The following is a 71,845-nucleotide window of genomic DNA, read 5'->3' as shown; positions in this document are numbered from 1 at the left end:
GTACACACTAAAAAACCAGTTTAGAGTTCAACATGAATCTTGTATGGACTAAACTCTGCAAAATATCCTAAATATAGCTGACTGGTGAGGTTTAATATTAGTTTATATAGGAACTTTTTCAGTAATAAATCTGTAGGGAAACTTATTGTCACTAAAACAAAAATCTGTCTTATTTTAGGGGAAGACCAGTTTCTTCTAAAACCTAAAAAGAGCTGTAGTTTTTGGATTTCACAGCAAAAATACCAAAACTGATTTGATTTTGGGGGAAAAGATTTCTAGTCAGTCCAAATAACAGGGAAAATTCTCTGTCATCATTCAGTTTGGCTGAACAAGAAGTTGTCAATTTATTCTATAAATGCAGAAAGTAGTTGCAAGAACCTATATTTACAACATCTAATAGCATCATCCACTAAGTCTACACTAGGAAAGCTCCAGGAACAATAAAGGCAAGAAGTGCAAGAGAGGGCTTGTTGAGATTAGCAGTAAAGACTCAGTGTAATTGGACATGCCACCACATTGAAAAAAAAGGAAATGAGTATTAATTCCTCTGTGAATTGCTGGCCACCCTTCTGTCATTGCTTATACCAAGCTCTGTACAAAGTTTTAGGTAAGTTCCATGGAAACTGTTTAGTTGCATGAATCACTCTTTATCTAGAGCCTTTGACAAGAGACAGTCAAATCAAAGTCTTTCAGACAAGACAGATCCATGCAAACTTCTATCCCTCTTTTTCACTCCCAAAAGGCATCTTAATCAGTTTATGAAACATGAAAAAATCTAGCCTGCTGCAGTGCTACACAAATATTCTAAGAACTTGAAGTGCTGTTGCTATAGAAGGCACATGAGCCTTGAATCTGCTAATAGATAGTGCGTGGAAAACATACTGAGAAATAATTGCAGGGTAATAACCAGGTTTCAGAAATTTCAAAAGATCCTCTTTTATTCCATGTGTCATAGCAGCCTGAGTGTGCAATACAATGCAACCTAACCTCAATTATCTTCCTTAATCTTCCATTGGTTGGAGTTGATTGGTTCTATTGAAAACTGGTCCCCTAAAGTTTTTGGTAACTCCCAAAATTACTTTTTCTTTAGTTATCACAAGCTCACACATCCAACTCCTATGTTTCTGCAGAGAATCAAAGTGAATAAGAACTTTTCCTTAAAAATAAATCCCAATTTGTCTTGGACTGCCATAAACTCTATGCATACTCATTCCAGGTTGCCAGTTTTTAGTACTGGGTTTGCTCATGTGTAAATGCAGGTAAATTATTGCTATTAATACCCTCCCATAAACTGGCTCTTGAAGAAAACAGTAGAAAATATAAACAGTTCCATAAATAGAAATTATGGACACCCAGTCTTAAATATGATGATTACTGGTTTATAAGTATGTCCCATTGAAAGGTATTGAACATACATCATAGCATCAGTATATACTCAGTTTAAAACAGTAGCATTTAGTTGGAAGGCATAACAAAAGTCTTTTCTTCCCAACAAATACTTCAAATTCCATTCTTCATATAATATATTCTACATATTTAGAGAACAGCAAAGAAATACTATTCTCTTGCATCATATTAAATGAAATGCAATTTTCATTCTTCAAAGATGAAAAGTATTGTCTAGAAATGCTATCTGTTCATCAGGTAAGTGAACTAAAATTATTTGAGAATACTTACATGCAGTGACTCCAGTGTGCTTTGCCCCTTTCCACTTCTGCTGTTATTCAAGCCTCAACTGAAACAAATTGTGTTTGACAGTTTGCATTTCCTCAGAGCTGCTCTGTCTGTCTGCAATTCCCGAGATGAACACTCTTCCAGTAATTTATATCCCTATCAGAAGAGTTCTTCTGCTCCCCAAGCAGAGGCAGCACGGTCACTCTGTCATCTCCCACTTGCTGAGCTTCTGCAGCAAAGAAACAATAGAGGGGAAACCGACAACTGATAGTGCCCAACTGCTCAAGGAAAAGCAACCTGAGACCAGAAAGTAACATATCAGATGGTAAGGGTAGACTGAAATGTGTCATCTGTCCTCCAGTGGCATTTTGAACCCTCAGAAAAACTATAAAATACTGACAATAAGCTTGGGAGGGCACAACAACGCTGGAAAAGGATTTTAAAGCAATCATTGTCATGAATGTCATGAATATCATGATATTCAAAAAGTAGATGTTCCTTTAAAATGAAATTACGTCTTAATAAAAGGAAGAATTCTCAATTCCTCTTTACCAGGACAGCACCAAAGGCTGAAATACTCCTGACAGATTCTATGTTCCCTTCAATAAGTTAAATTACTCTGCTAATATTAGCACCATCACATTGACAATTATGTTGCATGAGGATTACAAGCAGTGTAACTATTTAAATAATAAAATCTCTCTTTTTAAGGAATAACAAGAAATAATTCTGGTATTTTGATGAAGGACCATATTTTTAACACAGTCCCTTAAATTCATTCTAGTGTATGAGATACCTCAATTACAATAACTTCTGTGGTGAAAAAAGTGAACAGATGAACTGTAACATGAATCTTCAAGGCAAGCTCTCCATCAAAAAGAGCTCTCCTCCTCAATATTCAGTTATATGAATCAATAATCGTCTCCACAAGCCTACTTATTTATAGTGGTAAATTTCATTCTACATACAGGAGTTCACAGAAGTTTTATCAGATATTGCTAAGGTAAGAAAGCATTCAATTTGGATGGAGAGTTTGGATTAGAATTAAAATCTCCATTGGAACATAATTAATGCACTAACATCTATTAATAACCACAAAAACTGCTAGAAGAGGCAGTTCTGTTACTACTTTTTTAGAGTTCAGTAAAACCCATTTTTATAGACAGGATTAAACATTGCTAACACTTACTTTACAGCCTCCTCTGGGATGGTATATACTGCTGCCAACTCGGCACCACTTCCTGACACTTTAGAGAAAAAAGAATGAAATATTAAGCACAGTGGCAGAAGAAAAGTTTAAGTGCCTAGATTAATTTTTCTGTATTGGAATCTGACTGAGATAACACAGCTTTTACAAGAGGGTATTACCTTTTTGAATTTAAATCAATGAGTTGGGATTTCTGCCCCCCACTCTCATTGTAGAATACACAGAATAATAATCTTGACATTTGGATAATTTGTATTATTGGGAGAAATAATAACTTAAAGACAGGAAACATTTAAGGATATAAATTCAACAATGTCAGTAAATTTTCAAGAAAATATTCTTATTTAATAGTCCCCAAACACAGTGCTCAAGTGCCAGAAGTCCTTTAGGAAATTAAGTGAAGATATTATCAGCTAGAATCACTTAATACCATGACCTCATTCACATGGCAGTGTTGGAGAGCAAGGAGACAAAATAATTACAGTCTCAAGGGTTTAAGTGTGACCTTCTATGGACAAATCTTGCCAGTGACAGGCTGTTTTCATCCCCTGGATACATAATAGGCTAAAGGAGAAGGGAGGAGAAAGGAACCTGGTGGAAATTTCATTGTATTCCTTGTTTGAATGAAAGATTCTCTGGTGCAATCCAAAGATAACCTGTTTTGCAGTAAATCTTTATTTCTTATGCTTCATGCAAAGAACTGATAGAAAACAAACTATTTCACAGCAGAGGTAAGGAAAAGCCTCCCACAGTCGAGCTATTTACAACTCTTAATAGAACAGACCTTGGCATGCTGGAGATGCATCATGTATAGCTGGAAGAAGCAATGGAACATGGTGTGTCTTCTATTTCAGGGGGAAGGCAAAATCAAAAAGGAGACTGAAATAGTTGCCACTTGGAGACTCTTTTAGAATGCTACGAAGTGCTCAGGCACACTCCAAATTGTGTTCAAGGCCCAGGGCAAAGGTCTTGGTCAGTGGACCTCGCAGGAATTACAGTAGAACATGTAGCAAGTGAAGCCTTGAGAGCCCCAGCCGAAGCCTTTTCCAAAGGCTTTCCATTTTTTGTCAAAGCACTCCCAAACTTTTCCCAGCACCAAGGGTAAGCCACACTGCTGTCATCCTATGAGGAAGGGTCAATTAATATTTTCACACTTAGAATAGAATTATTTATTAAAAAGTTCACAAGGTTCTTGAGATCTCCAGCCAACAAAGTTGAAAAAATATATTCAGATTCATTTTTCATAGCCCACAGATAAAATTTGTAAAAATGTCAGGTCTAACCTTCAGGAGTGATTCAGTCAGATTAGGTATATAAATCACTTGCATGCATCTGAAATTTGTGCTTGAGACAAAGCCAATTTAAGGAAAGACTACATAACCAAGATTTTCTTAAAGAAGCACTAAGTAATGTAACTGGGCTGGAAAATAACAGAGATGTGAATATTGTTTGTTGAAAAATTGGAAGGGATAGCTGAGATAAGATTTCCTACGACTTTATGCAATTGCCAGAAGCAAAAGAATGAGGCTATTTTTAAAGCAGCTGCTGTTTATAATGTTCTCCTTTAGATCTCCACTTCTAAATCCCAGCCCATAGTGCAGCAGAGACCCTCTGCTGACACAAGAAAATTCTTGAGTCAGTATTTTCCTTCCCAGTCTGTCAGCTGATCTAAGCACCTCCTAACACTTGCCAGGCTAAAATGACTCAACACTACAGTTAGATAACATTTTTTTTTCATTTCTTCCTGAAGTTCAAATAATACACACACAGTTTTTCACTCCCTTCAAGATCAAACCTCAGCAGACAACTTTCTAGCTCCCTGCTTCTCTGAAGCACCAATTATTCAGCTTTGCTAAGGCTCTGACAAGAATGAGTCAGACATTGACATCCAAAGAAAGCAATGTCCTGCTGTGTCTATCACTATGCAGGAAAACTCGGGCAGAAATTCCAGGCTCTCATTCCTTTGACATCCAATTGTATGCCTAAACAAAGTCGAGTTTTCCCTTTTCTAGCTCCTCCTGAAAATCAATCAGCTGCAGCAGGCAATCCAGAAGTGCTTTGCTGGGCACCAGACCAGACTCATTTAATCTTTTCATTAACCCTGGAGGCAGAGTTTCTCAGGGCTCATTCAAATTCTCATATTGTCCAAATACAGTTATCAGAATTAGGGAGACACTAAACCTACGGAGATAAGACCAAAATGGATAGCCTCAATTTTCCGTGTTGTTGTACATGTCCAAATGAAGGAAAATAAGTTCTGCCAGAGTTTTGGCAGGTGTCCAATGTTCTGGACCTGGTCAACACCCACAGAGACTCTTCCACAGATTCAAAGTGGAATTACTGAAATGTGTATGAAGCAAATTTATATTATCAATTTCACCAGTCCCACATAAACCTAGTTTGTGCCAAAGTGAATGTCACCCACTGAATGCCTGCAGCATAACCTTATTCAGGAGTGTATTACCAACATTATGAAATCCAAAATCAATCCAACTGTGGTGTTTCCCATGTCAATAAGAGCAATAATCTTTTTTTGTTTAGAATATCCAATCTTTCCAGTTCAGGAGCAGCATGATTCTACTTCAGAAATGGGGAAATCAAGTCACAGGAAAGGTACTGACTACATAAAAGTACCCAGTAGCTCAGTGGCTTAAGGCTGGATTAGCACCTGAATATTTGAATTTACCACCCAGATCCTCACTAATCAGCCTCTCCAGAGCTGCCAGCCTCCCACTGCCCCACACCAGTTTCAACTTCACCTCCAGTGGAGAAGTTCAATCCCAGCAGCCAATTCTGTGTGTACCTTCCACAGGCACTCACTGCCTGCAGGGGCATCTGAGCAGAGCTGGCTGTTTCTGACTGGTATTCCCAGCTCCAGCTGAGCACACTCTGGAGAGTTCACCTGACAGCACTGGCTCAGAACAAAGCTGACACAGACACACAGCACAAACAGGAAGAAATGGAGAGAGAGAGACGGGGTGTTATTGATAAAAGATTGTATGTTTACTAGGCTAACAGTGTCTGCACATTCCTGTAGGTGTGTGGAAATCTCATTTAACAATGTCACGTTCCTGAAGGGTGCAGTTGGCTAATGTAGATAATGCACTTTAAATAAAGCACACATTACTTTGTCATTTTGTAAATTAGGCTGCAGCAGACTTAAGATAGGGAAAAGGTAATCCCATGGAATGCCTTCACTTCTGATGCTGGTTTAGCCACCATCATTCCTGTCAAGCCAGACTAATTACTTTGTTTTTGTGGGCTCCTAGGGAATAACACACTTACAAATTTGGAAAAAATAACAGCATTGACTGTGGTGACTTTTGATCAATCACCACCTAGCTGGGAATGTCAGACCTATTAAGTGTCCCCTCTTTGCCAAAAAATTAATGAACCAAAAATAAGTACCAGAGTTTGGAACCAGCCCTGTCTCAGCTGTATTCAATGCCACAGTCACACTGGATGGTGAGGAAAGGGAAAAAAGGAGTGAAAGAAGAAAGAAAAGGTTAGTAATAATTGCAGCACATTTCCTTTTTATTCATTAAGTATGAGCAACTACTAGGACTCAAAGTGGCCAAAGTGAAGACAGGTTATTTTTGATAGTATTGATCAAAATTTCAAAGAGATTAAAATTTAGGAATGAACAATAAATAGCTCTTCCTGTCCATCATTTCACATACACATGGAGTTGAACAGAAGGAGTTAGCCAAATTAACCAGCTTTTCATAAAACTAGTATTGATCAAAATTTCAAAGAGATTAAAATTTAGGAATGAACAATAAATAGTTCTTCTTGTCCATCATTTCACATACACATGGAGCACATGGAGTTGAACAGAAGTTAGCCAAATGAACCAGCTTTTCATAAAACAAAATTCCAACCCCAAACTTCTGAATAACTACAAATTAAGTTGCACTTTCCCTCCAAGTTTTTAATTTTTTAGATCCTCATGAATTTTCAGGAGACTGTCTCAAAACCTTTGATTTGAAAAACAAATTTCTGGTTAAAAAATATTAAACAGACTTTTTCTATTAAGTTTAAAAGAAATATTACAGAGTCTAAAAATACCACCAAGAAACTTTAAAATAATCCAAATAGTAATGATTTTTTAATTTCCCGGATCTTATCAAATTTTAACAGTCACATATATGGGGTTTTTTGTTTGATTTTTTAAAATTCACTACCATTGCAGCCTCTTTCCTTTTATTTTCCAAGATCTTTGGGCAACAATAAACTTATTTGATTTCCTTTTAAAAGAAGGTCAGATTGTCTCAAGACAATTAAAAGGAACCATGCTGTTTGAAGTAACACTGCCATTATCCTGCTAATGAGCCCTTGTAATCCTGAAGTTATGGCAGGAGCAAAAGAACTTTGGTACAAACAATGACAGTCAGTCCCACAACATTTTTATGTGCCATGTCAGAAGAAATTTGCGAGAGGAAATTGCATCTATTAAGATTATATTCTTGAATCATTGGAAGGTTAATACTTTCAAAATAAATAAAAGGTCAAAAGCACTGCAAGCCTGCATTTCTCAGGTAAAAACCTCAGACTGTGAGCCATTCAGCCAGAATAGTTTAGGATTCAATCAAAGGCTCAAAGCATAAATTTGCTAGAGCCAAGAAAATAGTTTGGATTTATCAAAAGTTTTATTTAATAAGAAATTAAATTTGAAACATGTCAGAATGCCAATTTTGCATCCACTTTCCACAAGGAGTGTCTTACCTTCTTTGGTTTGAAACTACCATTAGACTTCCACATTCCTTTATAAATCTAAAAACTTTACAAACTTCAAAATATATTCTAGCGTATTTTCTTTCAATATTGAAATTACGAGGTGGATTGGCTAATCACTGTCACACACCATGGCTAGTTTTTCCACAAACTGCGTGAAATAATATTTCTATTCTTATATTCCTAGAATGTTATTATAATATTTCTATTTTTATATTATTAAGTTGCGTACAAGCATAGGTAGACAAAGCTACATTTACTCCTAGCCTCTGAGTGGTCACGGCCCAGCTGCTGTGAGAGCGGAGGCCCTGGGTGCCAAAGAGCCACCACAGCCCAGGCCATGGGACCAGAGCATTAAACTCAGCTTTGCCTCTTCTCCACGTTGCATTATACAGTTGTTTCACAGAGGTATTGAAATAAGTATTTACATAAAATTGGGTGTTGTGTATAAAATACTCACACAAACAAACATCCTCCTGTGTGGGGCTACCTAGAGGGTTTTCTGACCACATCCATTTTGGTCTCATTATCTCAGCCCACTACACCACCAGCATTATTAGGAATGGAATTTTTAAATGCGGCCATCACGTGGCTGAAGTTCAAAACTGCATCTTAAATTTTAAGCATAGATTTTTGTGGAGGCTGGAGGAGTGTCTGTGCAGCCTGAGCAGTCCCAGCTCACCCAGGAGCCCACACAGCTTCCACCAACATCCACAGCCCCCAGCCCTGCCCTGGATCCCATCCCACAGCCCTCCAGCCCTGGGGACTGTGCAGTAAAGACAAAAGATGTCTGAAATCTGGCTCTATCACCATCAACCCCTCAAAAGTCTCACTGCTATCTCAAAAATATCCCCTGGGTTGCTGAGGCCCTGCTAATTAATGTCCATTCATTCCATGGCCTTACAGCTCCACCCCTGGTTTCTAAGCTTTCTCACCTTCAGAATGACATTTTATTTTTCACAATACATCCCCTTTCTATATCCTCCCTGCCTCTGCTTTACCCCATCATCTAGAGGAGACACTAAGTTGTACAAATATTTCAGAAACTGACTGGGAATGCGGCCTGCCAGAAGTGTTTCTCTCCCTGCCTTCCACCACACGGCTCAGGTGACAAGAACTTTCCCTTGTGTGACAGCAGTTTTCCCTCAGTGACAGCAGTTTTCCCTCAGGTGACAGAAGAGTCTTCCCTCCGGTGACAGCACAGGGTTTTTACCGCAGGTGACAGCACAGGATTTTTCCCGCAGGTGACAGCAGTTTTCCCTCAGGTGACAAGAATTTTCCCTCAGGTGACAAGAATTTTCCCTCAGGTTCAGAGCAAAATGTGTTCTGTTCAGAGCAAAATGTGTTCACCACACGGCTCAGGTGACAAGAACTTTCCCTTGTGTGACAGCAGTTTTCCCTCAGTGACAGCAGTTTTCCCTCAGGTGACAGAAGAGTCTTCCCTCCGGTGACAGCACAGGGTTTTTACCGCAGGTGACAGCACAGGATTTTTCCCGCAGGTGACAGCAGTTTTCCCTCAGGTGACAAGAATTTTCCCTCAGGTGACAAGAATTTTCCCTCAGGTGACAAGAATTTTCCCTCAGGTGACAAGAATTTTCCCTCAGGTGACAAGAATTTTCCCTCAGGTGACAAGAATTTTCCCTCAGGTGACATTCCCCCTCTGTTCAGAGCAAAATGTGTCCACAGAAGGAAGAATCCCTTAGGAAGGGAGGAGGGGCATTGTTTATACGATATCCTGTGTTTTTTGTTTATGTGATATCCAGTGTTTTAGCAGGTCAAGGGAAACAACACTTTTCTGCCTGGCAGTAATTTTCTTTTGGTCATTACATTTTGTGCTTTTATTGAGAGATGAGCAAACGCCACCCTTTTTTCTGAGTTTTCTGGAGTTTGGAAGGAGTTAAGGGAGGCACTGCATGCACAGTGTAACCTTATCTTGGGCGCTGGCTTTTTCCAGGGGGCAAATAAAAGTGATTCAGCAAAATCACTTGTGAAGGGGAAGGATGGGGCTGCAATATGAGACACTCAGTCATTGTCAAAGATTTATTTTGCTAACTGTAACTTTGCAGATTGTGCTGCCAACATTACATGGAAAATATTGGAGAGGAAGGAAATTAACCCTTTCTAGTTCTGCCATTGCATTTGTTTTCATTCCCTGGGGCTTTATGGGCGCAAATTGTAGTCAAGGCAAGAAGGGCAACATGCTATCTGACTTCAGGCAGTGAAACTGAGGTGGGTATTTTTAGTTAATTTACTAAATACTGTGATCCCTGGTAGTTTGTAGCTCAGGTATCAGCCTCTGGATCCCTGCCCAGTGTTGTTTTGCTTTCACTCTTTATAAACACATCTACATCCAGATAAAAGCTTCTTTGTAAATTTTATTTATTTGGAAGTTTCTACATGGGATGAAAAAGTTTTAATTGGTAGATGCAGAACTAGCTTTGGATCTAGACAAATTTTGCACTCACCAAAACAAATTTGAGCCAAATTTAGAAGTAGTGCCATATGACATGCTCTTGGGGAGTGAGAGGCTGGCTGTAGGCCCAGATCTGACAAAGATCTTTTGCACATTTTTATCTTTATACTCTGTGAATAGCCCCACTGATCATTCTGTCAACCTGAAGTACTAAAACATCATCAGGCTGGCCCTTAAGTTTTAAAAAATTGATTTTTAAATGAAAGAACTTTTTTAAAAGGTATTTTTTTACTTTGCTTTATGTTTACTGAGCCTTAAGGAAACATTTGTGTCATGTTTTCCAGTCTTCTTTTTTTTTTTTTTTTTTTTTTTTCCAAAAAAAAAACCCCTTTTTTTTTTTTTTTCCCTAAAGTGAATCTGGATATTCTCATGCAGACCTACAAGTTTCAGAGATGAGATTTTAGGCAGATATACGTTGTAGGATTCTTGGTAGGAACTGGGAGAGTTGGCACCACAGACAACACAACACTTGTTGAAAGTTTGCAGAATGCCTTGGATCATAACTTATTTGGGCCAGAGTGTTAATTGTGTTGTGGCTAAGTGATGCACATGCAGTTGTGTGTAAGTGTGTGTAGCTCACTCTTCTGATGCTGTTTGTGTCTGCTTCAGTCTTTTCATTGCACCATTTTCAGTCCCTCATGCAGCTGGTGCAAGGAAAGTACCAGTGAATTAAAGATAATTACAGGCCAATGACTAATGCTTTTATTCTGTGAAAATCATGGGGGAAGTGGGTAAGAAGGTGGCAAAGAGTCTGATTTAACTTCAGAGCAGGTGCCTTTTGGAGAAAGTCAGCATACCCACAGCAGCAAGGAAAAAAAGCTCTTAAAATTACTATGGAAATTCTCCAGATAGCAACCAGAAAATTAAATGTTGTGTAAATGGGGACAAAAACCAATTAGCATGTAGCTGGAAACAACAGAGAAGCAAGCATTCAAAGGGTATTATTGATGAGCTTTAATTAAAAATTAAAGTAGCTTAGGGGCTGACCTGAAGTGTGGGCAGTGAAATCAAACCAAACCCAAGAATGTTTGTTTCACACACAGCACTTAGCAGCCCCAGCTGCCATCAGCCAATACTGCTACAAAGTTCTACAAAGAGTGCAATTACACAGCCTCTGTCCCAAACAATCTTCATTTAGAGTAACAGACAGGGGGGGAGTTTTACACGTGGAGAAATAAAGCATAGAAAATGTGGTTATTCCTCTGTGAAATAAAAAATATTTATGAGAGGAGGTGAATACAGATCTCATATCTAGAGGGAATATTATGCCTTCAGGAGGCTTCTTTCTTGACACTCTTTGTGACAACCCACACTGTTACTTTTATTGTATAATGGAATATTTTTATTGCTGTTTAACTGAAGGGGTCAGTTAAATACATATTTACCATATTGTTTTTTCACAATTCGTCTCTGCCATGTTTTTTATGTCTACATGTCCTCTGTGGTTATTGTAGATGCCCAGGGAAGGATAAGATGTGAATTATTACAGAGAGAAGCAATGCTGTAGCTGCCCAGGTTGATGCATATTTATGCATGGGTAGCAAATGTTGTATGCAGTTTGAGTGACATAAATTACAATTCCTGGCTGGGCTATTAAAACCTGTTTTTACAGCAAGTAGACAAAGGGAAATTAAAGCAGATTTGCTGAACCTGCAGGACACAGATAAAGGTTGAAGCAGAACTCAGCCAGAAATCCCAATGTCTATGGTCAGATATAGCAGAAAAAGTTAATAAACTGTCAAAAACATAACATGGTTTTGTCTATGTCTTTTCAGACTGCAGAAAATATGTTTTCCCTTGCAATATACTCTCTTTAGCCAACCTTTTTCTCAGCTTTATAATGTACAGATTGTAATTACTGATTTCCCCAGACTAATCCTTCTTTAAATGCATCCTTTTCTGGGGGGAGACTGTGGGTAAAAGTGTCGCAGCATCTTTGGGTGTTCTGTGTTGGTGCAGCCCTGGCATTGCTTAGGACTGGAAAGGCCTTGGCACAAAAGTGATCTACATATTTTTCTTCCAAAGATCCTGATTAGTTAAAACTTACACGGGAAAAGGTAGCCTCCCCAAAATTCCTTGGCAAGTTTTCTTGTGTCTAAACTACTCTGGAAAAAATGTACAGAATTAATAATACCTGTGTACTGCAAGGCTTGTTTCAAAGCTCATCAAAAACAAGGACTACCTTTGACTTTAAGACTACATTGGGTTATTGAAGTCATCATAAATGACCTAAGACTTCCTCAGGGAAGAGCCCCTGCTGTGTCAGGCCCTCTGAGGCATAGGACTCAACATTCTAAGCACTTGATCTAAAAGTAGATTTTTTGGCTTCATTAGATCACTTGTGAGAGACCCATAGCAGGTTCTTTACAACCACTGAAGGGAAAGCCTAAACCATGCAAGTCATGGTCTCTTTCAGTATAGTCTGCTCTGTGTAGGCACTGGGGTAATAAATGGTTTCTGCCACAGCATCCTCAGTTTAATTGGTACTTCACTCAACAAAACCCTGATAAAATCCATAATAAGACAATCAACACGCCATAAGCTTTTTAATAGTTGCAATATATAGGGATTCCCATTTGTCTTGCTGGTCTTCTGCTACAGATAGGTTGGGGCTTAATTTCAGCATTTTATGGCCAATCCTGCCAATCCTAAACAGTCCCCCCATATTGTAGTCCCATTATCAAAATGACTGGAATATGATCTTATTGTAATTTTATGTAATACTATTCTCAAGGAATAGTTTTGTAATGGTGTTGTGCTGTTGGCAATTGATTCTCAGTTGTTCAGCATTCTGGCACCTGCATATTTCTTACAGGTATACACATACACACTTTTAATTACCTGCCAGATTAACATAATAAGGACCATAATAAGGAGACACATTTTACTCCAATAATATGACCTTGTCAAATATTGTAATTGACCCTTTGCAGGTTTTTTCCCTCCTGTAAAGAACTGTTATTTCCATTAAGATCTATCTTAAATATAAATCATAAAAACAAACAATTTCTTAGGCTGTAGTATCTAGAAGCAGCAAGAGCACAGTGAACATGTTGTGAAGTAAAACTTCTTAAGAAGTTTGATTTTTTTAAAAATTACATTACTTAGATACTAAAAATTATGGAATTTATTTGAAGAAAGCACTAAATAGAGAACTTACTATACTTGCAGTTAATATTTTAATATTTTTCTCATCCAAAATTGAGGCTGAGCATGAAAATCATAAAAAAATAAACACTTTTTAAAGACAATGAAAGCAATTTTTATTTAACATTATTTTAATACTTTTAATTTAAACTTCACATTCTTATAAATCCCTTTATTTAGTTACCTAAGAAGCCAAAACAGCATTTCTCCCGATGTAGTTTTCATATATTTAATGGCTTCTCTGTGTAAAATTCTTAGTAAATAATTTAAGGTTTATTTTTAATGTGAAAAATCAGAGGAATCTTGTATGAGTTGGTAGACCTTTTCAGCAGTATTACCATGCTGCCCTCTGGAGTACACTGACAAAGCACTGCATGGTAAAAGTTTTGGAGGCATCTGCTGTTCTTTGCATCCAAGAAAATTATCACTGGGAAAAGGAAGCCTTGGCTAAACTCTTTGAAAAGCAGGATGAACATGTACTGTTTCACTTCACTAAGCCCAGACTTTTTTGGACATGTTTTCACTAGATATCCTACACTACTGTGTAGGATTTCATCCCTGGCTGGACCCCAAAGCCTTTGATAAAAATGCAAGCGATTATTGTAGGATCACCTCAGTGCTTGTATTCACGTTCTTTAGTGTAGATTTTAGTTTTTCCTTTAGAATCACCAGATTCAGGTTTCTCAGCAAAACTGACTTTTGCCATCTGGAGGAGCAAGAACAGTGTCAGATTGTCCCATTGAATCCAGCTTTTGTGGCTCCTGTGTAAAGCAAGTCTCAGAAATTCTGGGACCCCACTAGGAGAAAGTGGTAGGTATCAAAGACAACAATAACACACATTTTCCCTCACAAACTCAAAAATCCCTGAGATGTTTGGAAGACATGCATCTGTTGTTTCCTAAATTCACCTTTGTCCTAGATGTGTCTCGTAAATAAACTAAAATTCCCTTTCACTGCTCCCTCCTCTCCCTCCCTTCCCCATATTGCCATAAAACCATATAAGAATGGAAACAAAGGTCAGGCATTTATGTTATCTCTAAGTGCTTGGGGAAAAAACCAAACCAAAACACCAAAAAAAAGTAGAGTTTAGGCCCAGTTTGAATTGATAATATTTTTTAGGAGTCTCTTCCTTAATAAAGATATTTAGCATAAAGATTCCCATTTGCAGATTGTTGATAGCTGGAATTGGAATTCAAAGACAGCACAGGTCCACAAACAGAAAGTACAACACACCCCTCCTTTATCTCACTTCTCCAATACAGAGAGACTTTAACGTGTGTATAATTTATGTTTATTTCTGGTTCCTTTCTCTGCTTCCACAATTGGAAAAAATGCACAAGTTAAAAGGAAAAGTTGTTATCTCCAAAAGTGGTTTTAGAGACTTTACAACACTTGGGAGCAGCTAATTAAACTGTTAGAAGTTATTAAATAGTGTAAGTACTTTTCCATTGGTAGTCAATAGGAATTAGATATCTTATTTCTTTAAGTCCCTTTTTAATGTAAAAAGGTGCCTTTCTTTAGGTGCCTAAAGACTTCTGAAAATCTGCTTTTTCTTAAGTCTAGGGTTTCAGGTCAGGCAGAAAGAAAATGTAAGCTAAGTGACAGGAATTGCAGATCACCTACAGACTGACAAACCATGAAAAATTAAGATCCTGCCAGGAGTCTGCAACATTCACTATGGTGAGAACATTAAACTGCATTTCAGTATAAGCAAGGAAAATACCATCTACGGGAAAAGCTACCTGTGAAAATGCAGGGACTCTGTAGGGAAACCAGAGAAGTCCCCAAGATAATGACACTGATGGAGACATCAAGACACTGAGCTGATAGGGCATGAAGGGAGACAGGAACTGGCTGAGATGGTCTCTAATTACCATGGAAAACTTGGGTGAAGGGGCATTCCCAGACACTCAGGAAGTCAGGTTTGAATTGTCACTGGAGGTGTCAGGGCAGAGAATCATGACTAGATACACAATTGTTTTTCTCAAAGGATATCATAACCTCTTACAAACATTTAATTAAATTGTTAATTACTTCACGGTCTTATTGCATAAGCAGCAGTGTAACTACAGCTGGCTCAAATGAGGAATCTGAAGTGTCCTGAATGCTGTACCTGCTCAGATTTGCATTGGATCTCCACTGTCTGAATTCTGCTTGGGTAGCAGCTCAGTTGGTACGTTAGTGATGATCAGGTTTTTGATGACTGGATGTTGATGGAAAAGGAAAGGAAGCCCAGGTGTTCTGCTGTTTAAATCCTAAGCAGACAGTACTGCCTCCTTTATTCTGGAGTTTGACCTAGTAAAAACTCACTCTGACTTTTTAGAAGGCTTATGATCCTAACTCCCTCTGGCAATTTTAAAAATACCACCTTCCATTTACAATCTCCAATGAGAGAAGGTTTAATATTACTAAATAATTGTTTGGGGAATTTGTTCCCCATACAAGTGAGGAATTATTTGTATACAGATGACCCGCATGGTGAAAAAAATCCACATTATTAGTATGTCAACGTTTTGGTTTTTTTGAGAAAAGACCGCATCAGCGAATAAATCCACATTATCCTGGTAAATATTTTCAAAGAGGATGCAAAACCAGATCAGAGCACAAAAAATAGCTTTACTAACAGCTTCTACTGAGATTAAATATATATAAATATATGTATATATCTCCCAAGACAAAATACACAGCTTCATATAATCTGCTAAAGAGAAAAGTAAATATTTTGCAACCACAAATGAAGTCAAAGCATAACATTGTGGTGAGACTTAAGAGGAGTTAACAGACCAAAATGTCTCATTATTTCACAAATTATAGCAGCATGAAAAAACACTCCTTTAGTTTCAGGATACTTAGGTCTATTTCATGAAATAAAAACATGTGATTAAAACAAAGCAGCGTTTCAAGCGCAGCTCCAGACGCTGGCTGAGCTCGGTGTGATCGCTGCAGCGTGAGTGACATTGAGCCCACGCTGCAGGTATGAGAAATGGGCTTCTGTCACAGAAATGGGCTGGCACATGGACACAGCTTCATGCACACCATCTCCTTGTGCCCACACCGAGGGCTTTCTCAGGCAAGGTGATAAAGCGCATGCTTTAGGCTCCTTTCATTAATGCTATGGATTAAAGTATTAACGGTAAAAATGCAACTGGTGGCCTTGACCTGGTTTGTAGTGGGTGCCAAGAGCCAAGTTCTGCCCTCAGTTACACCCTGTAGCTCCCCTGAAGTCCATGGCAGTGCCAAGTGTAACTGAGGGAAGAATTCAGCTGTTCAAATATGTCCATGGTTACCAAGCCAACTGGCAGCAATTGCCGGGGAATAATAGGAGTGTTGAGGGCAAGAACCGAGGAGCCTTCGCAGGGCGGTCTGGAGATCTGCACAGTGCTTGTCTACAGACTGTCTGGCCTCCTGAAGTCAAAGCTATTAGTTTTTCCTACTTGCTCTAATGTACTGCAGACAAAAAGGGCCTTTCACTGGTGAATGCTGATAAATGAAATGCTCACCAGCTGGGGCTTCTGCACTTCTTCGTGCATTGTAGCAGCAGCCTTTTGTTTGTGCCAGACCTAATCTTGAAGTTTCATGGGGCAGAGGGCAGATTTGAAAATATTTCAGATTCTAACACAGTAAATCATTATTGTTATTAATGAAGTAGAGCTGAATAGCTTCCAGGCTACTTATGACACAGAAATACTCTTCTTTTTGCAGCACAGTTAGTAGTTATGTACTGCTTCATATTACTGAAATTTGGAATAGGCTTTCTGGCTCATATACTCCATCTGAGGGAACAAAAGATGGCCTTTAATTTCCCACATGAGGAATCAAAAACTGAAGTATCTGTCTGTACTCATATTGGAAGAAAGGAACTTAAATTCTGGTATCTTTAGCTCCAGTGCCTTTGGATATCAGGGATCCATCCCGACCAGCTTGTACTCCAAGAGTTGTGTGTGGCCTTGGTAAAGTCCTACAGCTGCACACTTCCAGTGTAGAAAAACTTCTTGACACTGAATAACCTTGATTTAGGGTATTAAAATGGAAAACAAAACATTTATCTTTCTATGGGACAAGTAGATTCTTTGAACTCCTGCTCATATAGCTGTATACTATTTAAAAAGTTTAAACTTCACCAGAACAGATTAAAATCCCCTGGCAGCCAGTTTCACAATAAAGATGTAATGAAAAATCAGTTGGACTGTTTTAATGGACAGTAATTTTTTTCTTTGCAAGATATTTAGATGGGCAAATAATTTAAAAAAATTGGATGGAATCTCTAACTGGAAAAAGTTAGAGTTAATTAATCAGACTTTCAGTTGAAATAAGTCTTTCTTGGCTTATTTAAAATAGTGGAAGTGTTTCAATTTGTACCAGTTCACTCTTTCCCATCCCTTGCATTACAAACACCTTGTCATATGAAAAGGTCTTAAATACAGTAAAATTAACAGGCAAATACAGGAATAAATACACCATGTTTTGTGAGTTCTATAACTAAGAACTCACTCCATGTGCATCACTCCATAATCACTGCAATAATTTCTTTAATGCTAAACATGTAGACCCTTCCATTTCCTCTAGGGCAGATTCCAATTAACTGTTCTTGCAAGAAGATATTTCTTCCACCTCCAATAGGTTATTGTCGTGTCTGCAGCTGCTGACAATTACTGCATTTATGTAGAAAGAATTCACACTTGTATGGTATTGTGCAATCTAAAACTCATCAAAGAGACACTTCACGTACAATGTACAAAGACCAAACTCATACTTCCAGTAATTTCTGGAAGAAAATATACCAGCATTTTTCTACAAGGAACTACAGACTTTGGCATTTAGAATTTGATTCAAGAAATTATTCAGTAATTCAAATCTGGAGGGGATGTGAAGTAGGAAGAATGTTAACTGCTAAAGCAAGGATTTGCCCATTTGATTAATAAATAATTTTTGCTTATCTAAAGCATGCCCTTTCCAATGATCCAGAACTACAAATGGTTCAAAAGGGAAAGACTGAGACATGCAGTGTCTCAAACTGGGCCTCAGTGTTTCCTAGGCAGCCGTTGGACAACACGGTGAAATACAATACCCAAAGGTGGGAGGGCAGAGACACAAAGTACTCAGCTGTAAAATGAGCCCATTCTAATTATGCTAAAAGATCCTGTGTCTTCAAACAGATGAATGTCATTTGCTGAATCACTCCTCCTTGAAGAAAATGCTTTCTAATTATATTTTCTCTGGATGAAGATCCATCTTCAACTGCTTGTTTCTATTTTCATTGAAAAAGAGAATTATCTCTCAAGAAAAAAAGAAGAGTGGAAATTAAAACTACCTTTACAATTCCTATTTTTTTTTCAAGAAGAAGGGATTGAAGGAAAATACTTCATTTAAAAGAAAGGAAACAGTCCATTCCTTCCTCATTGTCCTGTTAAAAATGGAGAAGGACAGTCAAAATGAGAATTGCCCTTTTTTAAAGCTGTGTAAAAACATAATACTCTTCACATTACTGCATGAGGAGCACCAGTCTCAGGTGGCCCACATTGTCAGAATTACATGGGAGTCAGAGAAGGTAGTGGTGATTTACAACAGCCTTAGGATTCTCTCAAAGACCATAATGTTGGGGGTTTAGTCCGTTTGGTTTGTTTTTTTTTTTTCGTTTTTTGGGGGTGATTTAGCTGTTTCAGTACTCATCAGGATTATATTTTAGCATCTCAGTGCTGTGCAGTCCAGTTTCATGACACACAGCAACTGTTACTGCATAGTGGCCAAGGGTCCACAGAAATTATTAAAATTGACCAGGAATGGAGAGAGGGAGAATTCCCTTTGTGTCTGGTGCTGAATGCTACAGAGAAATTAAATAAAATAAAGTCCAAGTGGCTCACAAAGGTGAGGTGGGGGGTTGTGTAGAAGCAACACTCATTGGTATAAATAAGCCAAAGAAACCTCTACTTCATACACAGCACAGATTCTAAGAACAACTGAACAGCTTTTCTGTGACATGAGTATGTCATCATTTCATCCTCACTTTGTAGACTTGGCTGAGAAATTACTTGAAACCCAGTATTGCCTCATCCCCACTGTAACAGGGACTGCATCCATATTATCTGTGCACAGAAAACACTTTGCCCACAGCTCTTATGCCTCCTGACAACCCTTAGAAGTCTCTATATTTAGAAAATGGGCATGGGACAAGGTGAGGCTGGAGATAGAAAGCGTTTTGTGGGATATAGTGCACTGGTTCACCTCCAGCAGTCTCTCTGGGAAGGAGAATATCAAAGGTCCAGAGAAGAGTCAGAATGATCTGAAGAACAGTTTGGAAGACAGACAAGAACATAATTTATCAATATAGCCCTCTAAGCACTGTCCTGAAATTTTAATGGTATTTGACTGTATCTTTCTTTTTAACCTGAATTTTAAATCATATCATCATCATCCTAAAGTGGCTTAGGATTTAGTAAACAGACATCATTAGATAGGGTTTTAAGGGTTGATTTGAAAGAGCCTTTTCCATCAATGAACATGGGATATTTTAATGGAAGAAAAAAGTGCTATTTTCCTCAGAATCACTGATGTGAAATTTAGAAGAATAAATGTTCCAGATTATAATCATGCTAATATAATAGAACTGCTCAAGTACAGCAGACAGTGTGGTGCACTAACCCTGGTACAGCACAGCCATGGCAAAGAGTCTGTTCTGCAAGTACAATAAAGCAGAAGCAGCAATCAGCTTCCCATGCAAAGTGTCTGTCCTGGCAGACACAGCTCAGAAAATATTTTAAATATGCAGACTGCTCCTGAGAGTTCTCATCTAGCTGGAGAGAAATTCATTACAGGATACATAACATGTACATGCACTCTGGGATGTGGAGGATTTGCTTCAAAGTACGCCATTTATTCCAGTATTTTAGTATTCTTTCCAGTATTATTCCAGGGAAAAGACAGAATATTTTTGACAAATGTTAGTAATTTTCTGATTGTTGGATTTACTTACAGTGATGGCGAGTTTACTGAGTTGCTGCTGGAATTTTTCTACAAAGGACACCTTGATATGCTTCATTCATCTGGAACATCTGAAATGAATCACAAGGAACAGATGGAATTTTCAAGAGAAAAAGAAAATAATAAAACGCCCACCATAAAAACTAATTCTCTATAAATAATCTCAATCAGGAAAACCTTTACCCCTGAGACAACCCAAGGCTGCTTTTTTAGTAGCTCTTTCCCTTGTGACAAGAGCAAACTTTCCCATGCCACAAATCATTCCCATCCATCATTTTGATACAATCTGAAGGAAACTCATCCTGCTGTTGCAATGTGCCCCTTTTCTTTCAGGTTCAGATAGGGAAGTATTTGCATATTTGGTCAGTAAGACTTATTGAGCTTACAATCAACAATTATTATCCTGGCTGGTTTTTACACTTCAGACCAGCAATTTCATTTTTGTAGTTAAGTCCTTGATTAATTGATTTCTCAGACTGAATCCATTTCTGGTTATGTTCTTCTGGATCAGCTTCTGCAGTTACTATTGTGTTGCCAAATTTACATGACATCAATTACTGTAGAAGAAAGATGTTGGTCCTTTCAAAAAAGACGTAGGATGGATCAGTAGAGTAGTGCTGCTTACTCAGGAATTCAATTTTTGTTTTCTATTTCCTTGATGGAATGGCCTTAGCTTTGTGAATTAGTCTGACTCAATATTTTCTAGAAGCTGATTTTAGCTAAGTCTGATTTGTGAAGGGGGCTGTTTCCTACATGCATCAGCAGTCTCCCTTCTTGGATCACACCTCTCATGAAGGTCACAGAACAAAACCAACTTCATATCAATCATTAACAGCTCCCAAGATTTCTACTTCTGTCACTCAGTTTCCTATTCCATTGCTATGGTTGCAACAATAGGAAAATGACTTGAAAGCAATATTCTTGTACTAAATGTGTGTCAAGCCTGTTTTGATTGCAAATTAGAAAAAAACATTGTTTCTCTTCAGTGGGAAATAACCCCATTTGCTATTGCTTTCGCCTCATGTACATTGCAAATAAAAGAACCAGCTAATGGCCAAGATTTTAGATGCTCTTTTCAGTGTTTGGTAGCTTGAGAGAAGATGAATTATTTGCCCAGCCAGGAGATTTGTATGCCTGGTTTGAGTTATTGAGTGAATGGGTCTGCACTGCACAAGGAATTCCAGTAATAAAAAGCTCATTCCCAGCTGATGTTATTGGTCATCCATCTGGGGCAGATGCTGGAAGACAGAAACTGACACTGATGCTGGAAAATGTTGTATCAGAAGAGCCTGAATGATGATTTGAATATACACAGAGGTGGGAGAGGGACCAGAAAGGGGAGGGAGCAGCCAAGCTTGCAGGCCTTTGCTCAAGATCATTTATTGGTGCATCACTGCTATATCCTGTGATGATAACACAGAGGTAAATGATTAGCTCCTGCAATCATTGCAGCAGCGAGGATGACTTGCAGGCTGAATGGTAAATCAAAGACAGGATTGATTCTGAGCTCTTCTTGCACAAAACAGTGCAAAATGACAGCATTCCCCTGGTTCTGATGTTTTACAAAGGTCGTAAAATGTTAGCCCAATGGAGGGCAAAAGGAAATGAAGATTTGATCTGTAATCTGCTTCTTGTAACACCAGAGGGCTGTTGCGGATCTCAGCAGCACTCCTGTAGGGTATTTTTATTAAATTCAAGAAACAAATGTTACAAATTTTTCTTGGATTTTACCATTTTTAGCATTCTATTTGCTATATGGTGAAGTTGGGCTGAAGTGTACTTGGCTAGATGTTATTTTAGGGTTCTTGCATGTTGCAAGGTAGAAGTGTTTAAAATAGAAAAATATTTGCTTTGAACTATGACAATGTGTTGCTTTCCTCTGTGCTCTCCTAGAAATAACTCTGAAGTATTATTTCTACTCTAGTTCCAAGCTCTATAATTCAACTAACTGGAAAAAATGACAAAAAATATTACTTCTTATGGTGTACTTTCACCAAACAGAGAAATGAAGACAGCTACCTAAATTATATAAAACTAATTATGCTAAGAGATATTGTCACAAATGCCTTAGAATATATGAGTGACTGTATTTGGCAGCAGCTGGTGTGACATTTCATCCTCTGTCAATAAATGAAAGCAGTTTTACAATATCATGTTTTGGTGCAATACAGAATTTATCAAACTACTTCATCTCAGTGGGAGGAACCATGAAGTAACTATTCAGTTGCTTCAGTAAAAAGGAAAGCATAAATAAGAACTCATAGGTTTGATCCAAAATAAAGATATTAGAGAAAATATCATTTGTTTTATTTTTGCTTTGAGTCATGTTTGAAAACAAAAACCAAAATAACTCCGAATCTTTAAAAATTTTCTATTTTAATTTAAACTTGTAATTTTGCCTTCAAGGCTTAGTCAGATGACTACTGAAGCAAAAAGAGAACACTTAAAGATTTCAGTGGATGATGAATGATGCTCACGCTGCTTACATTCAGTTTATCACCTTCCTATAGAATATACTTTAAAAAAGAACATTGTAGCTGAGGGACTTTTCCCAATATTGTCCAAATTGAGTGAATAATTATCCTAACCTTTCCAGTTCCTGAGCAGCATCTCTATCTGGAGAAAAAGTAATGGGTTTTAAATGAGAGAAATGCAGAAAAGACTTTTTCATGAGTCTTCTCCTGCAGATCTTTTAACTCTACACTGCTCATGCCAGTTATGAGCCGTGCTTGAGTTCTCTTTACACATTTTGAAGTACTGGCCCAAAATTCAAATCAAAGATCTCATGGACTCTAGTAAGTTTTCAATCAAGTTTTGAACTATTTCAGCATGATTTTTTTTTTTTTTTAGTTTCAACTTTCCTCGTACTGCAGCAGTAACAATTACAGCCATCAATAAACATGAGATACTTGGTGCTGACAGCCAAAGTTATTTTAGTCACATCCTACCTAACTGTACTCAGAGCCCATGCAGCTCCAATGTGTTTTTCCTTTGGCACCCTTTTATTTGTGGTGCAGAATAATTTCCCACCAAGTGTTTTATCAGCATCCAGAAGCTCATAAAGCAAAACCTCAAATATAATTATTTCCATTATGAGTTGAGGGACTAAGTATTGACCAAGAAATTGCCTTAGTCTTGAATGTTGACAAATTTTTCTTATATGATCTCAGGAAAACCTCCATGGGAAACCATCTGTAAGCCACCTGAGTGGTCTGGGGATTTTATTTCCTGGAGGCAAAGACAACCCTACCCTGGCAGGGGATTATTGGCTCATTGAACCACCCCTCTCCTCTGATGTAATCTCACTTTTTTAGCATAGTTCCTTTCATGCCTCTTGCCTGATTTTGGAGTTTTTCATCGCTGCATTCCCACTTTACTCCATATAGGCAGCAAACAGATCCCAGGGCCTGACCAAAGGTCATCACGTCACTCTGCAGAATCCCAAAATGCAGAGAGCAGCAGATAGGAAAGGAAATCTTTCAACCCAATGCTCCCAAACACAATCCTGCCGATGCTGGGCCCAGCGCAGGGCACTAGAGGGCAGTGCCATATTGCACTTCCAGGGAACCTGGACACCGCTGGGCTGGGCTGGCGATGGAATCCAAGTGCGAAATACATCCACACGTGTCCTCCGAGCCTCTTTCGGTCCCCAGTCTGAAGCTGGTCTGAGATGCACACGCACCCCATCTCCCAAGCTGCAGACAGCCCCATCCCAGCAAGGGCCACCCGGTTAAGCTCTTTCTGTGTCTGCCAAATCAAAGTGCTTTATGCCTGTCACATTTAGGCAAATCTGCCATCATGAAATCGCATGGAATATAAGATAAATGTGAATGATGTCAGGGACAGTGTACTAAAATATAGTTGCAGTTTTCTTACACTGGGGGTTTTTCCTTGGGTGTGAGTTGAAGTAACTGTACAAGAATCTCTGTTCTTATTGTCCAAAGCAGATGTGCAACAGTCTGTGAACTGTTAAACACTTGCCTGGTTTCCCTGCAGAAGCTCCTGCTGGTAAGGTGCTGATATGGAGATGATAGATGGAAGATGGAGCTATGATTTCAGGGATATCCAAGCTGTCTTATCAAAGAGAAACTTTATCTCTTGCTTTCCCCCAAACACCTCTTGATTGTGGACTGAGCAGACTTCCTTGCTGAGGCAAAGTTTTGACTAATAAAATTTTGTGTGAGTGAACTTGGATGTTCTTGAGTGAAGTTTAACCCAAAGGAGCATTGTAGAGTTGACCATATGCTGTTTATTTAATGAGAAAGTCAAAGTGTCTTGCACAGGTTTGTAGTGGCTGATTCAGAACACTTGAGTTTCACTTCTTGTTCTGCCTTTGGCTGAGTGAAGCTCTTTCTCTCATATTCTGTCTTCAATGCATAAATAATGCACATGTTGATGAAAGCATACCAAGATAAACTAAAGAAAGCAAGTTTTCATTGCAATTACCACTGACTACTCTCTCATTCCGTTTCAGGCACAATGAGGATTCTATCCCATCCTTTGCACTTTGTCCTTTGCACTTTCATCCTTTGCACTTCATCCACACTCCTTCAAGCAGAACCAATATTTTATCAGCAGAACCAGTACACCCCTACAATTTTACACTGGTTCCTTTTTTCCTCTAACTTTTCACAGATAGATCCTCACAGAGTAAATCTCTTCAGAGGCAAACCTTTATACGCTGTTGCCATGAGCTATGTGGTGACATATAATGCTATGTTTATGTATATTTGAGAGAGTGAGAGACCCTGTTCTCCTCAAATTAAGGCATTAATGCCAGAATCCATCTTTTGAGCCAAGTTATTGATGGATGAGAAAAGATTTCAGTGTGAAATTTTAGATATTTCAGTGTGTATATTTCAGACATTGGTGATATTATACCATGGTAAGTCTCAGTGAGAAACAGCAAACTGTTAGAAACTTCCATGAATTATATTTTGGACAATATTGTTCCGTGAAATTATCAATCTTCTGCACAATAATTAGACCCATATGAAAGGTGGTGTAAAGAGAAGCACACAAACATTAACTTAACCTTTACAGGGACACAGTAAAGTAGTAAGAGAATTGAGTGAACAATCCCATTCTGACCTGCTGAACCTAAAGTCTGGACTTCCAATCCTAAATGGGATTAGCAAAATTTCCAAGCTTTTAATCCACCTAGCTCTATTCTTTTAAAAATTTGCCTGTAAAAGTACAGACATTTTGAAAGATTTTTGTCATTAAATGTCAACTGCCAAGAAGATTTGGTTTGGGCCTTAATTTTAATAAAACATTTTTAATTAAAAAAACCTTAGGTCACGATTACTTATAAGCAAACTGAGTGTACTTTAAAATCTGCCTTTCCAAAAGAAAGTAGAGAGTAGACAACTGCAGATATAACATTGTGGATTTTGCATTTTCTTAATTTGTATTAGAATTGGCCTCTCTGAAACAGTCTAATTTTGAATTTGGGGAGGAGCAGAAGAAATATTTTACATTTATCTAGACAGTTTTGACTAATAATGCAAAAGATGTTACTATGTAGACTTTAAAAGACAAAATGGCATTTTCATCCATTCTGTTTTTAATAATAGTAAACAAAAGCATAAAATTGAGTGCATCCCTGTTCTCATGGTGACCTGGAAAAAATCAGAACATAGAAAAAAAATATTTTTTTTTTGTCACACAATATGAACAGGAACTGAAAAAAGCCTGTGTAGGTGAAAGAAAAGCAAAGCTCCCACTGTCTTAGTGCAGGACTTCTCCCTGTGCAGGCAGTTGCAGTCTGTAATTAATCTATCCAAGAACAAGGTTGGCAATTCATCATTTTGCTAAATTTCATTATTTGGGGAAGATACAAAACTTCCAGCTGCCAGATCTCAGGGTATACTTGGTTTTCAAGCATTTTTGCAGTCCTCACAGCTAGGGATCCATTAAACAAATATTCAAGGATGCCCATGACCAGATGGGATATGATCTGTTTACGCACGCATGTGCTGGAGTAAGGTGGGATTTAATGAGATTTTAAAGATATTGAATTGAGGTTTCTGATTCAATTCACTGAGACAGTAAAACTGCAGGGTAACAATTCTCTGTAATATTTGCACCACAATTTACTTTTGTGTATGGTTCTTACATAAATTTGAGTGAAGTCCTTCCTAAGGACTGATAGTCCCAACTCAGACTCTGCCTCAGTGTTTTCTTCAGTGATAGCCAGATGCTAAATTTTTTTCATATACAAAAGTATTAGAGATGTACTTGAGTTTCTGAATAGCATAAATTAGGAAAATGCTTATTTTTATAGCTAAATAAAATTTGTTTTTGCAATTTTTTTTCCGGTGTTTTTCCAAAGCTACATGAAACATCAGGAAAGTATCAGGAAAAAGGAAACCAAATGCTGATGTGACTTCTCCAAAAAAAAAAACAAAACTGTGTCTACATTGCTCCTGCTGTCCCTGCACAGACCAGTGAGCACTGTGTGCCTGGTGGTGCCCTTGTTTGTCACATGGTACCTGTGGCCCGTTGCAAATGCTTTGATATTCCTTCCTGGCTCTCCTGTGCTTGGGTGCCCAGTTTCCTGTAGTCTTTCCTCACTACTAATCTCTATTTACTGCCCTTTTCCAGGTGCTACTTTGCCCTCAGTTGCTTCCCATGCATGCATTTCTGTGCCAAGGCATTTTTGCTTTCCTTCCCCTCTGCCACATTCCAGAGTCAGTGATCCTGCTGCCAGCTGACTCACCAGGCTGCAGATGCAAGGTCATGCTGTAAGACAACAAGGCTGCCAATTTAGAACATCACCCACTGGATCAGAACCCAGCAGCTTTGTTTGTCAGCATCCTCAAATTATCAGTTCTGCTGCCTGAAGTCCATTAAGGAACGATCGTATTCCCTGCACAGACAGTTTGCTCTCTGGGTAACTACTGAAGCCAAATTTAGGATAATACTAAATATATTTATTTCTATCCTGCAGTGCCCCTTTGGTTCCCAAACTGGGGTGCTCCAACTCATTCTGAGTTTGCTCCCTTACGAGGCAGCATCACCAACACTTTGAAGAGGTGGATATATCTGTACCTAGACTGTGCTGTACAGCCACTCCTCAACACTGGCACAATCCACCCGGGGGAAAAGAGCAGGATTCTTCTAGAGGATCTGCTGAGAGAGAAGTAGAAACAGGGAGCAAAGCCAGTGCTAGAACTCTTAAGCAGTGTGAGAGATGAGTCTCAAGTGCTGCCCATGCCACACAGCTGAGAGAGGAGGAGAGGGTTATTTGCTTCTGCAAATTGAATACTTTACCTCTGTTTTATCCAGAGTGTTAACTGTTCTGCAGCAGTGGAAAATGCCGATACAAGCTGAAAAATGTCATTTCACACATGCAAAAATATTTTTTTTCCACATTTTTCAGTGACAATTGGAGCATTGTGCCCATTTTCTGCCCAAATCAGAGTTTTTCCTTGCTGCTATACCTTTCTTAGCATCTTTCTCTAGCTCCACTCTGTTTTTAGTAATTAATAATTTAAAAATGGGAGAAAAATGAGGTGAGAAAAGCTTAAATATTTTGTATTTGCATTTGAAACAAATCAAATAATTATTTTTAATGTATGCATTAAAACCAAGTGAAAAAAAAATATTCATGTTGTTTACTGTATTACAGACTTCCCCAATACTTGAAAAAAAGTAATTGCTGTGTGTGAGACAATGAAGGTGAGGTAGACAAAAACACCATTTTGCTTGAAAAACAGCAATTAACAGAGAAGAATCCAAAGTGAAAAGCTCAGTATTTGTCCTTTTAACCCACCCAAAAGCCTGTGACATCAGAATAAGCTTCTACAGCATTTGCAATTTCCTCTGATATCCCCAGTAAAGCAGAGAAACTGTGTGGATGTTTCACTACTAAAAATAGACCCCACTGTCCAAGCCCTCTGGGATTTCATTCCTTTGATCTCTGCTGGGAAACCACTGAAGGTGTTTTACTGAAACTGCCATTCTGAGGAGTTAAAAAGGAACCGTTTTTGTTTTTCTCCTTGTTTGCAGCTGTAAACAAACTTACTCCCAAACAAAATGATATTTGAGATGGAGCCTCTCTGCAAGGCAAGGGCAGAGCAATGCAGATTATTGTAATTTTTTTTTTACCTTTCAAAATATCAGGAGAAAACAGGAAACAGCAAAAGTTGAAGCTATCTTATCTAGAATGCCCTAAGAACTTGATGTTTCCAATAGTGCCACTGTGCTAAACTAACACAGTTTGCAGCTTTACAAATCAGAAGATAGTCCCATTTCCGGGGACTCTCATTATTTGGCTCAGAAAATTAAAACATGCAATTTGCATATTTCAAAATATGTCTCTGCTAAATGAAAAAAGTGACTAATGCTCCTGAAAAACTATTAAATTAAAGATTTTATTATAAAATATACTGAATATATCTTATTACATAACTTTAAACAAAAAACATAGTCTGTTTTCAGAATGCTCTTGCCTTGCTTAACACTGACCAACATAATTTCATATTGACTACTGTCTTTTCAGTGCAGTTTTTATTCTTCCCCCTCATTGTTCTTAATTTCAACAGTTACAAATTCCAAAAGACATAATTCCTATTCCCACACAAATACAGATCCACAGATTGAAATACAGATTTTGGGAAGGCAACCAAGAATGCCTGCAAGATTTTTATAATACATTAAAATGGATAAGCAGCAACAGACATAAAAATAATAGCTGGGCAGAAGTGGATCCTTGAGAGCGCTGTTTGTGCTCCCTCTCTGCAGCAGGAAGCAGGGCCAGGTTGGCAGCTCAGTGGGCTGCAATGTCAGAAGGTCAGATCACACACTGGGATTTGGGCTCATCCCAAATGTTGACACAGTATTGAAAGGGGAAGGGAAAGGGGAAGACATGTGACAGTACAGGACAGTGTATTCAGCAGTAAATGTCCATTGGAAATATCCATCACTGGGCTGGGGAGAGGAAAGTCCACTGTGGGATCAACACAAAGATTTGCTCTTCTGCTGTTGTTAAATATTGAATGGGGCTGGTAATAAGCACCAGATCTGGAGAAGAGTCTACTTACTGACAGTAAATACCCTTTAGTATGAATTTAATTTTAATTAAATGTGATTGAATATAGATTCCCATCTGACAAAAAGAGAGTCCACCATGTATAAGGCTAAAATTTTGGGAGTGCTATTTGACTTAGCATGCTGTCTTTAAAAATACTGCCTTGATAGTTATGGTAAAACTACAGGATCATCATGGAATTCTTAGATATTCTAAATCTGCATTTCATCTTCTCTTTTGATTACATCTCAGCCTTGCCCAGTTGGCCCTTTCCCAGCTTTTAAGCTTTCAGATATGATCTGCAGCTGCTGGATGCAACAGGAAATGAGCAATAACAAATGGCACCAGTAACATTTCTGGGAGTGTGCAGCTCAGCCTCAGTTTGTCTGCTCTGGCTGTCCTTTTCCAAACTTAGTCACCATGCTGTCACTCAATAATGTTATTGCTCATGTAATGTAATGTAATGCTTATTATGATATTGTTTCACAACTTGCTTATTATATTGTTTAACAAAAATTCAGAAAGTCTGCCTTAATTTAATTTAGATTAAATTTTCCAGATTTCTCATCGACTTCATATCAATAATTTTAGTTACAATAAGAAACTAAAGCAATAAAGCAGCCTACAAAAAGTATCTTGCCAAAAATGTCTATGTACCTGTTTTTAATACAGATTTTGATTGTAGGTTTTTCATACACTTGTGTGTCTCGTATCTCAGTTGAAGTCAGTCTTTTTTTAATACAGATTTTGATTGTAGGTTTTTCATACACTTGTGTGTCTCATTGTATCTCAGTTGAAGTCAGTCTGTTAAATAACAGCATTTGGAAAGAAAAAAATGCTGCCTTCTCAGAAGGATTCACACTGTAATCGCCTAGATTTATTAATACTGAAAATCTTGTAATAATTCAGTTTGAAAGGGACATATGGGATCATCTCATCATCCAGTCAAACCCACAGACCAGAGCAGCACCAAATTTGAGGCTGGCTCTAATTTCAGGGTTAGATAAATTGCCTGGGGCCTTGTCCACTTCAGCTCTGAGTATCTCCAAAACCAAAGATTTCAGAGTCTCTCAAAGCAATTTGTTTCATTGCTGATTATCATCACTGAGAAAAACTACCTTTATTTTGGCATAAAACATTCTGATATCTACTGGCCATTTAAAAAAATGATTTAGAAAAAGAGCAAAATACAAGTTCTCTACACAAGTCATATTTTCTCAACACACTTACTAGCAAAGATATTGAGCATACAGAATGACAAGTCTGAAAGAGGGGATGGGTTAAGCACAAAATTGTGAAACATACTTTATGCAAGGGAAGAACTTATATTATGTGATGCCTATATTTGCATTTGGTGACCTGGCAGGTAGTTCTAGGCCTGTCTTTGCTGAAAGACCTTAAAAGATCCTCAGATTACTCCTTTATTCTTATTCTCTAACTCATTCCAAATGGATTGAAAAGTAATTTTTCTAAATGCCTGACTGTCATTGTAGTGAATTAATCAAGCTCATTATTCAGTGGTAATGCTCTCAACATCCTGGTTCCTAGAACCACACGTTAAATGTTATCAAGGGTCAATTTATTCCCATGTTACAAGAAAAATGAGTAGAAGGCAATGTACTCCTATGCATGCCCACCTCACACTCTGAGACAATAGGCCCTTCCAGTGCCACAGTAATTTCCTGCTGAAGGCATTTTCCTACTGTTTGTTTTCATTTGAATAGTTGAACAGCATCATGAGCCTTTCACAGGGTAAATGGTTGGCCAGGCAATTTTGGCCTCTTGTGAGATCCTCTCAAATGTACAAATCGATTATGCGGCTTCCATGCTGAGAAAACACATTAACTTTAAAATGCACAGCAGCAGCCTGGTCTCAATAAAAATAATATTTAAAATCCACTCTTAAAGTATAACTCCAAGTTGCAGCTGAATGTGAAATATCCATTTCCAGGCAATTACACACAATTTCTATCATGCTTTGGAAGACATGTATATGCACCAGGAATAATAAAAGCCAAATCCCCCACGGTTCTGAGTGATCAAAACAGGGAAAGACTTAAAACCTTCCAAGACATGCAGAAATGCAGTGAGCCTTGTGACTTCACAGCAGGCTTCTGGTCACAGTATGTACAGCACGGAGGAACCCTGGGCCTTATATGTTGTAGAAGAACTGCTTCAATCCCAAACTCATCATTCTAGGAATAACATGATTAATTCTCTTGGGTTTCTTCCATATTTGAAGAATTATAAGACAATTAAACTTGGAGCAAAACCTGATTCTTACAGTCCATCACATAATCTCTTTTGCCTCCAGAGCTGAAACAGGCCTTAGAAAAATATTAGAATTTGCAGGAAATCCAGAGAGTACAGATAAAGGCAACTCACTAAATCTTAATATTACAGGTACTTGTAATATACTGCTTATACTGCAGGAACAGCTTTCAGTTTAACCTGTTTCACAGCTGGGATGCAGGAAATTTTTCACAAGCTAAAATGAATATGTATGTTCAAGGTCTTCTGACATGATTGTGAAGGCAGGTTCCATCGAAACACTTATTCACAGGATGCAGTCCTTACTTTGGAAATGAAGGTTTCCAGTGGAGAGTTCCCATTTAAAATGTTCCTGTCTCACAGCAGGACTCCGGGATACATTTATCATTCAGATTCCAAATGAGAATAATTGTTTATGGTTAAGTTCTCAAAGAAGAGGGAATACTGAGCTGACAGAAAGATGACAATCTCTTTATGTGTGCAAATGTAATCTTAATTAATATGTTCCTTGGCAGTTACAGAGAAGAATGAGTAGGATGCTTTAACACCAGTTTTATTTACCTTATTGATCAGGACTCCAAGGTCTGCAGTTGTAAACAAGAGTGGTATGAAAAAACCCAGCAAAACCAATTTTGCTGTAGAGATTTGTGTGTTATAGGAGCCTCCTTGAGCCAGATCTCATAAGCTCTTGGAGGTCTGTATCACACCCAAGATAGCTCAGCTACCTTTGGAGGCATAAAAATCAGCAGGATGGCTTCTGTTGCAGTGTTGGAAACAAAAAGGTTTAATAAAAGGCAAAATAACAAACAGAAAAAGCGAGACAAGTCCAAGAGGTTCTTGCTCCTGGTAAAACACCTCACAAAAGCCATTAGTTTCTTTGTTCTCTTCTTTTTCTAGTAAATTGCCCAGGTGGGACTTTTTGGCTTCTGTCCAATTAGCTATCCTTAAGTCTGAGGTGAAGTCCCCTAGGCCCATGAGGTGGCTTTTCACCTAACCCAGGAGAGAAACTTCTGGGCTTCTTTCCTTTTTAAGGGGACAAAGGATAGTTTTGCCACTGCGTCAACAGGGGGCACATTCCTACATTTGTTCTTTTTTATTGCTCCTCAAAAAGTATTCATCTTTCATGCAGTCCATCTGGATTTATAACAACTCTGCTCCTGACACAAGCCTTCTTTTCTATTTTGGAAACTAACTTTTATGGAAGTTTTCAGTGTTTTTTAACTGAGTGAAAACAAAGTTTTTTTGTCTGAAAGTGTAGTAGTTTGATCAGAGAACTACAGTGGAAACTAACTTTTATGGAAGTTTTCAGTGTTTTTTAACTGAGATGAGTGAAAACAAAGGTTTTTTTTTTTCTGAAAGTGTAGTAATTTGATCAGAGAACTACAGAGAGACAATAAATTTGGTTATGAATTATCATCTTGATAGAGGAAGGCAAATATGTGCTCAGGGAGAAATCACTCTCAGCTGAGTGACATTTAAGTATCATTAGATCCCTTTTGAAAAAGTTCTTTGTACATAGAAAACTGACATAATGGGAAGCAAAATTGTTGCTGGGAAGATAGATCATCTCCCAGCATGGACTAGCATCAGCAGTCTATCCCCCTGTCTTCCCACAGTTTTTGTTCCACTAAACCATAAAACAGACGATGACCTGCTTGAGAAGTGACACAAGTTGTTTCCTGAGCAAAGGCAACTTGTGTTTCCCTTTGCACATCATCTTCTAAGAGGCAGCACCAGTGACTGTGAATCTGACATCATTCTCTGTGTTGACTTTGGATTACTGAGAATCTTTCCCTCACTTTACCTTCCAACTCAAATACATCCATTTTACAGAGAGATTGCATGGAAAGAATGGATTTGAATGGCTGGAACACATTGTGGAGGAATGGTTTATATTCATTCTGTTACAGCATCATTCCTTATGGAAACGGGACAGGGAGCCACTCATTTCAAAAAAACACCACTTCTTTCTGTGAAGAACATGCCAAAACATGTTTCAGGAAGAGCTGCTAAATTTAGAACAGAAGTTCTATATAAGAATAGATCTATATGATTTATGCAAACTCTGATATTGCACTCTGGAGCAGATGCCTGTTTGTTGGCTGAAACTATAGGATTTTTCTAGTCCTATTTGGCTGCTGAGAAAACTTCATTAGTCCTTGTTAATCTGTAGTGTGATACCTCCCAATCTGTTAATTGGGGTGGGATAGAGAAGATGAGAGGCTCAATCACCACCTAACAGAAATGTTAATTCATTTTTTATTCAAACAATCACTTGCTTACAACAGATCACTAAAAGAACTAACTTTACACTCCAGTTTTAGGCAAGCTGGTGAAACAAAACCAGCTTTGAGGTGCTACATTAAAAAATAGCAAGGGAAGGAGGTTTCATGTTTTATAGCCCTGTGCACCAGAATTCACAATGCATGGTGACTTAACAACTTTCACTGCAGGTAAATTCCTGCTCAAGTGATGCAGAAAGGCTCACATGATACATGTATAATTTATGGAAGATCAATATTTAATCAGTCATTAATAATGCTCTAAAATTATTTAAGAATGTCTTTACATCCAAAGACTGAAAATACCAACTCTTTCTAGTCACAATCTTCCATCCAAATACGAAGCCTCATCACACAGGCTGGAACTTTTCTTCCCTATTAATACAAGATGGGTGTAGTAACCCAGACTTAAACTGAAGTGTCACTGCATATTTATGTTATTTTAAAAGCCCACAGGGAACTAAAGACAAGATCTGATGTTGCTTTCATCTCACATCATTGCTTAGTTGCTTGTAAACAGTGGAAAAGCTGTGTCTGCTGTTTAATCAAACGTGTTTTAATTTAGAAAGTTGTGCATAGCACAAGAAGCTGCCTGTGCAATGGTTTCAGCATGGATATGTGAGCACAGGCTGTGTATTCTACAAGCTCAGTGCAGGGTGTGCAGGAAATCAAATTTTCAGCTGGATTGACAATGGAGCCATTCAGCCTCCTGAGCTCTCAGCCTCAGTGTCTCAGCACACTGCACACACATGGATACCCTGTTTTGGTGACAAGGAACTAAGATAAAGTGAATTCTTGATTATAAAATGCTTTCAGTCTTCCTCCTGCTTTCACTTCCTTAAAGACTAAACAAACTTAGATTGTCTGGAGAAAAAGAATGAAAAAATGACCTCTTTTGTACATGATTAATCTCCGTGCACATACTCACCTTACTAGGTACACATTGCTTGTAAACATTTAAACTCAAGTTTTAAGGTAGGTTTACAATTACAGGTAAGTTTTGGACTATTGTGGCACAGAGGTCAGTTTTGCTCAGAAAGAAACTGGAAATTAATTAGTCTGCATCATTGTTCCAGGAAGATTCATCCTCAGTCTCCTAAAATTTTGTTATATCATGTTGTGTAACACTGTAATATTCAATCCAGTGACAGTCTCCAAGTCAAACATTGAGAAATGCCTGAACTGCTGGCAGAACACAAGAATCCTGCTTAGTTCTAATCCAATTTTTCTTTCAAAATCCTTTAAAAGTAAGGCAGCTCACGGTATCAGCCTGTCATTTGTGGCCTGCCCAGCCTGGATCTCTTAAACCTAGGAGACAGAACAACTAGGAGACAGAACTACTTGGACAAAATAATGATTTATTGGAAATATTCACACAAGGTGTAAAGGCGTCATTTCAATTGTTTGTTTTTTAACAACACAAACCTACTCCATTACCAGACTTATTCAGAAACAGAATTAGATTTAGGAAAAATGTTGAATATTTTAAATCCCTGAGAATGATGTCCTCTCATTCTTTTATGCACTCCCTGTCCCTCCCCCCACCCCCCCAGAAAAGGTGCTGGAAATTTAATTTCCTGCTCAGTTAAGCTTTTATATCCAGTCTTTATATCAGCATGAAATTTAAAAATGCAAGCAAGCCCAAGTTCCACACCAAGCTCATCCACATTCGGTGGCAGGCACCTGGTTTAAAATTACCTCCAGTTTCAAGTTGGTATCCAAGCTGCTTTATAGGTAAGGTTACTGACTCTGAAGATAAATCTTGTTCCCCTTAAATCAGACATGCAAGAAGAATTTTGCAGCTCCTTTTTCTTCTAGTTGGACACAGCTAAAGGTTTTTACATTTTGTACAGAAGTACAGAGCTGTGAATGCAAGGCTTTAGGCTTGATCTTTTTACATCTGGATTTAAGGGACCTTAGCATCACAGACTTCCTACTGCACATTTCTAGTAATTTTCCTCATCCCTCAGCATTTTTTAGGTTTATATCAGGCAGAGAGTTTAAGAATGTCAAACTTGGGTAGCAAAAGCAGATCCAGGCATAACACATGCAGATAATCTGCAGTCCAAGTTCAGATATTTTTCTAGTAAGATTGTTGTCTCTTGTGCAAAGATGTAACATATCTAGCACAGAACTCCTCTAGCTGACACCTGACAACCAACATAAGCAAAGCATGGGGAACAAGGCTAAATTTGAGTACTTTCAAAAGCTGCAGCTGATATTGGTGCTACTTTGCCAGTGGCCAGCTCTTCAGTAGAAAAAAATCTAATAAAACTCAAGGCATAAATCAACTAAAATAAAATTCTTTCATTCTTTCCAATATTGGAGGTAGACTTTATCCAGTGTGATATATAACATCTGCTCCTGTAAGAGCAGAGATCTAGGAATTAAATGATTAAGATAAATTTGTACTCTTAGAATAATTAAGGCAAGCTTTTTGTATATCCTTCAAGAAAGCAGGCACACCACTCTGTAAAGAGAAAGGCAGAAAAGTTATTCTTGCATAATGAATTCAATAAAAACTGTAAGTAAGATGGCAATTCCCATTAAATATATCAATGACTTCAAACAGATACAGTTTTAAGATCTAATTTACAATTGTCTAAGATACAAGTCTAAGATCTGGTACATAGCATCAAGCCACTCCTCGAATACTTTGGGAACAAACTGCATCATTGAAATTTGCTTGTCTTGAGGCTATTCGTATACGCTCTGAAACACAGATTATCTGGGGTTTGCTGCAGAAATTTACCTGCCTGGTTGACAAACCAAAGGAATTTGACAGGAATTAAAATAAGTAAATTAAGACCATTGTCATGGTGAGACTATAAATATGGGACTGTGTAAAAGCTAGGAAGGCCAATATATGTTTCAGAAAAAAATTACTTCTGCCCAAAACATAGAAGATGGGTATGACTGCAGTGAATCCACTGCTTGAAACAGATTAGCCAGAGATCATTATCTGTGTCCTTTCCTTACCTTGGCAGCCCAGTTGACCAGCCAGGTTGGAATCATGCCACCAGGATTATCAAAATAGTACATATAGACTACAGAGGAGAGAGTGAGAGAGAGAGAAGTTACCAGATACCAGTTACCTGAGACTCAGCTCTAACACACGGCGACAGAAGTTGTCAGTGTGCATCACTGAAGCACCAACTGCAACAATTCTACTCTAAATTCTGCACAAAAAATTCAACTTGTCCTGAAGTGAAATGTGAAGTAAATACATGCATTGCCTGTTAACCCCTGGGAAGCTGACAGAGCCACAACAGGCATTTAGATTACTGTAAACCATTTTGGCTCCCTGTCTTACAAAATAAGACTGTCTTTAAAAGACTAACCTGCGACAGAAGTCAAGCTCTGGGCAAACCCTTTAATCTATACATCTGTCAAACACAATACTTGAATCATTGCTGAGTTAAGAAAATTGCAGCAGAGTCTCCCCAGCTGAACTGTCTGGCAGGAAAAGAAGTACAGAGTGGGGGTGAGATGGGAGGGCAGAAGGAAGTGGGCAGTAGACTATTCTTAACCACTCAGCCCAACTGCTAAATAAAAAGATTCTTCTCAGTAGTGCACTGCACAGGACATTTCCAAAGGTTTCATTCATTTTAAAGTAACCCTTGGCTTAAAATTTCCAGCCCCCCTCTTTGTGTGTTTTGCTAATATATACACTCCCTGGCTACACAACCTGTCACACATTTTCTTGACCTCTTACCTTTACATCCAGCCTTGCCATCACTTTCAATTACCAGGCTTTGTTTATAGCTCTTAACTCTGATGATACCAGGCTTCTCAGGGCACTGAGGAACAGCCACACTTTTTGCTAACACAACCCAGATCTTCCTCCCATGCACATCCATCTCCCGGCATTCCCGGATATACACATACTGCACTGCAAGTTGAGGAGGCATGTCAAAACAATGTCAGTTTGAGGGATGAGGAGCTGACAAGTGAATTCCATCACAAATAGCCCCTCCTTCAAGTTCTTTCTCATGTCCCTACAGATTTGAATCCTGCAGAGCAGTAATTCAGCTATGGGAGCTCTAGCTCTGTGTGGGAAGAGGCACCCACACTCCTCTTCATGCCATACATATTCCTGTAGCACAAGTACTGCAAGATCTTACATCAGTGCAGCAGAGTGATGGAATCAGTTCATTGCTGGGATTCCTGGATGACCAAGTGGCAAAAACTGCAAGAGGAACAAAAACTTGAAAGGATACATCTCTGTTTGAGAGAGGAAAAGGGTACTTCACTTCCCAGTAGATTACTTTTTCACCATCATATGTTTCCTCATACAGTTCTATGGTTGAAAGAAGAAAACTGTTAGGTATTTTTAATTTCTACTGCAACAGAAATATAGACGGTATCAAGAACTGCTCAGATTTCGGACAGGAACAAATTTTACATGCAACCCTGATGTCAAAATTGGTATGTAGGTAGAATTTTACCAGTAAGGGACATTAAGAAGTTCTGTACCAGGATTGTTCAGGAATCAAATACACAAAAATAGGTGGCCTGTTTTTCTGTGGCTATTGGATTAATTGGTGGGAAAAAAAAAAAAAAACAGAAAAAAAATTTTAAAACCCCAGAACATAAAATCAGAACAATTATGGGGGAAACAGAGTTAAATTCATTTTCCAACAGTTTGCTCATTCAAAGCCTTTCCATCTCAAAGCTTCTTCCTTACCTGTGCATGTTCTGCACAAGTCTAAGTCATGAGTACAATGTGCTTTTTCACAGGCATGTCATTACCCTTGTAAATTATACTGAATTAACATGGAACTAGGATGAGTGCAGCTTTCTAACACCTGAAGACATCTTACATGAGGGATTAATGAATTTTGGAAAAGCTGTCAGGAATTTCACAGCAGTATATACATGCAACAGCTAACTAGAACCTTGAGCAGTTTATGAGTCTTCATTACACCACCCTCAGTCTGCCTGGAAACTCAAATCAGAAGGCAACAGAATATGAAAAAAAAGTAACCTAAGAATAGTGCCTAAAACATGGCAGTGACTCAGTTGGAGAGTAGTCTGGCATGAAGGAGAAAAATCAGTTCTAATCAAACCACATAATCGAGTTTGAAAACCTGCCTACAGTGCAGCTTCCTTCCCTGGGGCAGCAACTGCCACTAAGAGGGCAATGGACCTGACGAGCCACGGGGCAGAGCCAGGGTGAACTCCTGCTGGCTCAGGGTCTGGAGTAAGGAACAGTGTGATCCACAAAGGTGGCTCACCTTAACAGTCACAGTGATCTTCTCTTCCTTTACAACAGACATGTGCCTGAGGTGCTCTATATCCCCCAGAGCCAGGTTTTTGAAAGTGAGGCCAGAATAAACTGATAGTCTCACTGACAAGACAAGAACAGTGCCCCAGATGGGAGATTCTTTCCCTGTATAATATATTCCAAACCAGGCTTCTGTTGGCATGCCCTGCAGATCAGCTGTCACCCATGGAAACAGCTCCTCTTCTCCAGCTGGAGCAGTACTGGATGCACCTGGTGTTGTAATAACCCACAACATTTATGTTTTCCACCAGAGGTCACTGGAGCATTGGATTAGTCACTTAACTTTCACTCCTAACCACAGAGATTTCCTTTTACAAAGGCACCATGACATTGTTTTAAAGACCCCAATACAACTGTTATTAGCTACCTCATTTACCTGTGTATCTTTGCAAACACAGCAAAAACACAAAATACATAAACCACATCCCACCTGCATTCACTTCAAACCAGAATACAGGGCATTTTAATAATAATCTTATTTCATTTAGCATCACTACAAGAGATCACAAGTCCATTCTATCCATAAGAGGCATAGCAGCACTTACTGCTTCAACAGCCAGTCATTACTGTGAAATTGTTGGGAAGTCTGATCTCAGTGAGGAAGGTGCTGCAATCAGGACTAGCAAGTTTCAGTATTGCTCAGGCCCAGCCATTTTGCACCATGCCACAGAAGCACGTGGTACCTCAGTCACTACAGCTCAGTCACAACTTCCCTGCTGAACTGGCAGCTGCAGCACAAAGCAGGCCTCAGGATGTCCACATCTTGTGCATACTCGGAAGCGTGCAGAAGCAGTTGCTTTTTCAGCTAAAAAGGCAGCTACTTCTTCTCTGGTCAGGTTTTTATTTCAATGCCAGCCCGCAGTTCAGCAGAGAATTCTCCTTTGGACTGCCACTTGCACGGCTGTAAGAGCACCAAGGGATAAAAACAGTAACACCAAGAGCAAGAAGGCTCTCAATGGAAGTTTTCTGGGGTTTCTTCCCCAGTGTGAAAGAAAAAACCCAGGTTGAACTGGGGTTACATTTAAAACACTGGCTAGCACTTTCATGATACATATCATCCCAAAAAACAAGTGGGCTTGCATCAATTTTTAAGTAGGAAGGAAAGCATTACGTTATATTTATGCCCTCTAAGAGTTAATTTCTGTGAAATGCTGGACTTAAAGCACCAGCACAAGTATAAATTAACAGATGAATAAACCATGGTCAGCAAGGATATAAATGTCAGCTCTACAACATTATCTAGCTTTTAGTTTAAGGGTGTAGCTTCCCCCAGCAGCTTCCTTTCTCTTCTCTATGAAGGAATTTAAAAAAAAAAAAGTGTTTATTTAAGAAGCATTCATTTCTCCTAAATGCACTTAAAGACTACTGAAGTAACTCAAGAGAGTATTTTTACATCCAATACGATAATGCTGAGTCCCCGCTCTGACTCTTTGTTTCATTAATGGCAAAATGGCTTTTGCTACAAGAAAGCTACTGAGCATTCTGACAATTAACACTTCTTAATGAAGACACTTTTCCTTAAATTTGACCAAGACTCACATGAGTTTAATTTACAGGTCATTGTATCAATGCAGCCACTGGCATTATCAGCAATTATTCACGGTGGAGCTGTCCTAAACCTAACAAGAACAGCATTTAAGAAGTCTTTGGTTTTTAACACTGCTCTTTGTTCAGCGAAACACTTAGGCCACTTTTCAGTTTTACTGGCCTGCTCTGACTTCAAGCACAGGCTCAAAAAGAAAAGGTTCCCCATCTTTAAAACAAATGGATTACTAGATATATACATCAGCTGAACCTTTACCTTGTTACTGCTGACTTAAGATGTTTTAACACCATATGGATATCCAGGTTTAACACTCTTTTTCAAAAACAACATTAAATAAACTTATCTAAATTAGTTATTACTTTCTCTGTAAAAGCCTGAAGTTACCACGCATTCACTCAATGCACCCATTCCTGACTGTAAAAGGTGCCAAGAACAACCCATGCTTTCAGGAAAAGATATTCCATCGTGCATCGAACAGGTGGAAGCCTGAGGAAAAAATTTCACCATGAGATTAGCCTTTGAAATAATCTCCCCGACAAATTTTAAGACTCAGCTGAGCAGGGTGTTGTGCCATCTTGTCTTGACTGTGCTCTCACCAAGGAAGTTTGGACCAGATGATACCAGAAGTCCCTTCCAACCTGCTATTCCATGATGCACTGCTCCAGTGCCATATGCAAAGATGCACAAAGGTACCACCCCCAAAGATGCACAAAAGGTACCACCCCCAAGACATCTACTAAAATTTAACCTTAGCATTACAGCTAGAAGTTACAAGGTGCTCCAGCATAACCAGTGATGTCAATCATATGCTTTAAGCAACATGGAAAGAATTCATTCCAGAGGAAAGATAAATACTGTTGAGACATTAGAGATTCCCTAACAGTGTTTACTTGTGTATTTGCACAGTGCAACCTTATCCCAAAAGATATTTAAGTCTGACCCAAAGTCTTTGGAGGCAGTAACTTCAAAATACCTTTGAGGGAAGTTTTAGTGGGAACAATCAATGTGGACTCCAGCTTGCTTTTACACTGCCCAGATGAGCTTACCTTTAACATACTGATCCCACTGTTTTCTGAAATCCAAGTCCATGTAGACATCTGCACACAATTTTGGGGGAACGTCAGCAAGACCACCAAAGATTTTATATTCATAAAGTCCTGATTGCTGTGGAAACAGAATGAAGAGAGGAAAAGTCACACAGGAAAGGGAAGCACTCTGCATCAGGGAGAACAGCTGAAGGAAGTTAGGTGGGGCACAAATTACAAATATGCTCAAGAGCTGTGAAAGCAAGTGCTCAGAAAACAATATAAGATTCAGTCTTTAACCTCTCAACTTTTTGATCTATACATGAAAGTGTAAATGCAGCCAGGCTGACCTGCCCTGCACAATGGCTGTTCCTTCCCTTACACCAGTACCCTTTTACTTCACCAGGAGCTCCAGAGGGAGCACGTTTCTTCACAAACACAGTCCCCTTTTCATCTCCAGTGGTCAGCGTGGACTAAGTCCTGCCCACACTGAGGTTTACCAGAAGCATTCAATTCTTGTGGCAAGTTAGTTTTGCTTACACATCAGGCTGGGATACAAGAATGCTTTACAATGTCCACGCTTACACGAGTGCACTCACATCGGCCTTGAATATTTACCAGCTATTTTCTTTCAGAAAGCTGTATGCACTGAAGGCGTGGGGTGCAGGATATCTCCTGTTTTAATGTTACTTTCAACATATGGTAATCCTGTGCCTACAGAGCAAAGTTTGTACCATTGTTAGTAAGAGTTCAGGACTACATTAAAACAATGACAGTTCAGGACTGAATTAAAACAATGGCAGTATTTAATATTTACAGTGTAGAAATCAAATCAAAGCATTTCCAAGGAAAAGAAAAGAAGGATTATACAACGTTTTGTTAGTGAATAGATGAATTTTCTTTTCCTCATCTTCACAAATCAACTCCAGAAGATGAGGATTTGAAGTACCAGAAAACAGTAATGTGAGCAAGAAGCTTAAGCTACTCATCTTCATTTTGGCTTCACTGAAGGACCAATCACTAGCTTCAAACTTGAACTATTCAGCATCTGTGTAACCCCATGCACTCATCATCTTTCTAAGAGGCATCAACATTTTTATTCTCACGAGAAAAACAGCATTTTACAGTAAGAAAGTTAAAAATAAGAGTGACATGTTTGTTTTTCTGAGGTGTGTCATCAGGAGAATCAATCAGCTTGGCTGGAAAGCAGCACTGAACAGGAAGGCCCAGATCTATTTCTGCAGCCTGCAGAGAAGGTGGAAAGGCAAGGCAAAAAGAGAAGGCAACAGGAAGAATAATTGCTGCTTTCAGCTTCCTGGACTACTGTTGCTACAGGGGAGCTGCAGTTCAGTAAGTGCCAAAAGCTAATTTTTCCAGTAACAACTTTAAGCAAACACCCTACTTCTAGACTTCATCTTCTCTTGCAGCAATCTGAAGCAACTGAAAGATAAAACAGGAGATTTATTTCCCAGAAGAGTCATAAGATTGGACTTGAAAAGGTCCCTTGCATCCTATGTAGTCTGTTCATCCAGCCCAATCTAGGGGCATTGCACACTACATTAAAAATGACAGACACCTGTAAATAGTATTTTTTTGTTTCAAATAGTTCTTTAGCTCTACAGTCCTTCTGTATAAAAGCACAAGAGGATGAGGAAGAGAAGCCTGAGATACTTTCCATCTCACCAGCTTTGTTCATACAACAGCAGCACAGCCACTGCAGTAAACCAGGGCTTCCCTGGTCCCATGTGCCTGGCTAAATCCAGCCTCCAGCTTCCCAAAGTTCCTTTGTCTTCATGCACTGCATAATGCATTTACAGGTCTGGGTTGAGCTCTGATCCTAAAGCCTCTATTTCATCCACTCCAGCAGGAACACCCCCAGCACCCTGAACTCCATCAACTCACTGATTCTCGCATGGACACCTGGCAGGCACCCCAGCCTCACCCAGGCTGTGTGCACCCACTGATGAGCTCATCTTGCCATTGCCAGTCACCACATCCACATTGGAAACAGGGACTATTTCTCACTAAAGAAAATTCCAAGGTCTGTGAAGTGATGGTTCTTTAAAGAGTCCTTCCCCACCCCATTGTGGCTTTAGCACAGCCCTCTATGCTTGCTGGTTTTTTCCAACATCACCATGTCTGAAATGACTTCTCAGAATACAAATACAAAATTGTCATGCAAAGAACAGCATGAAGTCCAGAAGGAGCTGAGAGGAAACTATGATCACTCAGTTAAAAAAACAGGGTATTTATATATGGATTTAGAAGTCAGTATTGAATAATCAATCTGTGTCAAAATGGAAACACTGTCAATCACACGTCAGTTCCTAAACTACGGAAGTTCTTTAAAGAACCTAGTCACCCGAAAAGGGAAGAATTTAATTCCAACCCTTTCTGAACTACCTCCCGATTTTAGAGGGCAAAGGGTGGAAAATCAATGAAGCGAGTTCTGGAGACAGGCAGGAAGTGGCGAGGGCTCCTGGAGAGAGGATGCTCTGACACGGGCAGCAGATGTTTTGGGACAGATGTTAGGGACACCCTGACCACAAACCCCCTCCGAGGGGGCTCGGGAGGGTGGCACATCGAACACCCGGCAATTCCCCATCCAGCTGCTCACAAGCTCGGTTCCGCGGGGTCACTGCGGCCCAGCAGCTTTCCCATCAGCACTTAATGGCATTACCCGGAAAGCTGCTTTCTGCGAGCCTGAGGAAACCGAGCCCAGGCCTGTGCGGGGAACCCGCGGCTGCGGGCGGGGTCGTGTGGGCCCCGCATCCCCGTCATCCACCGGACCCCGCATCCCACTCACCACAGCCCTCATCCCCGTCATCCACCGGCCCCATCCCCGTCATCCACCGGCCCCATCCCCGTCATCCACCGGCCCCATCCCTGTCACACACCGTCCCCCGTCACCACCGCCCCCCTCATGCCGGTCACACACCACCCCCATACCGGTCACCCACCGCCCCCCTCATCCTGGTCACACACCGCCCCCCGTCACCACCGCCCCCCGGCCGCCCCGGGCGGCGCAGCCGGAGCCCGCCCACCTCGTGGTACAGCCGGTAGATCCGCACGCCCATGGTCTCCACCAGGAGCTGCCAGGGCCCCGCCGCGGCCGGCGCCGGCTGGTCCAGCTCCCGGCAGGCGGCCCCAAACTGCTCCTCCGAGAAGCCCCGCGATAAAGGCTCCTCCACCTCCGGCGGCGCCGCCATCCCCACCGCTCCCTCCACCTCCGGCGGCGCCGCCATCCCCACCGCTCCCTCCACCTCCGGCGGCCCCGCCATCGCCGGCGGCGGCCGGGCGGGCTCAAGCTCCGGCCGGGTACTGTCCCCGCTCGGCCCGCCCCGCTCCGCCCCGGGGCCGGGCCCCGCCGAGGCTGCGGGGCCGGGGGAGCGGGCTCGGGGGTCACGGCAGGTTCACGGGGCATCCCTGCCCTGCAGGTGCGCTCCGTGCGCACTCGGGTTAGCCGGGGTCTCGGTGGTCGTGCCTTTGAGTGTGTGTGACACGAGCCTGGTGCCAGAGCGGGGACGGGCCCGTGGGTGTGATGGTCAGGGCCTTCCCTTTGGGATGCTCCCCAAAGACACAGATTGAACACTATCGTCACGTGTATTTTGGTATGTCTTCACATTTTGACAGGCAGTTTTCCTCACGGGCCGTACATATGAGAGGGTTGTATAAAGAAGCCAGAACTGCTGTACAGCTGCCGGGCAGGTGAGCGTGGCCCTGGCACCGCAGCGCGGCCCAGGCAGCCTGGCACAGGAGGGGCAGCAGGCTCTGGCCCGTGGCAGACTGGGCTGCGCTGGGCTGCACAGGATGGAAGGCGACAGAAAACTTCCACTGGGATGAGCTCCCAGGCAGGAGGAATCCACTGGCAGGGACACATTTTGCATCTTGCTTGGCCCCTGCAGTGACACCACCTATCACACTCAGCCAAGCATTAAAGCCTTCAAAATGTGGCTGCGGCAGGTTTTCTCCCAGGAGCTGCAAATCTGTTTTCGTTACAGCTTTATTCTTCTAATTCCTGTGAGATTTTCCTGCTGAACACTGTGTGTTCAGAACAAAATAAGCAGCTCTGAGCAGTGGGACGTCATCAAACCTACTGACTGGCAGCACCACCCAATGTATTTGGTGGTAACCTCTGTGCAAGGCTGGAATAATGTAGTGTTTCTAGCTCCCCTGCCAAGTGACTGAGCTCTTTGACAAAGAGTTCACTTATGTCAGCTGTCCTTTCCAGTTCCAGTCAATTGGTTTGCAAGCAGAGCATGAGGATTTCTGGCTGACTGGTTTGGACATACAGGCTGATCCTCATCCTTGCACAGTCCAGAAAACTTTTGGAGAGAGAATTTTGGCAGAAGGCAAAATTGGATCTCACAAACTTCCTCCCACTATGTAAATTTGATGGCAGAACTTGACCTGTACCATCTTTATAAAATAATGTCAGTAATGATAATAAATATCTGCTCATATCTCACCTGCTCTCACCTCCCCACTGAGACTGTTAGGCAAACATTTCAGTTCTTTAATTTTTTGGTAGTAATCTTATGTGTATTATTATTAATAATATTTACATAATAGATATAAATATTTTGGCTTATTTTTGTTCTTTCTTTAAACATTAAGTGGCATGCTCTCAGTGAGCCAGCTGGTTCTCCAAATATCAAGGCAATACATTTCTTATGGCTGATCCCTTATGAGTAATTTCTTGGCTAAGTTGCCTTGAGTGAAGCTCTGCTGCCCACCCAGCTGAGGAGCTGGTCTTTAAAATGGAATATGAGGCAATGGCCTGAAGGTGAGACTAATTTAGTTTTTCTTGCCGAAATATTTCTTTACTTTAGCAAAGCTTTTATCAGATTGCTGTCTCACTTTTAAGTCCCATTCTTTCTCTGAAACAGGGCTCAGTGAAACTGAAAGAGCTTGTGGCTCTTGTTTGCACAGAGGTGAATTTGACCTAGTATGAAAAAGGAGGAGTTGTGAGTCAAGAACTGATCTTTAACATGCAGCAAGGGCACGTGCCTGTGAGATTACATGATCTCCCTGTTTGTGCAAAAGGACTGAAGTGATCACAGCTCCATATTACCTATTATTTTAGGGTCAATGTTTTGCAGTATGTGGTTGTCTACATGGCATCAGTAAGTTGGCTTCAGCTGCCTGACCACTCCCTGTTTCCCCAGCACTTTCATGGAAAAAGAGATTTATCTCACAAGGCTACTCTAGGGACAAAAGCTTTCAAAAAAGGCATTACTATGTGACCTTTTTTTCTTGGTAAATAAGGAGTGGTGATTACTAAGAAAGCACAAGCTGTTCTCAGAGTTTATTTTCTGTTTTCATGTATGTTTACGTAATTGTTATTATTTATCACTTGTATGTCCATGTATTACCCTTAGCTTAGGGATAGGAGTTTGAACCCAAGTCCTTTAGAATCTTCTCAGCTGGGTAGTGACTGTAGGCTGGGATGAGTTTAGGACTGATTTTCTACTGCTCTTCCCCAACACTGTGGGACAGCAACTGTGCTAGGCCAGCTGGGTCTGGGAGCATGAACCCAAAGGCAGCCTGGATACAGCAAAATCCAGTCCCACACATGGAACAGGGACCCAAATACCATTTAAGTGAAAATACTTGGGGGCAATCAGGGGGAGTTTCAAAAGTGCCCATAACTTGACCTACATACCTGGTGGATCTCAGGCTTCAGGTTAGTTACCTATAGTGTAGTAGTTAGCATACCTGATTTTCATGGGAAGGTTTAGCTTTTTATCCCTGGTCGTGTTTCAGGACAGGTTGGACTGGGCTTTTAGCACCTGGTCTAGTAGAAGCTGTCCCTGCCCATGGCAGAGTGTTTGAATGAGATGGGATGATCTTTAAGGATCCTTCCAATCCAAACCATTCTGTGATTTTATGATTCTATCTAGCTGCTGCTGCTCTGAGTGGGAAATATACCTCAAGGCAACTTGCTGATTTGGGCTATCAGTGGCATGAATGTATCTAAATCTTTCACCTGTTTTTTAGAATGGAAATAAATCTGTATGAGTTCCCCACTAACACCTAACCTTTCTGTTACTGCAATCAGTGGTGGGCAATCCAGTGAATTCTGTGGCATAGAACAAAACCAGGAAACTGGACAGCTCCTACATCAGAAAATCATATGTGGCCAGAAGTGAAACCACCAATGAATACCACAGTGATGTTTTCAGGCCCCAGTGTTTGTTTTGGATATAGGCATCCATATGTGGGAGAATGTTCCCAGCTATATTGTGTTTTCCTCTATCTGTCTCTGTGTGGCACTGGTGCACTTTGAAAAATTCTTGATGATGAACTAAAGATGTGGGATTTTGATGAATTCAAAGCAGATGATATATATGAAAAGCTCTCTTTTGTGGGAACAGTAAGAACTGGTCATACTGCAATGATTCTTTTTTTTTTTTTTCCTTTTTATACTACCCTTTAGGTCAGACACTTGACTTACTGTAAATTTCATAGAAGTCATCTATTATGTAGGAGAAAAGCTGTGGATTTTAACTTTGTGCAGTATTTTAGATAGATCTTGTGTATCAATTTAGTCCTAAGGATTGCAGTGGAGCAGGACACAGAAAGACTCATCAGACAGGAAGTAATTCAGCCAGTGGCTTCTATAGCTTAGTTTAGAACTCGTAACTTTCTTTCTGCTGTTGGCGAGTCAATAACAGCTGGCTGAAACACTCCATGTTTATTAGACAGACCATTTGCAGAGGGAACAGTGTATGCTCTTTATACCCTATTTACTGAGAAAGGAAGCAAATGAAATGAAAATGTCTCTTGACACTATCCACTAACTTGGACTAGTCACTTTTTCATCTTTTTGTCTGCATTTCCCTTCATATCTTTGAGCCCTGAAAATTTGAGTGACTCAGTGCAAGTGGAAAACCAAGAAAAGAGACCATTCCTATTTTGAACTTAAATCTCAGCTGAATCTGCTGCATGCTACTGCAATAGTCTCTAATAAAAATCCTGGTTATGGTGAAATTACAGTGCCTGGAGTTTGCTCCCACGCTTCCCCCAGCTTGGCCAGAAAGCTGCCACGGTGGCCAAAGATTCAGAGATTCTGTAACCAACTTATGCAAGGTTGAGGAATTGGCTTCTGGTGGTGTGATGCATCCCTCTGCTAATTAAAAGCACATGTCCACACAAGGAATGCAGCTCTTCAAATGGGAACTTCATGTAATTATGAAAGCAGTAGGAGATAAGAATAATTGTTTTCAGTTCCAGATATCCTGTCTTCTTCAGCACTGCAGGAAGATTAAGTGAAAGTCAAGCAAGGCAATAACAAAGTTCACATGCACAGCAGGATAACTGATGTTGACCAAAGCACAAGTAGGACCTAATGGAGTTCAAAGAAAATTCCTTTCCATATTCCCAGCCACCAAAGAGGTTTCTCACAGTCGTTATAAGCACATCCATTTCATGAGCCTGATTACCCACAGAGTGGCTGGTTTGCACAGCTATCAACCAGCTGGGCAGTAAACTGTGTTAATGAGAGGGGAGCTATAGCATTTTGTGTGAAATTATTTGCGTCTCTGGCTTAACTCGCTTTGGGCTCCTTTTGGACTCCATTCCTCATCACAAAACACATACACTGCAATGCATGGTAAGGACAATTTATAATATATAGAACACATTTAAAGGGCACTTTCTGAAAGTTTCACAAAATGCAGTAAACTGATGTGTCCGTGTGTGAGATTGGGGATAAAATAAAAGGAAAATTCAGTGGTGGGTTAGGGAAAAGGTAAGAAAAACGAAGTGAATAGGGAGCCTACAATGGTTGTACTCTGCCAGATTAGTGAGTCACTGTTTGCTGTGCTGTTAAGGCCCAGGAGACTGTTAGAAACTCAGAGGAAGCTATGAAGTATTGCAAGTGTGTTTCAGTCAGCAGAGCAACAGCATTGCTCAATTTAGGAGCAAAGCTGCTCTCTCAGTAGGCGCCATGAGTTCCAGAGTCACACACGCTCCTTGCTTATCAGCCCGGCTTCGGGGCTGCACTTCCCTCTAAGCAGCTGTGTTTAGGCCCCTGGGAGGAGATTTTGTCATTTAGGGCAGGTCCTAAAGGGGAGCTATGTATCACTGAAGCCTGGCAGTCCAAAACTGTGAACCTGTAACCCCTCACTGCAGCTGTTGCTCAGCCCTGCAGTTTCCTCAGCGGTTTGCACTGAATTTCTACAGGTGCCGAACACGCTGCTCCGGGTGTGTCTGGTCCTTCTTTCCTCACCTCCTTGGAGAGCCGTGCTCAGAACACAGCAGGACCTTAAAAGACAGAGGTAGTCAGTCATCCCTTTTTTTAAAAGGCCAGAGGGCTTGTGCCCAAGTTGTTCTAAACCCTTCAGTGCTACAAACCCATCCTTCTGGGGAGGGCAAACCAATCTCTCAGCACTAGAGGGGACCTCATTCCCATCACTTTTTATTGCAGCTTTTATGCTTCACAGCAAGAAATAAGAATTGCATGAGGTCTAGCAGAGTGTGTGATTTTTTTTTTTTGCCTGTTGTTAGGGCATTTATTTGTACAGAAACATGAATTCTAAGCCCAGCTTCAGTGCTTGTTTATGTGTATTAGAATAGCTCCTAAAAATCAGTTTCATGAGATATCTTATGTAAAACTTTCCATATTTTATGTAATACTTTCAGTAATGAAGTTGGCATGAAAAAATAAGAATGTACTAGTGGAGCTGCAGATGGTGTAAGCCAGAGAGGGAGGTTCTCTGTCAACACAGGAGGACCAAATAGTAGACTGGAAGGACTAGAGAGGAACTGATGCAACAGGAATGGGGTGAAATTTAGGTCATGCACACATGTGCAAACAGCAAGAATTTCTGATATAAAGTGAAAAATGAAACTGATACTGGAGAAAAAAACAGACATCCTGAAAAATCAGAAGAAAATTATGAATTGTTAGTATTTCTAGTAGGCCAGGAAAATACTTGCACTTCCATGGAAGAAGTTGGTAAGACATCTCAAAAAATGATTGAAAACAAGCCCAAGAGTTTAATTTCACCTTCTTAGGGCATTAGAGGGTTAATTACTCTCTCTAAAAGAGAGAGTAGCTCCTTCAGCCAGATGTTTACTTGTCCTTGTATAATTGTCTATTAACCCATTCAGCTGAAAACAAGGGTCCTATATATCAAAAAGAATAAGGCTTGTAGTCTCCAACAGGAGGAGAGGGAAACCTGGCTGGTTTTGAGGTGGAGCTTTTCAAGTCTAATAAATATATCACAGACATGGCTGCCTGCATTGGGAAGGACCAGACAATGGAGCAGGAGATCCTGCCTGATGGAGTTCCCCTCAGATCCAGTTTGTTTTTAATTTCTGCTCATATGCTGGTGTATTTGATGGGAGCACCAGCAAGTAGGGGGGAAAACTGACAGTTCCTTGCATAAAGCTGTGGAGCTTTTCCAGAACCTGGTTGATTTGTCTGGAGGAGATGAACCCTTGGCAGGGTCTCCATCACTGGGCAGTTCTTAACAACACATAGGATGAAATCCTGGCCACTGTGAAGTTGATGGAAGTTTTACCATTAATTTCTGTGAGGCCAGGATTTCACCCTGGGAGTCAAAAGTACATGCATGCCTTCAGAGACAGAGTGGCTGATTAAATACATCTGGTGCACTGTTCTTTTATCAATCATTGATAAAATAGTGTCTTTTAAATATAAACTTTGGTTGAGCTTAACTGCAAAATTCAAGTATGTCCTTTTACAAGACTTAAAAGCATAATTTGTCTGCTTTTTGTCTGAAGTAACAGAAATCATGGTAAAAAATTAACATACACCCACACCCATCCTCCCCAAACCCCTGTAGTATTTGATGTGCTGCAGAAATGAGTAATTAAAGATTAGAAAAGCCAGTTAAAATATTTGTAAATGATGTAAAAAACTTTATCCTTTAAGAATGCCATCCAAAGCCATATTCCTCCTCCTTTAGTTCCTGAGCAGTTGAGCTAGGGGTTCATCTGGATTTCAGCAGCGCCTGTGCTTTCAAGTGACCCATCAGGGCCATCGAGCGAGCTCAGGACAGGTACTGACCCTCACCCACACTGCTGCAGCCGGGATGTGGCCGAGCACCCGGCACGGGGCTGGGAGCGCAGGAGGGCAGAGGGGGCTGGAGAGAGGAAGGGGCTGCGGGAGGGCAGAGGGGAGTGAAGGATGGCAGAGGGGCTGCGGGAGGGCAGGAGGGGAGTGAAGGATGGCAGAGGGGAGTGAAGGATGGCAGAGGGGAGTGAAGGATGGCAGAGGGGGCTGGAAGGTGGCAGAGGGGGCTGGAAGGTGGCAGAGGGGGCTGGAAGGTGGCAGAGGGGCTGCAGGCCCCGTGTGTGTGACCTGCCGCGGGCAGGGCGCGGTGCGGAGCCTCCCCTGGCGCTGTCCCGGCCGTGCGCATCCCTGTGCCGGGCTGTGAGCGGCGCGGGGCGGAGGGAGAGGCCCGGCCCCCGGCCGGCCCAGCCCGGCGCTGCCGGACACCCTCCCGGCCCGCCCGCCCCGCGGGACCGGCCCGCCGCCGCCCCGCCCGCCGCAGCTCCCGCCGCTGAATTTGCTCCGGTCCCTTAATTGTTTCGCTCTCATCGAGAACTTTGTTTACAGTCCCTTGTGCGGGCGAGCTGCATCCCCTCTTATGCTGGCTGCGGGCTGGTGGCCGCCGCAGTCCCGCCCGGCGGCCGGGAGGTAAGGCACGGCTCGGCTTCGCTAGGCACGGCTCGCTATGGCTCACTAGCCCATGCTATGGCACACTGGCCCAGCCTGTGGCATGGACTGGCACGGCTCAGCTCGCTGGCAGCCCCGGAGCCGCACGCCCCGCGGCCGCGCCCCCGCCGGCTCCCGGTGCCTGCGGTGCTCCGGCTCCCGTGCCCGGCTCCCGGTGTCCGCGGGGCTCCAGCTCCCATGCCCGGCTCCCGGTGCCTGCGGTGCTCCGGCTCCCGGCGTCCGTGGGGCTCCGGCTCCCGTGCCCGGCTCCCGGTGTCCGCGGGGCTCCGGCTCCCAGTGCCCGGCTCCCGTGCCCTCGGGGCTCCGGCTCCCGGTGCCCTCCGTGCTCCGGCTCCTGGCTCCGGCTCCCGGTGCCCGGCTCCCGTGCCCTCGGGGCTCCGGCTCCCGTGCCCGGCTCCCGGCTCCCGGTGCCCGCCGTGCTCCGGCTCCCGTGCCCGGCTCCCGGGGCGGCCGCGGCTGCGGGGGCTCCGCTCCGGCACAGGGCTCTCCCCGCTTACAGCGGCCGGGGGCTCGGCCGGAGCCGCTCCCGGTGCAGGTCGGTGTCCCACGGAGCGCTGCCTCCCCGGTGCCGCAGGGCTGTACGTGCACAAGGCTTTCCCCGCCTGCTCGCCTCTCCGCTCTCTTGCAGAGGCGCTCGGGGACAGGCGTGACACGGAGGATTTTAGCCCAGGTGTGTGCGTGGCGTGCAGCAGGCGCGTTTGAAAGTTTTGCAGCTGGCACATAACAGAGTTGGTTTGTGGAGGGGTTGGGTTGGCTCCCATCCTACACCCCGGCTATGTCGGGAAAACGAAAAAGGTGCGAGAGTTTAAATCTGTTCAAGATTTTACTTGAGAACTTGGTGAGAAAAACTTACTGCATCCTGAGGCAGCTGGTTTGAAGACAATGTGTTCTGCTGCCTCTGTAGCTCAGGGCATGGTCCTGGAGTATTGTAAGTACAAATTCTGGTTGTGTATTTCCAGGAGTGTTCACCTGGGGCAGAGCTGCGGGATTGTGTTGAGGATTACTGTAGTCTGTTGAATTCTGAATGAACTCAGGCTCTCCTCTCGGGACAGAGGGACTACTTAGGCTATTTTCTGTAGTCACTTTAATGCATAGCCATAGTGTGAAGTGTGAGCATTATGATTTATTAGGATTTTAAATAAGCAAAGAAGGGTGCCTGAAGTATTGTGTAAAATAGAGAATCTGGTCCAGAGCTTGAAGGCGGAAAACTCAAATGTGTCCCACTGGTTATAAGTAAAATATGAAAAAGAGGAAAGGGTTGTAGTGGCTCTTTGCCCTTGCACAGAGATACTCCATATGTGGGAAGCCTCCTGAGAGAGCACCACATTGAAATGATTCCGAGTTAGAACACTGGAAGATTCATGTAAAGATCTCATGTGTTTCTGCTTCTCAGTTTTGTGGTGAGAGGGGGAAGGAGAAGGGAAGAAATTCCATCTCTAAGAAGTTGCTCTGTCAGAATTTTTTATAAAGACATTAATTTAAAATAAAAATATCTAAACTGTGTGCAGTCAGGGATAAATAGAAATAAATAACTGATGAGCAATTAATTTTTTCAAGCAAGATGCTGACAGAGTGGCTTAGGGGGCACAATTGCACTGGGAAGAGCTTTCAAACAAATGTAACCTTTCTGTAATCCAAGTAGAAGTTGACTGCAAGCACATTTCAGAGGTCTGCATTTGTTTTAATGAAATTTAGATTATTTATCTGAAGTTGTGATTTTTTTTCTGCATTTCCCTCCAAACTTTTCAGAAAATTAAACTAATTGCTAGGTCCTGTGGAAAAGAATATAATCAATGAGATAAACAAATAGGCTTCCTTATTATTAGTTAACTTCAGTAATCAGCTAAATATACTTTGGCAATGTCACAGGCTTATTCCAAGGATCTTCTGGAGAACAGCAGCAGTTTGTGCCTGTAAATGTTTGTTTGTGAAATGTTAGCAGGGTCTAAATAACTTAAAAACAGAAAAACCCTTAAAGTTTATCATTATACAAACTTACTCTCACGAATTTACTCTCATCCCCACTTAGGACTCCTGCTTCCATGTTGAAATCATCTTCCATGATCATGCACTTCTAAAAGGGTGTCAAATAAGATTAGCAACATATATCTGCTGCTTCGTGAGTTTTACCCAGCTGCCTGGTGATTTCACAGCTGTTTCTGCAGTTGATAAGAGTTTCCATCACTCTGCTTTCTGCAGAGTTGTCACTGCCCCACTGCAGCGTCTGCCTTGTCCCTCTTGGAGTTACCAATCTTGTTTCTAAAAATCCAGCAACAGAAATTAACAATAGTAAATATAGTGGACTTGCTTTTATTACAGAGAGGTCTTGGACTGTGTAAGTCTACCCTTTTTTTATTCTGAGTTTTTGGGATTATATTACTTAGGTTTTCATATAGTGGGAGAGATCTAACAGGTTTTTTTAGTGGTAAGTGTGTTGTCACAGTCAGTTCACAGCTAGGAAATCTGAGGAGCAGGGAGATGAAGTGATTTGCTCAAAGAAATTTGACTCATAGAAGAGACAAACTCCCATGTATTCTGAATCATTATTCACACAGGTGAAGTGAGCAATAGAAATTAGGTTAAATAAGATTTTTATCTATTATTATCTATTTATTCTTGTGTATTGCCTTTTCCTGCCTGGCTCTTTCTGGGGGGATTGACTGGGTTGTGATACTCACTACTGGAATGTCACATCATCAAAGGAAAATGTTGCATTGGGCCAGAAATGGGTGGCTGCTTCCAAGAAAAGAGGCAGAAGCCACTAGGAGAGCAGGAGGGAGAACATCTCCTGCTTTGGTTAGGTTAGCAGCAGGAGTCAGCCCACGGCAGAAGCTTTACACTCATGACTTTTATTCTTAAGAAGCTAATAAATATCCAACAACTTTTCTTGTAGGAAACTTCCATGCTAGAATATTGTCACCTCCAGTTCATCATTCAGCAATATCTGATGCTTCAAAGACTTGAGCAGCTCTTTCTGCCTTGAATTGCCATATAAGACATCTTCAGCACTCTTTTACCATGGATTTCTCCTGGATCTGGTAGGTGTGCATGCTGATGGATTTAATGTCTTTTTGATAAATCTAAATTTACCCTTATTAGTGGCTAAAATTTTTCTCTCCCCTTTACCCAGGGTTAGCCACAGATTGCCACAGAAGCACATTCTTCCTCCAACTCAAAGCAGCTCCTTAAGATAGTGCTTGTGGTATGATTAGTGAGAGGATGCTGGTGTTGCTGGGTATCTTTGCCTAAATTTCTTACCCTGAAACTTGAACCAAATCACCTGTTGGCTTAAGTCAGAAGTGACTTTGCTGGCAATGAGGATCCAGTGCCCTTTTTTCTAGGGCTAGATACCTTTGCTCACACTTCAGATAGGTTCTGTTGTTTATTTAATTTAATAGCATTTCAGTAGAGGGTTGTTTATTTGTTTTATATGAATGCCTGCCTTCTTATATCCTATTCTAGAAAAAAAACTGTCCTCCTCAGAAATCAACAGATTGCCATTGACTTAATTATTATAGATTAGAATTCTTTTAATTCCTGTTAGATTTGACTGTATAAATATATCTCCTTTCTTCACAAATCTCCGTACAAGAGGTCTAGGAGAATTTAATGCTTATTGAAGATGTAGCTGAAGCAGAAGGACAAGGACTTTAGAGAGAGAAGTAAATACATTTTGATTACAGGTTAAAATTTTTCAGAATAATAATGCTTATTATTGGCTTTTTCAAGTTATTTGGCACTTTCCCTATTTCAGTGACTATTAGAGTACTTTGGACTTTTGAATATTTATTACAGTGTATTTGAGCCAATAGACCTTTTATATGCAAAATATTTAAATTTTTTCTCCCTCAAATTTGTTAATAAAATGTTATACTAATTGAATGATAAGATCAAAAAAAGGTGACATTTGGGGACCACATTCTTATGTTATGCTGAACATCTATAACGTTTTATGGATAAGTAATGCAGCAACATAATGGCACCAGTGTATGTGTCTCTTCTATGTCAATCATTATTGAAAATGCAGAATGTGGGCTCAGATCCATATGGGAATAGATCAATGACACTCAAGAGCAAACCCATGGCTTTCCTGGGCTCTTTCTGTCTGATTTAAAAGGCATTTAACCATGCATTATGATTCAAAGAACAAAGCTACTGAACCTAGGAGAATTTAGGATATCTGAGGTATCAGCACAGATATATTTGCTTTGTCTGATAAACACTGAACAAATCCCTTTCCTGCCCTTGGAGATACTGAATACTCTCACAGAAACAGGCAGAATCATTGAATAGTCATGGTTAGAAGGCACTTGTGGAGGTCATGTGCTCTGACCCTCCTATTGCTCAGCATCTAGGCAATGTTGCCCAGGACTGTACAGATCACTGGATTATCTCAAGGGTAGACTCCAAAACCTCACTAGGTTCCAGTGCTCACTTACCCTCACAGTATAAAAGTTTTTCCTGATGATCAGAGCGTTTCAGTGTGTGCCTGCTGCCTCTTGGGCTGTCACTGTGTGTGCTGGGGTGTGTTGTGTGTGCTTGGCAGGGACAGGCTCATCTGGCAGGGCTGAGCCCACGGGCAGCTCTGCACAGCAATACAACAGGGAGCTGAGCACCTTCCCCAGAGCAGCACAACAAAAGCTTTGGCAAACCAGATCTGGGCTTTTCTTCTCTCTTAAGGGTTCAAGGGGACTTTGTGTACAAACACTCTGACTTCGTCCAACATTTAGCCTGTTTGTGCCTGTGGTTTTTTTTTTAAAAGAGTGAAATCCTATTTCTTGTAAAACTCACAGTCGGTTATAGGAGGTACTGAGATATAAAACCAAGGGCTCTCCACAATGAGCGAATATATCTTAGCAACAAGGGTGGAGTGGTGGGAAAGGAAAAGGAGAATACTAGTATCTGGCAATTAACTTCCTAGTCACAGATGTGAAGGTGATAAAAGTGATAAAAGCATTACTGCATTGCCAACGCTCTTCCTTGTTCTCTGAGCTGCATATCGTGCTGCTCATGAGAGCAAAAGCGGCACAGCCCACACCAGAGTGGTGGAGGAGTCCTGGGAGCTGCTCACAGCAGGACAGCCAGTGGTTCCCCAGTGGTTCCCCAGTGGTTCCCCAGTGGTTCCCCAGTGGTTCCCCAGTGTCCCAGTCTCTGGAGCGTGTGTTGGGGTGCACTGAGCTGGGTCCAGGACAGCACATCTGTGTCAGCCTCGGTGTTGGCAGAGCTCACCGCAGGCCCCAGAGTCACCCCACATCACCAGAGCCCCGGACACAAGGCTGAGCTCTGGAATGGTGGAGACCTATGGGCTCCTCTTGCTCTGAGCAGGTGGACTCTGATTATTCCCTGGGCCCAGAGCCAAAAGGTATTTGTGTCCTGTGCAGATGCAGTCAAACCGTGCGTGCTGTCTGGACTGACAGTGTGTTTACGGTCTGGAAACAGGAGGAAAACAACCTGCTGTATCTGAGATGAGTGAATATGATGGTAAATCTACCTCCCACAGTAGCAGGGATGTAATTTCATGGATTTACAAGAGACCTGTTGCTTTTGCATGAAGCCAGTGTAAATGGCAAGCTGTCAGTCTGGCATTGATATTGCTGTAACTGGAGGTTCATCAGCCTTGAGCTGAGCCGAGTGTGGGAATCTGTTTGCATCCTCACTCCCCCCACGTCTACACCTTGCACTGAGAAAGAACTCACTGTTCATCCTGGTTTTTGCTGGGCTAGTACTTGACCGTGTTATTGTGATGTGCAGTGGAGCACATCTGTGTAATGTATTGTGTGTAGGTGAATAAAGTAACTGTGTGAAAAGTGTGTGAGCAAAAATCAAAACAATGTGTGAACTTCACCTCTTTGTGGGAAAATGTAATGCCATTGAAATCTAAATTATGTCCAGAAATACTGACTTTAGGATGTAAGTTGATGTGGGATTTGGCCCACAACACTTTAATTTTGGTTTCTGTCTTGGTCTGTGACTCTGTTATTTCCAGAACTTACATACATATTGTTGACTACAAGAAGTGATTCAGATCCTTCACAATCAGTCGTGTCACTGTTGATCTTATGCAAAAATCCGTGTGGGGTCTGAATACCTGGTGGTTTGTGATCCCAAGGGGATACTTCTGTGTCCCCATCTGTCCTATAAATAATTGGTAATTTTTGGTTGAAGTCATGCTCTTCTCTCCACAGTGCAGCACGAGCTCAGCAGAGCCTGCTCTAGCCTAAGAACGGGCCAAGTCAAGACAATCAAGATGACAAACGAACCTATCAAAGAGATCCTGGGCACCCCAAAGCACCCTGATTCTGCACCCACAGAGAAGAGTAACAACAATGACTGTGTGATAACCACCATTCCTCTGGTCAGTGAGTGCCAGCTGACGGCAGCCACGGGGGGAGCAGAGCTCTCCTGCTACCGCTGCACCATTCCCTTCGGCGTGGTCATCCTGATAGCCGGCATCGTGGTCACTGCCGTGGCGTACATCTTCAACTCCCATGGATCCATCATCTCTGTCTTTGGGCTGGTCCTCTTGTCCTCGGGACTCGTTCTGCTGGCTTCCAGCGCCGTGTGCTGGAAGATCAGGCAGCACAAGAAGAAAGCAAAGAGGCGGGAGAGCCAGACAGCGCTCGTGGCGAACCAGCGAACCTTGTTCGGTTAAAGGCAGCCAAGAGAAGGCTGGACAGAAGGCAGAACCTTTGTAAGTCAACTTGGCTATTTATCAGTAGGAGAGATTGCAGTTTTTAATTTAAATGTGGAAACGAACTGAAATGAAAATGGAATGGATTAAGAAATACTTGTAGCAACTCTGCAAGTGCTCTCAATATATTTCTTACCGCAGACTTGGTAGTGATTCTTTCCAAGACAGAGGAAAACCCATTTTTCCTTCACAGAAAACTGTGTCACATAATGCAGCCATGCTAAGTGTGTTCTCCAACTTCTCCAACATGCTGATCGTGTTGGAAAGGGAATGTGTGGGAACTGAGAAAATAATTTCAATTGACTTGAAATGTCAGAGGTCTCCTTAAAACACTGACATTTGACCAAGGGAGAAATCATAGCATTTGAAGTGACTACAAGCTTATGGCCAGAGTATCTGGGACTTAAACTGTAGCTAAAAAAAAAAAAAAAAAAAAAAAAAAAAAAAAAAGCAATAAGAACACATTGCAAATTTCTCAATAAGCTGATTTTATATTTTATTTTATGTAACTTCCCCCTCCCAATACTTGTGGTACTTTCCCCCTTTTTTAAACTAACTAATATTGATTTTGTTTCACTATTGAATAGAAATCAGTAGAAATGTGTCATTATGTTGTTTAACCTAAATAACAAGGTATGATCATAGCTTAAAACATGAGACTTTTTTTGTAAATTAAAGTGGTCGGGTTTAGCACTTTTGATTATTTTGCTATAAAATGAAAAAATAAATTTCATTAAAATAATATCCAGTGCTGTTTGTCCTTTGGAAAATATTTCTTTATTGATATCAAGATAGCTTGTATCTTCAACTCTGGCTACTTTATATTTCTATTTTTGTAGCACAACCCCTGTGACAATAGCTGCGAACACATGTACATCTCTTACAAAAACCTCTGCAGCCTGTGGTCTTTGGTTTGATAGTCCAACCCTCTGCAGCTTGATTAACAACTCTGTTATTGAAAAATCATAGCAGACAGTTCTGCAGACACTCGCTGTCACAGTCAGTTTGAGACATAACTATTAATAATAACTTGTGGAAGCAAAGCTATGTGTAGTGTTTGCTGACTGAGCTTTGGGATTACAAATCTTCATGAAAAGCAGGTGCCAGGTGTTCCCTGCTTGTGGCTGAGATGTTGATTCTGTAACTTTGTGTTGTAGAGGTCTTCCAGCTTTTCTCAGTTAATGGATCATTGAGAGACTTGTCCCAAGTTGAAGCAAACCAGAACATGATTTCTCCTTCTTGAAGGACATGTGGTGCTGAGATAAGTCACAGGTTTCCACCCCAATGTGTATGAAAAGGCAGAGGGGCTGCATGGAGCCCTCTTTTTATTTTACTCTTTTATTTTCCCCCTTTCTTTCTCCAGACTCAAAAGGGCTGGGTGTAATTTTTGCTTTCTACTACCAAAGTGAGACAGGCCTGTGTCTTCTCTTTGCCCTCAGAGCCTCTGGCAGCCGGGGCAGTTTTGGTGGTGCTGCTGCAGAGCCCACTGCCAAAGAGGTGCTGCAGGGGTTCCTTCTGCAGCTCATCCTGGATCCCTATACTTCTGCTGAAACCACCCAGGAATTCTGGCTTAGGTGCCACCATTTCCTCTGCCCTCCATGGTTTAAGATTGTTACATCCATAACTTATCCCTGGATTTGCAAGCTGCACCTTGTGTTTTAAATAGAGTGAGCTATATGTGCAGGAGGGGATGTTTGGGGTCAGTATTTGCGTTGCCACACTCCATGGTTACCAGACGCTATAATAAAATCACTTGCATCAGAGGAAAGCTGACAACACATTTTAGCACTTCCATAGCCCTCACTTAATCACGGCAGGAAGCTTTCCTGCTGCTAGGAGAACATGTTGCGTCACCAGAACATCTGACACCGGTGTCTAGTGTCAATCACTTTGCTTAAGGTCATTAAAAATATTAGGGTGTCCCCTTACGATGTACAGGTTTTGCATGAGTGACAATTCATGGGAAACGCATAGCATGATAAATAATGGAACAGGTGGACTAAAGTGGTGTCTTTCCTGTTTAAAATGAGAGAAGTGATTGACATCAGCAAAGCTGGATAAGCTAAATAGAGCTGTTCATCTTTTTCCCTCCCTGGGAACAATAGTTTTTCTGACTCCTTCTTTCCCCTCCCCATTTCTTTTTTCGTCAGTGGAATTTTGGGGGCTGCTGAGGAGAGAACTGCTGGGGCTGTGGAGATGCAGTGATTTCCACTAAGTGTATGGCAGCTTGGCTCCATGGTTCCTAGGCTGAGCCTAGAGCAGGAGCTGCCCACTGTCCTCTCCAGAAGTCTTTCCCACACATGGCTCCTCCTTTGGCCATCACTGTGGTACAGCTGAGCTTGCTGTGAAAGGAAGGTAGAGGTACAAGGTGAGGCTCAGTTCCAAGTCAAAAAAGAAAAGCCAAACTCAGTGGAATGGAGACAATGGGGGTTTTGGAGCAGTTTTTTTTTTTCAGGAAGGGTAAATAGGAGTGAGTAAGAATTGCTCTGCTACTACTAGAGATGATTTCCTTTTCCTTATCTCTGCCCTCTTTGACTTTTGCAGTGCATAGGCAAGGACACAGCAGAGTTCCTGGATCACCCTCTGCCTTGCTAACTGTGGGCACCTGGGCATTACCCAGCCTGTGTGCAGAGACAGACACATTGCAGTGACCCTGAGTGTGATCCCTGGCACAGCAAAGCTTCGGGCACACCCTGGTCTCCTCAGCACCACCTAACTGGACAGGCTGGGAGGCCTCTGGGTGAGAGGGGCTGTGAGCTCAGCAGCATCGTCTGTGTCCTTTAGAGATGAGGTACGTGCACAACACCTTCATCCCAAGCTGCAAATGAAAGGCTGTGCACCAAGTCAGGCTTATTTGTCCTTCATTCAGAGCAGCAAACCAATAATTTTTTGGAGGAGAATCCCAGCACCTGATCCTGGTGTCCTGCAGGAGCAAAGCAGAAGTTGTGAGCAGTTCAGGCAGAGATTTTTAGGCTGCTGAAGATGTTTTCAGAGGTTCCATTGCTGAGTGTTCACATGGCCTTAGGAACTGATTTTTCCCCATCATTCATTTGCATTGAATTTGGGCCAGTCTGAAGCAGTAGTAGCATCTTTTCTGACTGAGCAGCAATGACATCCTACCCATGTCTCACAGTCTATGCTTTTTCTTCTTGAAAATCTATTTATTTCAGATATTTTCATTATTATCCTCTCTCTCTCTACACACCCAGGAACAGCACACCCTTTTCAGCCCTTAAAGCCCAACCAGAATTTCTGCTTCAAATTTTGAACTCCATGACCTAATCTGGATTGATTTGGAGTTTCCTGCCTGGGTGCTGCAGTGCACCAAGTCTTTGATTGCTGTTCGGTGTTTCTCACGGGAATCTGAGAAGCAGAAGGATGCAACCCTGCGGAGATCAAAGTGACTTTCCTCTTCAGAAACACCTTCCCTTCTGGTGTGAAAAGGCTTTGAATGCCACAAATGGTGTTTCAGTTCTGGGAGAGGCTGGGTGGGAGCTGGTGCAAATTTTATTGTCACAATTACTTGTCTATCCCTTCCTGAAAGCTCTGGCAGCACTGCACAAGCAAAACTGCCCTCACAAGGATAGAAAATTATCTAATAGAGGAATTGCGCTGGTGCTCCGGGCAAATGTTACAGTGATCTTAAATAATAATTGCAAAACCTAAGCACAGGAAATTGTGTCTGTAACTACACCCTGTATTGCTATTGTACACAAAGACAGTTATAGCCTGGGACAGTATTTTAAAATAATAATCAGATTGGTATGACAATGCGTAGATTTAGTTCAAGTCAAAACGCCCAATTTACAATTCCCCAGTCATTTCACGTGTTGCATTTCGTACGTGACTCTGGCTCTAATACCATAATTTTCCAGGTTTATAAAAAAAAAAAAGAAAGAAAGAAAAAAGAGAGAGAGAGAAAGAGAGAAAGGAAGGTTAGTTTCATGGACCTGTGTCAAGAATTAAGTTTCTCCGCCACGGACACTTGGGAGAGCTCCTGTTACCAAACACCAAATGTACAGAATTACTGCAGCTCCAGAGAACAGGAACCAGCTCGGAGTGTGGAACGAAGAGAGGCCTGAGTCTCATCAGCATCCGGAAGAGTCAGGCCAGGAACAAGCTCTCTGGAATATCCCGTGTTCCTGCCTCAGCTTTGCTTATCCAGACTCAAATCCAGGGTTATGCTCCTTTGATATCTGAGGGGGAAGTTGGTGCATATTATTAGCAGGTTTCACCTACTTTGTTTTTACAATGGGCTGCAAAATAAGAAGAGCAGAACAATACTGGCAGCCATCATTTTGCATAGATATTACCAGTACTGCTGAGCATTGACAAATATAACTTTTGCTTTTATATTTCCAATACCTTTGTTGCCTCTAGCTTATATGACATTTTAGCTATATCAATGTAAATATTTGCCAGTCATGAAGGGCTTTTATATAATGAAGTACATTACATATCAAGAACTGCACTGTATGATGTGAAAACTATCAATTCTGGCAGAAATCTATGTTTAGACTAAATCTTACAGGCTAAACCATGTGGGAGAACAATGGTCTTAAACTGCAAAATCTACTTGAATTTTTGGCTTTTATTCAGGTTGTTGATGTCACTATTAACATGACACAGGACCTAATCCTTCCTCTTGTGAGCAGCCAGTTGGAGTCCTATTGTCCTGAGACTCTGTGCATCCTAAAATTTGCATTTGTAGCAAACATGGCAATTTTGAAAAGCACTTCTTTTGCATTGATTGCTTTTCCTCTTAACTCTTCTTCTGTGCTTTCTATACTAATAGCAAAATTATTACATTTTAAAAACAGAAAAAGAGGAAAGAAAAAGAACATACAACTGCAGATGTTGGACATTGCACAGAGAAATGGAAGAAAAGTAAATGTGCCTTGTTGATGGAGACTTTTAAAAATATGTAAGTCTTGTTTCTGATACATCCTGGTTTATCCTCAGTTATCCTCAGTTTCATTCTTACAAAATGTTTGAAGTCCCCAGGTTAACAGGTTAACAGTCTTAGATCCTCACCTCATATTTAATTTCTGTTTCCCAGGAAGCATTTAGCTCAGCAAAAGGCAGATTGTTTCACCATCTTTTTCAGCCTGACTGGCATCGAATGCCCACATGGGATTTGCAGAGGCAGTGTCCCCATGGTTTTTTAAGTTAAAAGGCCAGTCTTCACTTGAAGGTGTAGGCACTGTGCAGAGGTAAAGGTTTTTGTGCTGCAGCAAGAGATGTCAGCGAATAATCTGTGACAAAAACATAAATAACAGCAGAGCAGCCCCTCACCGCCTCTTCTCAGCCACGTTCCCTTTCCATCTGAAGGCCTGGGTTTGTGAATAGAGTTAACAGCTTTCCTGGAAAACTGGCCCATGACATGATTTCCTTGTGAACTCCATCCACCTGTCATGTTAGGGCTTGGTGCAACGCCAGGGCTGGCAGGAAATAATAGGCAGCAGGATGCTGGTGTGTGTCGATGGCCCTGACCCTCCCATTCCTGAACATGAATAAGCCTCGGGATAACCGGGCGTCAGAGCCGCGGCTCCCGGGCCCTGGGACGGCATGGGAGGGAGGCACAGCCGCTAAAATAACATCCAGCCAGCAGAGCTGCAGCCCGGAGCAATGCGGGAAGGGATGGTGTCACATTCTCACTGCCTGCTGCTCTTTGTTCTCTCCCCTGCACCCTCGCTGCACTGCCGACAGAAATCTGCTGCTTCACGCAGTAAAAGAGACAAGTAATGTGAATTAGCTGAGATTCCCCTGAACAGATTTATTTCCCTGGAATCCATGGGCTGTGTTATGAATGACCATCTCTGTTGCCACTTCTGCTTTGCTTCTATCTAGGTAATTTCATTCTTTGCCTACCAACTGATGGTGCTTCAAAGAACAACCTCTGCTAGCATACAAGCAAAGGACTTTTCACTCTGGATTGCACAATGACCTTGTAAAGAAACATCCTGATCTCTTAACCATTTCTCTATAAACAGTTTTCTCAAGAAAGTCTAATGACTGGGTCTGGAATAAAATTGTTTCCTAATCGGGAGCAAAAGCAGTACAGCATAAGTTTAATGAAATGCAGGCTTGAAGAAAAGCATCCTGTCACCCCTTTCCCTTTTTTCCCCAAAGGCAAAACTGCTGAAGTGAGTAATATAACTCACATGAAAGACCATAAAGATGGTCAAGTTATTGCTGATGGTTTAGCTCTTGCAAAACGAGTGACTAAATGCATACAGGACCAACATCTCATTAGTTTTTTATAAGAAAACACCAACAATTTAGAGAATAAGCTGTTCTTCCCCTAGCAAAACCCTAAAGTTCCTCCATCGCAGCAGCTGGGCCGTGATAGGTGTGGTAGCCTCAGTGCCACCAGCTCCAAGTGTTGTGAAAGACACGAGCCATGAGGCTGAGCACAGCACTCACATCACAGTCACCGCTCTGCTCGTCTCTCTGTGTGACATCAGTGGGGCTGAGGTGGCTTTTCTAGCAGCCAGCTCTTCCTCACTGCAGCCTGGGCTGCTCCATGCCAGGCAGGACTACAGACACAGACACAAAAAAGTGCAGTTGGTGTTAAAGTAACCAGAGGTGAAAGCATGAAGCCTGGAGCTCAGGATGGGACAGAAAAATCAGGGAGAATCCATGTGCCCGTGTGTGTTTTGCTCACACTAATGCTAAAGCAGAGATCAGTACTGCAGAGGAGGACTGAAGCATGTTGGCAACCAGCCTAGGGAGGCTTCTCTTCCCTGGCTGTGTGGAGGGCTTTGTTTTAGGTCATTTCCCGTGGGCCACCAACCAGGGACTCAATCAGATGGTATCAACTTTCACTCTGGTCTTTGGTCAGAATGGTCAATAAAAACCATTCCCCTGGTGGTGGTAAAACCACTTATGCTTCTGTGGAAGAATTACTACTCAACAGCTTTTGAAATACAACAGGGTCCTTCCAGTCAGAGCCACAAAATGTAAAAGTGACCCCAGAAGTGGCCATTACTGAACAACAGGACTACAAGGAACCAGACATTCCCCTGCCTGTAAAGTCATGTTCTACAACTGCCCTGGTTCCCAACATTTCTCAAAAACTTTGCTGTGTTTTTACAGGACCCAGATCTCTCAATCCACTTGCTTTTGGTGCATTTTCTGTGTTTCCAGCCACTGCTGAGCCCACCTTTGTTACAGGCCCTGCAGCTCTGAGCATCCCCTGTCTCTGAGTGATGGTGACGAGGCTGCCCAGGGCTGCTGCCAGAGCTGCCTCCCCAAGGGATTTGAGCAGCACCGAGGTCCTGACAGCCGAGCAGGGACACAAATTTGGGATATTTTTGAGCGCCATCTACTGGAGTTTCATCTGTTTTCTAGTTGCACGGTTTGTGTTTATATTCACACACACTGATTCAATAATTCAACACTCTGTGTTCAGATGTAGGAGGGATTTAAAACTGCAAAGAAAGAGAAAGGAAAACTTCAGCAACCCTGGTGCTTCCAACACTCAGAGCATCCCTCAGCCTCACAACAAGCACTTAGTTGTGCTCCTGTGGTTCTGATAATCCTTCATTTCCTAGGATGACAGATGTATTCCAAATGCTGCAGCTACAGCTGGTCAGAAACTCCCAAGGGAATAGTCTTCCACTGGAAAACTATGATCTTGTTAAGTCAAAACATTTCACAGAAATGTAAATTTTATTGCTTATTCATTTTTGCAGGAAGTTGTAATCATTGGATTACCACATTTAATTTTCAAGTGCATTGTATTCAAAAAATCAGAAAGAGCAGGATAACACGAAAGATTTTCATTTTGCTGAAATGAAATATGCACAAGTATGAAAGCTCTGTACCTAAATCCATGCACAGCTAAACTCCTGAGGCTGAGATTTGCATCCTCATTTGGGAAGGTGAGAAAATGAGAACAACCTTGGAGTTTTTCATGCAATGAAATTCCAGACTGTGAAGAGCTCTGATCACTGAATTTTATTTCTCTATTCTACTTGGTTTTGAGAGAAAATAACCTGACTTGGGAATTTTTTTCCCTCCATTTCTATCCCACTGCTAAACCCTAATTCTGCCGACGCACTCAGTTCAGCAAGAGTGTTGGCAGTTCCAGTTTCCTGTAGCAAAGGCAAACCTTTTGTACTTTCTCCCTTTGGGCAGTTTTCTTTTTTCCCAGTAATAGGGGTGTGCGAGGCCTTTCCAGTTGGGAAATGCATGTTGCAGGCGGCAGGGCCAAGTGCACAAAGAGAAAGGAGTCTCGGTACAAGTTACGACACCGACATCTGGCAGATAGATTTGACGTCTCTGTCACCTCCTCTGCTGGACAATGCTCTTATCCCCAGAGTGAAGTCTTTGTTAAACACTGGAACTCTGAAAATGTGACTGGCATCAGCTTTGCAGAGCACTTGGAGGGTTCTCATCTGGGCAGATCTGTCTTTGAAAGAAATAAACGCTCTGCCAGGCTCCCCAGCTGCATGTCCTCAATGAACATCAGGTTTTTGGGAGCCAGCCTCTGTTGCAGAAAGCTGCAGTGTGGTCACGGGGCAGCAGACCTTCAGCTGGGCTGAGGAATGATTTGGAGAGACTGAAGCACAGAAGTGCTTGGGGGAGGAGCTGCAGTCACGGCTTGCTCTCCAAATAACTTGCAAAAAGGGGCCAGTTTTGCCCAGAATTTAGAGGGCTGCTCTTCAGACTCCAGCCCTGTGAGCCCCTGATGTTGGCACACCACCTGTGAGGGATGGCTGCTGGTTCCATCTCATTCAGCCACTCTTTTTAGCTGCTTTTGGATGGGCTTTGTGCAGAGGGATCATTTCATCACAGCGACAAGACTGAGCAGGAGCTGTGTGAAGGACATCCTGCAAAGTGACTCTTCACTTTCTCCCCAGCTCAAAAGAGGCAGTGGGAGGGCTGTTCTCTGGGTATAACAGTGTTTAGGATTTGTGTTTAGTTTCTAATCTTCCAGTCTTTGTGGGGTGTGCAGAACACAGCCCAATGGTGATTTTTGATCTGCCTTGCTGGTGAGTGTGCTCACTGAGGTCAGCAGAGCCCTCCTGCACCCCCTGCACATCACAGACAGAAGGAACAACAGTGTAAATTATATTAAGTAGTCTAATTAGATTTTTCTTTTTTTCCAGCAAAGTTTAAATCCACCTTGAAACAAAGTTTTCCTTTTGGGCTAGTGGAGCAGTTCAGCTGAACATAAGAGATGCTATTAAGCGATTTTTGGCATGGAAGAGATTAAGTACCATGAAGTCAGAACCAAAAGCTTGCAGTTCAGCAACACACATAGCATGAAATCACATTCCTGAACATGAGAATTGTGTCATGGTCAGGACCCACAGCCATGTGACAACTGCCTTGGGAAGTTTTATATTAAAGTCCAGTCAAGCATTACAAGTGTCCTAAAGTGATGATGGAATGAGAGATTAGAGAGGGACCTGTGGCAGAGCTGGCAGCTGCTAATGGAAGGCTTTGAAGTGTAGAGAAACACCCCTTTTAATTCTTAAAGGAGTTTCATCTTCATAACAACTTTATGGAACTGAGAAAAGAAATCTATACCTATTCTCTAAAGCAAAATAGAAAACAGAATCTGTCATCGGTTCTCTCCATGTTTTCTATAGGTTTTACCCAAAGTACATAAGGACAGAAGGTTCATTTGCCACAAGCATGTCATGGCACTGGAGGGTGTTAAACCTACTCAGTGTCAAGGAATTCAAGTTTCAGGGTTTTTTCTTTCTGGTGAAAGACATTTGGTTTGGGGCCATCAATTAAGGCATCAAGAAATCCAGCAGAGCCACAGTCTGATTACAATCTAATCACATTGCAGGGGAACTGCACAGTAATCACACTTGTCATTGCACAACACAAAAGGTTGCTGTGAGCTGTCAGTCTTCCTATCATCAACAGGAAACTCAACTTCCATGCTGTTTACAAGCCTCTCTTAGGAACGTTTGGGCCTAAATCCTAAACAAACTTCCTCAATAATTGCCAGCAGAATAGCACAGCATGGGGACTTTATCACTGGAGGTCCATTATTCTTGAAATTGCCCTCTCACAGAGCCAGCCCCAGCATCTTCAACACTTCTTTTGTTTGTTCCCATGCCAGAGGTTCTTGGTAGTATCACAATGAGCTGCAGAAGCAGCCTTTCCAAAAACTAATATTTGAGTGCATCCAGAGAGCAGCAGTTAAGCTCAGTATCCAATCCCCTTATTCCCTGGCCTACGTATTTGATTTGGAAATCGTTGAATACATTTCTTGGGATAAAAGCCACAGAAGGGGCTGGACTTTGGGACTTTCTGCTGTTGTTGTGGATTAAGCAAAGAATCCAGAGATGGGTAAGGCTGAGCTGGGTTCTGGTGCTCTGCTAGACCAAACTTGAGCTAATGCACATCGTTCCTGAGCCAATCCCTGTGTATATTCTTGTACCTCTGCCCTTCAGTGACAGCTCAGTGGCCAAGCAGAAGGATGCAGTGAGGTGTCTTTCCAACCACTGTGGTTTGTGCAGTGAAGGCTTCACAGCTCTTGGTCTCTCTGATGAATTTTTGCTGCAAGCCAGGGAAGGGATTTGCACGCAATGAGAATATTTTTTCTAAGTTAAACCAAAATACACTCTTATTTCAAAGAAGGTTTGGAGGACAGCCATATACATTTTGAAATCCCTGGACCAGAACTGAGCCATTAAAGCAGATATTGCAAGATGCAGAGCTTTTTACAAGAAAGGGAGGGAATGGATCTCTTGTTCATTTTGGGCCCTAAGAGTAATGTTTCATTACTCTCTTTCCAAAACAAAAGTGGAACTAATTGATTGCTTAAAGTTGCTTATTCAGGAACATTCCAATAACATCCCACCTTTTGCTTTGGCTTCTGTAATAGCTTTTTCCTGAGCTCCTTACAGCAGGGTTCTGCCTTTTGCTGACTTAAGAAGAAGCCCTCTAGAGTATTGATTCTGGAGGCTACAAGGAAACTGTGAAAGGGGACCTGGACACAAGACACAGCACGCTTGAGACCTCAGCCAGACTGCTGCCTGTTTGTCAGTCTTAGATTTCATGCTGAAGACTACAGAAGCAGCACTCAGAATGCCCACTATGCCCACTGTAAAGGTCCTTCTACAACTATCCATGAGATAAATTCTCTTGGGCTTTTATTTACATGCCTGTGTGTTAATGTGCACCTGTGTGTGTGTATACATACATGCAAACCTCAACCTTTAATGTTCTTCCTTTAAGAAATCAAATAATTTTTAAAAGTAATTTCTAATAAGAAGCATACCTTTCTTTGGACTTTAGAACTAGCAATTGATTAACTGACTGTGGTGATTTCAGTTTCAGAAGCCAGGGTCCTTAACTGGTTTCTAATGAACCCAAGTGCATTATGCATGTAATTTCAAGTCCCAGTAAGCTGAAGGCTCTCACTAATCCCAGTGGGATATGCAGGTGTGTGAGACTGTGGTATCTTTTATTTTTTGTTGTCTGAAAGAGCTGTTTCTGTAATTGTTTCGTGAACTGAAAAAAAATATGGGTTGAGAAGGACTGAGAAGGAAAGCCACGAAAATGGAGGTGGGTTCTGTGGCTGGGCTGGTGTCTGTATCAAGTTTTGTTAATAGATCTGGAAGAATGTCACTGAGTATCTTGTTGCCGGGCCAAAGCAATTATTGGTTTTGTTGGTATTTATAAAGCTTCTTGGTGCACTTGGAGCTTGATTTCTAATTCAATTATCTACTGAAGAAAAGCGGATTAGAAAATATTCTTTACCTACAGTGTGATGGTTTCTTTTATAAAGATAAGCATAGAGGACACTTAGCTTTGATGCTAAGTAATTTTTCCTATGGGATCCCTTATTTGCATAACAGGATTTAGTTTTACTATTTAGTATCAGAAAGCCCAAATTATTCTGGCTTTCCCAGGGAATTGGTACCTGTAATGCACTGTGCCCTGGGCTGAGGAAGCCAATGTGTTGCTTATAAAATCTCCAAATTATTCTGTATCTTTGAAGCGCTCTGGGAGGAATTACATCCTCCACAGCCATACCTATACGTGGGAAAGAGAAATGTAACCAATTCCCCTGCTGACCTTTATCTTATTGTGTCTATTTAAAACAGGAAAAGCATGCCCATTGGCTCAGCTAATACCTTAAATAACTAAAAGACACGCTGCTATTCCCAATGCCTGACTACTTCCTTGTTTGTTTCCCTCCTGGCTAGCAGCAGCCTGTATATATATATTGATATATGTATGCAAATTTTCAGTGCCAGACAGGGCTTACCCAAGAAAACAAAACAGCCTGCAGCTCTTCCAAATCCCTGTCTGAGACTCCTCACCTGGGCTCTGTTAAATACTTTTATTTACCATATTGAGTTTTTATCTTTTGATAAGACACTCTCTTGCTGCCTTTAATTTTAAGCTAGACAGAAGTATGTTTTATGTGTATTTTTTTTTAATGTACATATATATAATCATTTTTGGACCAGCATTACATGCAGTACTTCAGTGTAAACCTAGATTTATTAACCAAGTTGCGACCTTGAGCAGTGCTCTCAGTGTAAGGAAACTGGAAAGGCAGTGGAGGTTTTGAGGGAAAATGTTGATGTTTTAGTTCTGTCCATTTGAAGCAACGACCTATAGTGCCTTAATTGCTTGCACCAACACACCTCCCACTTTCAAATGTACTTTAATGTACATATAAGACCTTTAAGGATTTAAAAATGAAAAAGAAAATATTTTTTTCTAAAGCCCCTTAGGAACCTGGTGCTGTTTTGAGCATCTGAATCCTCAAGCCCTCCTGTGAAATCTGCAATTTGCAGTTT

The 71,845-nt window shown here is 41.3% G+C and overlaps 2 protein-coding genes across 4 annotated transcripts; one reads left to right on the top strand and one right to left on the bottom strand.

Moving 5' to 3' along the window:
* Positions 1 to 35,147: 35,147 nt before the first annotated feature.
* Positions 35,148 to 44,958, bottom strand: LOC121338463 (phosphatidylcholine transfer protein). Its single transcript, XM_041409436.1, has 6 exons — positions 44,703 to 44,958; positions 41,680 to 41,797; positions 38,021 to 38,100; positions 37,516 to 37,687; positions 36,780 to 36,847; positions 35,148 to 36,270 (listed from the first exon to the last, which is right to left on the bottom strand). Exons 1-6 carry the CDS (start codon positions 44,937 to 44,939, stop codon positions 36,196 to 36,198), a joined length of 750 nt encoding a protein of 249 aa, XP_041265370.1. The 5' UTR covers positions 44,940 to 44,958; the 3' UTR covers positions 35,148 to 36,195.
* A 6,898-nt stretch (positions 44,959 to 51,856) lies between these two features.
* TMEM100 (transmembrane protein 100) lies at positions 51,857 to 63,389 on the top strand. Of its 3 annotated transcripts, XM_041409426.1 has the most exons (4): positions 51,857 to 52,330; positions 55,263 to 55,407; positions 58,555 to 59,060; positions 62,270 to 63,389. In XM_041409426.1, the coding sequence occupies exon 3, from the start codon at positions 58,617 to 58,619 to the stop codon at positions 59,019 to 59,021; it is 405 nt and encodes a 134-aa protein (XP_041265360.1). In that variant the 5' UTR covers positions 51,857 to 52,330; positions 55,263 to 55,407; positions 58,555 to 58,616; the 3' UTR covers positions 59,022 to 59,060; positions 62,270 to 63,389. The 3 variants fall into 3 exon arrangements, with proteins under 3 accessions (XP_041265360.1, XP_041265359.1, XP_041265361.1); XM_041409425.1 differs by lacking the exon at positions 62,270 to 63,389 and having other exon boundaries at positions 51,860 to 52,330; positions 58,555 to 59,804; XM_041409427.1 differs by lacking the exons at positions 51,857 to 52,330; positions 62,270 to 63,389 and adding an exon at positions 52,781 to 53,039 and having other exon boundaries at positions 58,555 to 59,804.
* The last annotated feature ends 8,456 nt before the right edge of the window (positions 63,390 to 71,845 follow it).

Source organism: Onychostruthus taczanowskii, unplaced genomic scaffold (assembly GCF_017590055.1).
Source record: "Onychostruthus taczanowskii isolate IOZ18803 unplaced genomic scaffold, ASM1759005v1 scaffold30, whole genome shotgun sequence".
Classification (NCBI taxonomy): domain Eukaryota; kingdom Metazoa; phylum Chordata; class Aves; order Passeriformes; family Passeridae; genus Onychostruthus; species Onychostruthus taczanowskii.
Note: the sequence above shows the minus strand (reverse complement) of the source record. Positions and strands in the feature narration are given on the sequence as shown.

Bases quoted from the DNA above. Each gene is read 5' to 3' on its own strand.
- LOC121338463 (XM_041409436.1), bottom strand. From the start codon at position 44,939: ATGGCGGGGCCGCCGGAGGTGGAGGGAGCGGTGGGGATGGCGGCGCCG. The intron at 41,798-44,702 runs GTGGGCGGGCTC...CTGTTTCCACAG, and splicing joins TCTACCGGCTGTACCACGAG to CAATCAGGACTTTATGAATA. The intron at 37,688-38,020 runs GTATCCTTTCAA...CTTGCAGTGCAG, and splicing joins TTCCTCTCTCAAACAGAGAT to TATGTGTATATCCGGGAATG.
- TMEM100 (XM_041409426.1), top strand. From the start codon at position 58,617: ATGACAAACGAACCTATCAAAGAGATCCTGGGCACCCCAAAGCACCCT.